General features: G+C 37.5%; 3 protein-coding genes and 2 pseudogenes across 7 annotated transcripts; 1 reads left to right on the top strand and 4 right to left on the bottom strand.

Annotated features, from left to right (window-relative positions):
* Nucleotides 1-8,965: 8,965 nt before the first annotated feature.
* Nucleotides 8,966-9,062, bottom strand: LOC132620627 (small nucleolar RNA R71; annotated as a pseudogene).
* Nucleotides 9,063-13,238: 4,176 nt separating this feature from the next.
* LOC132619897 (uncharacterized) lies at nt 13,239-13,763 on the top strand. Its single transcript, XM_060334655.1, has one exon. It carries the CDS (start codon nt 13,239-13,241, stop codon nt 13,761-13,763), a length of 525 nt encoding a protein of 174 aa, XP_060190638.1.
* Nucleotides 13,764-36,550: 22,787 nt separating this feature from the next.
* Nucleotides 36,551-42,049, bottom strand: LOC132617582 (uncharacterized). Its single transcript, XM_060332623.1, has 7 exons — nt 41,990-42,049; nt 41,739-41,817; nt 41,274-41,344; nt 39,759-39,785; nt 38,695-39,219; nt 38,392-38,616; nt 36,551-38,312 (listed from the first exon to the last, which is right to left on the bottom strand). The coding sequence occupies exons 2-7, from the start codon at nt 41,773-41,775 to the stop codon at nt 38,277-38,279; spliced, it is 921 nt and encodes a 306-aa protein (XP_060188606.1). The 5' UTR covers nt 41,776-41,817; nt 41,990-42,049; the 3' UTR covers nt 36,551-38,276.
* Nucleotides 41,055-51,615, bottom strand: LOC132617581 (uncharacterized; annotated as a pseudogene).
* An 855-nt stretch (nt 51,616-52,470) lies between these two features.
* Nucleotides 52,471-56,946, bottom strand: LOC132617583 (uncharacterized). 5 transcript variants are annotated; one of them, XR_009573781.1, is made up of 8 exons: nt 56,663-56,946; nt 56,446-56,569; nt 56,095-56,374; nt 55,090-55,186; nt 54,888-55,012; nt 54,722-54,806; nt 54,494-54,618; nt 54,270-54,400 (listed from the first exon to the last, which is right to left on the bottom strand). XR_009573781.1 is itself a non-coding variant. In XM_060332625.1 (6 exons), the coding sequence occupies exons 2-6, from the start codon at nt 54,323-54,325 to the stop codon at nt 52,657-52,659; spliced, it is 576 nt and encodes a 191-aa protein (XP_060188608.1). In that variant the 5' UTR covers nt 54,326-54,400; nt 54,494-54,713; the 3' UTR covers nt 52,471-52,656. The 5 variants fall into 5 exon arrangements, 2 of the variants coding, with proteins under 2 accessions (XP_060188608.1, XP_060188607.1); XR_009573780.1 differs by having other exon boundaries at nt 56,446-56,941; XM_060332625.1 differs by lacking the exons at nt 54,722-54,806; nt 54,888-55,012; nt 55,090-55,186; ... (1 more) ...; nt 56,446-56,569; nt 56,663-56,946 and adding exons at nt 52,471-52,809; nt 52,946-52,996; nt 53,157-53,351; nt 54,049-54,169 and having other exon boundaries at nt 54,494-54,713.
* Between the last annotated feature and the right edge of the window lie 15,143 nt (nt 56,947-72,089).

Here is a 72,089-nt window from a genome sequence, read left to right as displayed (position 1 = left end):
ATCACCCGGAATTCATAATGGCCATATCTCGTTCTGAAAGCTGTTTTGGGAATATTTGCTTCTCTAATTCTCACTTGATGATAGCCTAACTGCAAGTCTATTTTGGAGAACCACTTGGAACCCTGTAGTTGATCGAATAAATCATCAATCCTTGGGAGAGGATATTTGTTCTTTATCGCCACCTTGTTCAGCTGCCTATAATCGATACACATCCGTAAAGAACCATCTTTCTTTCTCACGAACAAGACTGGTGCTCCCCACGGTGATGAACTGGGTCTAATAAATCTCTTCTCAAGCAGATCTTTCAACTATGCCTTTAATTCTCTTAATTCTGCCGGAGCCATTCCGTATGGAGGAACAGAAATAGGCTTGGTGTCCGGCAACACATCAATAGAAAAATCAATATCTGTTTCCGGTGGAAGACTTGGAAGCTCATTTGGAAATACATCTGGGAATTCATTCACTACCGGAACGGATTGGAAAGTTGGCGACTTTGCTTCGATATCATGAACTCGGATCAAATGATAAATATAGCCCTTAGCTATCATCTACCTTGCCTTAAGGTAAGAAATAAACCTACCTTTTAGAGACGTTGTATTACCCTTCCATTCAAACACGGGCTCTCCCAGAAATTTAAATCGAACAATTTTCATCCGACAATCAACATTAGCATAACATGAGGCCAACCAATCCATACCCATAATCACATCGAAATCTAACATTTCCAGCTCAATTAAATCAGCTTTGGTCTGGCGATCGCATATCACAAGTACATAATTTTTATACACTTGTCTAGCTATCACGGGATCACCAACCGGAGTAGATACCTCAAAAGGTTTAATTGGCTCAGGTTTTACCCCAATACAACCAGCAACATACGGAGTAATATAAGACAAGGTAGAACCCGGATCTATCAATGCATACACATCATGGGAAAATACAGATAATGTACCTGTAACCACATCTGGGGAGGACTCGAGATCCTGTCGTCCGGCTAGAGCATACACACGGGGATGAGTGGCACCTGAAGTAGATGCTCCCCCTCTGCCTCTACCACGACCTACTGGAATCTGGGGATCTTGCCCTACCGGTCACACTGAAGAGGAACCAGCTGCTGATCCAGTGGGCTGAACCCCAACTCTACCATACCTTGAGGGACAATCTAGCATCAAGTGCCCAGTCTGTCCACAAACATAGCAAGCATCTGTGCCCTGGCGACAGAGTCCCGAATGTAATTTACTGCACTGAATACATCGCGGCACTGGTGGTCTCCTCTGACTATGATCACCCCCAAACTGAGAACTTGAAGCTCTCAAACTCTGACTCTGCCCTGAAGGAAAGGAGCGATCAAATCTCCTATCTGCAAATCGTGGAGGTGCACTAGTCACCGACTGGCCTGAGTGTCTAGAATGGGTCTGCCTTGATCCCCCTCTATAATCACTTCCTGCCCCCATAGATCTGGCCCTCTTGCTTTGCCTTCTATCGATATCACGATCACCCCTTTGCGGAGGTGGTTTTCCTTCTAAATTCTGGGCATGGGCTTGTATTCGAGAAATATCCATCCCATCTTGCAGCGAAACCGTCAAACAATCCTTGAATAAATGTGGCCCTAAGCCAGTCACAAACCTGTGCACCCTATCTCCCATGTCGGCCACCATAGTCGGGGCATATCTAGCCAATGAATTAAACTGAAGGCTATACTCCCGGGAACTCATATTCCCTTGCTTCAAATTCATAAATCTATCCGCTCTAGCTCGGCGGACCTCGGGCGGCAAATAGTGGCGGATAAAGGCATCTACAAATTCTTGCCAAACGGGAGGAGGCGCATCCTCTTTTCTTGATGGTATCCAATTATTGTACCATAATACCACCACATCTCGGAGTCTATAAGAGGCCAACTCCACAGATTCAATTTCGGAGGCATGAATAATCTTCAACTTCCTCAACATTTCGTCAATAAAACTTTGCGGGTCTTCATTCGGCTTTGACCCGAAAAAATTCGGAGGATTCAAACTCATAAAATCACGGGCTCTGGTACTAACTGCTCAATCACTTGGACCCACATTCTGCCACTGTGCCTGGGCGGCAACTAACAGCGTCAATAAATGAATGGCCTCGGTCACTTGTTGACCCGAAGTATCCGGTGGACGAACTGGAGCAGAAGCTCCTCCTTGTTCTTCTACATTGGGCGGGGTGGAGGAAGTATTAGATGGGGCCTCATTATGTGACTCGCCCTCTTCTACATTCATTGGCGGCTCTCTTTCTACCCGCCTTTTCGTCGTAGTCTTGCCTTTCTGGGAGGATATAGCTTTCCCCTTTGGCGGTATTTCTGAAATCATAACACACTATTAAGAAGGAGGAAATCTTATAACACCGCTCTATCGCACGATCTCTTAAGATGAAAGATGGTCATTTTTCCTAAATGCCCTGTAGCCTCCTGTTTATTAGTGTGGCGCGCAACACACTATAAACAAGACTCTACTAGACACGGCTCATAGACACTTCCTAGGACTGAACTGCTCTGATACCACTTTTTTCACGACCCAACTAAGGGCCATGACGGGTACTCGGGGCTAACCACCGAGCACCACTCATTCTATTACTCATCAAACTCATTAAGCGTTCATTTATTAAATTCATACCCAAATCATAGGAAAATCATTCTTCATTTGGAAACATGATTACTTTTATATACATAAGTCATTCGGCTATCAAAACAATAATATAAGTACAACAGTAACATCGTGAGACCATACTATCCACATATACGTATCTACGAGCCTCTACTAGAGTACTAGACATGTGGACGGGACAGGACCCCGTCGTACCCAAAATACATATACATACACAAAAGAATAAACCAAATAGCACCTCCGGAATAATAGAGCGCTCCTGTCAATATGCTGATAACCTCTACGGGTCTGGATCACCTCCCTACCTACCCGTGGGCATGAACACAACGTCCAAAGAAAAACGGACGTCAGTACGAACATTGTACTGAGTATGTAAGAGATGAATACAATGAACATAATAAAGGACTCATAAGTCATAAGATGAAGATGTAACCTACGTGACTTTTAAGGTGGATACATTTCACAAGTACATCGTATATATAATCATAGTACATGTGTCATCCTAGCGCATATATCGTATCGTATAACTCATCATCGTTAACCCGCATTCGGGTAACCATCATATGCCGCCCACTAGTGGTGATCATGCCCGGCCCTCTACACTCGGTGTAAACATAGCAGCCCGCTTTAGCGATGACATGCCCGGCCGTTTAGGCAAGGTGGAATCGTATGCAGCCCGCCTACGCGGTGACATGCCCGGCCAACTAGGCGCGGTGGAATCGTATCGTCACATAATTAACATAAACCCATCATTGTTACACATTTCATAGGCATATCATAGTCTTATCATAACTTAACGGCATCATACATTTATCATTAATATCATACATTCATCATTAATCTTATATTAAAACTTGGAGATAATCATGACTATGTTGGGGTGACATAAGGTCGTGAACCCCCGATTCCATTATGGAGTACTCATAAGCATTCTGCCTCACCTTGAAAGAATTAGCATATAAGGTGAGTGTATACAACGAACAACAGCAATAGATCATAATAAGAATCATTAGCTTTGTAGGGACATCATATTATGAACTCTAGAATCGTTAGACTTAAGCTCATTATCATCATTATCATGCTCATAATATATCTCTTATCTAATATGGCTATTCATGAACATAGACTCTCAGTTTTTTTTTTCCGGAAGGTAGGAAAGTCATGAAGAAGGAGGAAACATCATATCATAAGATTCATGCCTTAGAAATAAGGGACTAGCCTTACATACCTTTTTCGTTTAACTAATCTATCGCTTGCTTGTTCTCCTTCAATGCCCACGTTTCTACCTTCAAGAGAATTCGCATTAACATTAGCTAATTGATTACATAAACGTGCTTACTAAAGCTAAAGAAAATTGGGCAGCATTTCCGTTGTTTATACAACTTTTCCTCATTTTACATATCAACTCCCAAACATCCATCACAAAATTCACAATATCACAAGCAACAATCGTCATTCATCTACATTACCCACATTTCAAAATTTCACTCCAATTTCTCCATAATCATGGTCATAGTTCATTATGGAATTTTCTCACATATAATACTTATTCCATGTTCTAAATGTCGTTCATAACATACTTACAATCACAACATATCGATAATCATGACTCAATCCAAGCCTTTCCCCAACAATAACACTATTCCCACATTTATGACCCATTTTTTATATCCTACTACAATCCAAGTGGTTTAACTTTCAACACCTTAAACAACAAAGAATGATCATAAAACTCACCTTAGATAATGGAAGAATAAGCCTTGAGTAGATATTCTCTTCTTGCACCAAAACCCTAGTTCACCTCCCTTGGGATTTCTTGGCTTAGATGAACTTTGGTATGTCTCATACACTTGATTTTGTGGGTTTAATGTAGTTGATCATAGATATCTCTTGGTTTCTTGTGGGTGGAGAGTGGAGATGTTTCTAGAGGATTCTTGAAGTGCGGAGAGGAGATATGAATTGAAATAAATGAAAGAGAGAGTCCTTATATCAACTTAAAAAATTTGTCCCGACCTGAACATACGAACCAACATACGGTCCGTACATTTTATACTGACCGTATGTTTGGTCCAGTGAAGTGTGCCAATCTGGGCTGATTATACGGCCAGACATACTGCCAGTATAATTTAGACGGCCAGTATGTTGGGCCGTATAATGCCCAGTTCATCCTAACTTATTCTCGTTGACTCGTTTGATCTCCAATCCTTATGCAACCTTCTTGACACTTGATTAACACCACAATACTAATCTAAGGGAAATTATAACCCTCCTCCAAGACATCATTAGGCCATCCTTAACTTGACACTCGTAAATCTTTCCCGACACACAACATATCCCGGGCTTTCATTAACAACTTCCTTCCCTTATGTCAAATGTCTTTGAATCTCGATTAGGATCACCAAATGCTATTTCTTACTTATCAAAACATCGTATACGTCATGCCCTTCGTTAGTCTACTCACTGTACGTTAACGGAAAATTTTCCAAGGTGTAACAGTAATGCTCTTCGGCCTCAAAAATGCCAGCACTGCCTACATGAGAGCCATGACTACCATCTTCTACGATTTGATTCATAGAGAAATTGAGGTATACGTGGATGATGTCATCATCAAGTCGAGAGAAATTTCGGAGCATATTACACTTCTGAGGAAATTCTTTGATAGGCTCCAAAAATTCAACTTAAAGCTAAATCCGGCTAAATGTGCATTAAGAGTACCAGCCGAAGAACTACTGGGGTTCATAGTTAGCCGAAGGGCCATAGAGCTGGACCCAACCAAGATCAAATAAATCCAAGAATTACCTCCTCCTAAAACCAAGAAAGAAGTCATGAGTCTCCTGGGAATTCAAAATTATATTAGACGATTTATAGCTCAGTCCACCATCATTGTGGAGCCCATTCTTAAGAGGCATTTGACACTATCAAGAGATATTTGTCCGACCCTTCAGTTTTGGTACCTCCTAGACTTGGGAGTCCACTGTTGCTATACCTATCTGTTGTCGAAAATACCTTTGGATGCCTATTAGGACAACACAATGAGATAGGGAAAAAAGAACATGCCATCTACTACCTGAGCAACAAGTTCACCGCCTGTGAGGCAAGATATACGTTGGTAGAGAAAACCTGTTGTGCTCTAACATGGGTGGCTTAGAAATTGAGGAATTACTTGTCTTCGTGCACCACTCACCTTATAACCAAGATAGATCCATTGAGGTATATCTTTCGCCAGCCCATGCCTATCGGGAAGTTGGCCAAATGGCAAATGCTGTTGAACGAATTCGACATTGTATACATAGCACAAAATATCGTCAACTTGCTCGCTAAAAGTCTCGTAGATGAAGAGCTTGAAACTCTCCTCACTTATTTCCCAGACAAAGGGGTATTGACCATAGAAGAAGAAGCAGTGGAGCCATACACAGTTTGGAGATTATTCTTCGACGGAGCAGTCAACTAACTACAAGGGGTCCGGAATCGGAGCGGTTTTGATATCAAAAAATGGGCAACATTACCCAATGGCCTCAACACTCAAATTCTGTTGTACCAATAATATGGCTGAATATGAAGCCTGCATTCTAGGCCGCAGGATGGCACTGAACATGGAATTCGATGAATTACTGGTCATCGGATATTCCGACAAGTTAATTCATCAAATGCAATGCGAATGGGCCACCAAAAATGATAAGATCTTTCCATATGTGAACTTAGAACAAAGATTGTGCAAGAAATTATGGAAGATCGAGTTCCGGCACACTCCGAAAGTTTAGAACGAGTTTGCTGATGCGTTGGCCACAATAGCATCAATGATCCAACATCCCCAAAGCATTCACATTGACCCGTTGAGGATAAACCTAAAAGAAGAGCATGCCTACTATTGCCACATGGAAACAGAGCCAGATGGCAAACCATGGAATAGTGACATCAAAATGTACCTAGAAAAACGGGAATATCCCGAAGGCATCACAATTGGACAGAATAAAACCATCAGAAGAATGGCCAATGGTTTCTTCCTGAACAAAGAGGTGTTGTACAAAGGAACGCCAGATTTAGGATTACTCCGATGCGTAGAAACCGGCGAAGCCACCAAACTTCTGGAAGAAGTACATGCTGGGACCTGTGGACCCCATATGAATGGACTTGTGTAGCCAAGAAGATTCTCTGAGCCGGATACTACTGGATGACAATGGAAAGTGACTACTGCAAATTCGTGCTGAAATGCCATCAGTGTCAAATCCATGGCGATTTAATCAAAGTCTCGCCAAGCGAGCTGAATGCTATAAGCTCACTGTGGCCCTTCATTGCTTGGGGAATGGACGTCATTGGACCCATTGAACCCGCTGCCTTAAATGGGCATTGATATTTGGCACAAATATCAAGATTTAGTGTCATTTACACTTTACTTCTTAGCACTTTCATTACATTTTTGAATGCCAAGTGTTGTATATGAGCTTATGTTGGTATATTTATATGAATAGGTACAACAAGGACCAACGAAGGGTATTCCGGGCAGTTTGGAGTGATTCCGAGGCTGTGTACGTCGATTGAACGTTGCGAAGGAAGTTCCAGCACTTGAAGGCAAAATCTGACCACTGAAGGATCTCATGCGCTGGCTATGCGCCGCACAGCCAGCGCACAAAAACACCATTCCTGAATCTCAGACAGACCATGCGTTGGTCATGCGCCGCACAAGAAGAACATAAGGGAGGTTATGCGCTGGCCATGCGACGCACAAGCGGCGTCAGTTGTCCTATTTAGATCGGGATTGGGCCAACTTATCTCATATTTACCCTAGCATATAAATAGTCATTTTTAACATTAGAAAGGCGGCTTGGACGAATTTTGAGCCTTGGGAAACTCTTTCTAGGTTTTATTCCTCTTCTATTATTTTTATTTACATCAAAACCCTATGTTAATCATGAATTCTTGTTTCCATTATCGAATCATGTGTAACTACACACTTATATTCTTGAGTTGTGGCGTAGCCATGAATATTGACGTTTGACAAGTATTTCAACCTTAGTAGCGTGTTCGTATGCAATTGCTTCGTTACTTCTGTGTTTAATTTCTTGATTGTCTGCGCAATAGTTGAGTTCTATTTACTCATTGATATACGTGTTTGGGAAAGATGTTGTTAATTTGGAGAAGAAGTAATGAGATTGTGATCTGAATATCCCTAAAGTTGGGCTAGGATTTGTGACTAGGATGGGAATATACTTAGTTACCGCAATCAATTATATACCGTGCTCTTATTGCATTCTTGATAGGTCAATACCATAGGAATATAGGAGGAGAATTATCTTGAATCGGCGAGTAGTGGTTCGGAAGAATACTACGAGATTCACAATCCGGTTAATTAGCTATTGTGAACAAAGTTGCTAAGGTGTGATACTTGACTGAATCAATAGGATTGGTAAACCAACCACGACCCTGGAATACTTCTAAAATCTTGATAAAATCCATTCTCAATTACGTTCTAAGCACAATTTCTGGATACATTATTAGTCAATTACATTATAGCATTTAGTTGTACAAGAACCAACACTTTTATTCTTCACTCTCATAGATAGTAAGCAATAGTTTATTTTCGTGAAATAGTGGTCATAAGTCTCTGTGGGTTCGACATCCGATTTTATATAATCACTCTATTACTTGTACGACCACGTACACTTGCGTGTGCATTTGGACGCAACAAGTTTTTTGCGCCGTTGCCGGGGACTTAGAAATCAATTATTTTTGCCATAATAAATTTTATTGCTTCATTTTATCCAAGTGTTAACGTCTTGATCTTAGATGTTACTTGATTGCAGGTACTTTACTCGAATGCGAAGGACTGCGAGTCAAAACAATCTTGAGGAATTCGATCCTGAGCCTGAACGTACATTCAATCAGCGCAGGAGAGATTTAAATTTATTGCAGAATCTGCGGGCTGTCGCAGAATTACCTGTGGTCATGGCTAATAATCAACCGGCGAAAGTGAGAGAGGTTGCAGTGCCTCGTGTGGCGGATGTCACTTCAAGCATTGTCAAGCCCACCATCGAAGGGCACTTTGAGCTGAAGCATCCCATGATTCAACTACTTCACTCTAGTGGGCAATTCACGGGAATGTCACATAAGGATCCTCATCGTCACATCCACACTTTTCTGCAGATTGTCGATACTTTTGCTACTGGAAGGGTCACTAAAGAATATGTGCGACTGACACTGTTCCCCTTCTCTCTATTGGGGAATGCAAGTAACTGGTTATTAGCAGAGCCCGCCAATTCTATCACTACGTGGGATGACTTGGCGACGAAATTCTTGACAAGGTTCTTTCCACCGGCAAAGACCGCTCGCCTCTAAAGGGAGATCATGTCGTTCAAGCAGAAAAATGTAGAAAATTTGTATCAAGCCTGGGAGAGGTTTAAGGGTCTTCTCAGAGATTGTCCTCACCACCATCAAACGAATGAAGTTCTGGTACACATATTTATTGAGAGTCTGGATGCCCAACATAAGTCATCACTAGACACTGCTGCAGGAGGGCAGGCTCTTGATCTAAGCTATGAAGAACTATTCACATTATTGAACAGGTTTACTTAGAGCACTCCAGACTGGCAGGATGATGCAACTAGCAGTTTAGTTAGGAAAGCACCGGGCTTCTTTGAAGTAGATAATTTTACAACATTATCACCACAGATTGATGCCATGCGCACCGAAATCAGGAAGTTAGCTGCGTCGCAAGCACCACCACAGGCGCATGCAGTGCAGCAAGCTATAGCCTTTTGTGATGTCTGCAGAGAGGGTCACAACAGTGATGAATGCCCTTCAAATCCCGCATCCATATACTTTGTGGGTAATGCAGGCAAGGGGTAAGGAAACAACAATCAATACGGAAATTCCTACAACCCAAATTGGAGGAACCACCCGAATTTTAGGTGGAGTGACAACTTAGGTAATCAGAAGAAGAACTATCAGTCAGCACCTGCTCCTCAAGCTCCCACAAACAGTATGGAAGAGATAATGAAAAAGATGATGGGTGACATGCAGAAGATGATGATAGACTAGCAGAAGTTGATAGCAGATAATCAGAATCGCGATTTGGTTATGCGAAATTTAGAGAGGCAGATGGGACAGATAGCTGGTGCACAAAATACTAGACCACCTGGAGGACTTCCAAGTAACACAAATGTGAATCCCAAGCCTTGCAATGTTGTAACCCTGCGAAATGGGCGAGAACTAGAGGAAGTGACTTCAAAGAAAACTGGTCGAGTAGAAGCTGAAAAAGAGAAGATTGCCACATAAACAAGTGAAAAAAAGAAGGCAGTCGAGGCACCAGTGGCAAATCAGCCACAGGCCGTGGTTGCAAAGCCACCGCCTCCATTCCCTCAACGTCTGGCAAGACAGAAAGAAGAGGCTACTTATTTGAAGTTTCTTGATTTGCTTAAGCAGGTACATGTGAACGTCCCCTTGGTCGATATGCTGCAGGGTATTCCAAAGTATGCTAAGTACATCAAAGATATTGTTGCAAACAAGAGCCGTTTCACAAAGTATGCCACGGTTGCACTTACTGAGGAGTGCACTTCTCGTATTCAGAACAAGTTGCCCACAAAATTGAAGGATCCCGGAAGTTTCACTATTCAGATTTCTATTGGGACACAGGTTGTTTCTCGAGCACTTTGTGACCTAGGTGCAAGTATAAATCTGATGCCTTCGTCTATCTTCCGGAAGCTAGGTTTGGGAGTGCCCAGACCAACTACTATTGTTCTTCAGCTGGCAGACAGATCGTTCGCAAGACCCGAAGGCATTATTGAAGATGTATTGGTACAAGTAGGGTCGTTGATAATTCCTGCTGACTTTCTGATATTGGATTTCGAGCCAGACCCGGAAGTCCCATTTATTTTGGGGCGTCCGTTCTTGGCCACAGGGAGAGCACCTATTGATGTAGCTGCTGGGCAGCTTACCATGCGAGTACATGATAAAGTAGAGGTCTTCAATGTATACCAAGCTCTGAAGATGCCTGCAATCTATGAGGAGTTGTCAGCCATTACTGTTCTGAATGATGATACACGAAGGCCACTCATCACTTCTCATGATCCATTGGAGAGAGCCTTGGTGGGGGATGATATTTTTGGTGACACGGCGGTGTTTGAGATGGTGCAGATTCTGGATATGGTGAGTATTTATATTCGGGCAGGCGAGTTTGAGCACTAGACAGGACAATAGGAGTAACTCCGAAGTTATCAATTGAAGAGCCTCCGAAGTTGGAATTGAAGCCCCTGCCCGTCCATCTTAAATATGCATTCTTATGTGAGGGGGATACCTTGCCAGTGATATTGGCAGCAGAGTTGACCACCGAAGAGGTTAATATTTGTCTCAAAGTATTGAAGTCCCACAAAAGAGCATTGGGGTGGCAGATATCTGATATTCAGGGAATTAGCCTCGCGCTATGCATGCACAAGATACTCATGGAGGATGATCATAAGCCTAGCGCACAGCATCAACGGAGACTAAACCCTGTGATGAAGAGGGTTGTCAAGAAAGAGGTAATCAAGTGGTTAGATTCAGGCATTATTTTTCCCATTTCGGACAGTAAGTGAGTGAGCCCGATGCAATGCGTCCCGAAGAAAGGAGGGATGACAGTTGTCACAAATGACAAAAATGAGCCCATTTCTACTAGAACAATCACTGGATGGAGAATCTGCATGGATTATCGCAAGCTGAACGAGGCAACCAGAAAAGATCACTATCCTATTCCCTTCATAGATCAAATGCTAGATAGTTTAGCCGGGCAAGAGTTTTATTATTTTCTGGATGGTTACGCTGGATACAATCAGATAGCTATTGCTCCGGAGGATCAGGAGAAGACCACATTTACATGCCCATATGGCACATATGCTTTCAAACGCATGCCATTTGGGTTGTGTAATGCACCCGCGACTTTCCAAAGGAGCATGATGGCTATTTTTTCAGAGATGGTTGAGGACTTCGTAGAAGTGTTCATGGATGATTTTTCGGTATTCGGGAACTCTTTTGAGGTTTGCTTGCAGAATCTAGACCGAGTGCTGGCAAGATGTGAAGAAACTAACCTGGTCTTAAATTGGGAAAAATGTCACTTTATGGTCCGAGAAGGCATAGTCCTTGGGCACAAGGTTTCAAAGAGAGGGCTGGAGGTTGATCGTGCAAAAGTGGAGGTCATAGAGAAGCCGCCACCCTCCATATCAGTCAAGGGCGTGCGCAGTTTCCTCGGGTATGTAGGATTCTACAGGCGCTTCATAAAGGATTTTTCAAAGATCTCAAGTCCGATGTGCAGATTACTTGAAAAGGATGTGAAATTCCTATTTGATGATGCATGTACTAAAGCCTTTGAAGGTCTAAAGAAGAGATTGGTAACTGCACCAATAATCATTTCACCTGACTGGAACTTGTCATTCGAGTTAATGTGTGATGCAAGTGACAACGCTGTGGAGGCTGTGCTGGGACAGCGATGAGAGAGTTTTTCATTTTATCTACTATGCTAGCAATATGTTAGACGCTGCCCAATTGAATTACACTGTGACAGAGAAGGAGCTGCTAGCTGTGGTTTATGTGTTCGATAAGTTTCAGTCTTATCTTGTTGGAACACATGTTATTGTTTACACAGACCATGCAGCTATTCGCCACTTGTTCAGCAAGAAGGATGCTAAACCCAGGTTGATTCAGTGGATTCTTCTGTTGCAAGAATTTGATATTGAGATTAAAGATCGGAAGGGAGTAGAGAACCAAGTTGCAGACCACCTGTCTAGATTGGACAACCATAACCATTTTGTGGAGGATGTTCAAATTCGAGAGTCTTTCCCTGACGAGCAGCTATTTGCAATTCCTGCTGCTGAAATCCCATGGTATGCTGATATTGTGAACTTGATCGTAAGTGGGGTGTACCCACCTGAAGCCACTTCACAGCAGAGAAAGAAGTTATATCATAACTCACGATTTTACATATGGGATGAGCCGTATTTGTTTAAGTAAGGAACTGATCAGCTAGTGAGGAGATGCATTCCACAGACTGAGGTGGGTCAAGTGTTGGAGAGTTGTCATTCTTCCCTATACAAGGGACACTTTCAAGGTGATCGTACTGCGGCTAAGGTATTACAATCTGGCTTCTATTGTCCCACCCTCTTCAAAGATGCCCATGCAGTTGCTAGAAGTTGTGATCGATGTCAACGAACGGGAAACATCTCTAAGAGGCACGAGATGCCTCTGACGAACATATTAGAGGTGGAGAAATTTGATGTTTGGGGCATCGACTTTATGGGGCCCTTCCCACCATCCTTCGGTAACAGGTACATTCTGCTTGCTGTCAATTATGTTTCAAAATGGGTAAAGGCAGTCCCTCTTCCAACCAATAATGCGAAGGTGGTGGTGAATTTTGTGCGAAAGAATATATTCGCGAGGTTTGGAACTCCACGAGCTATGATCAGCGATGGGGGTGCCCACTTCTGCAACAGCCTGCTGAAGAACCTTCTGGCGAAATATGGGGTGAAGCATAAGGTGTCTACATCTTACCACCCACAGACCTACGGACAGGTAGAGGTCTCAAATAGAGAGGTAAAGCAAATCTTAGAGAAAACTGTGAACGCTCAGAGGAAGGATTAGGCAATGAAGATGGATGACGTTTTATGGGCGTATCGCACAGCATATAAAACCCTCATCGGAGCTTCTCCTTACAGGTTAGTCTGTGGAAAGGCATGTCATTTTCCGGTTGAGCTAGAGCACAAAGCATATTGGGCAATAAAAAAGCTCAATCTTGATATGAGCTTGGCCGGAGAGAAGAGGTTGTTGCAGCTGCACGAGCTTGATGAATTCAGATTGGGGGTGTATAAGAATGAAAAGTTGTACAAGGAGAAAACAAAGCGATGGCATGACAAGCATATACAACATCGTGAATTCTCCCCAGGGCAGCAGGTACTACTCTTCAACTCTAGGCTGCGGTTGTTTCCGGGAAAGCTTAAGTCACGATGGTCTGGCCCGTTTGTGGTGTCGAAAATTACACCCCATGGGGCCGTCGAAATACAAACTACGGATAGGGTGCGCAAGTTCTTGGTCAATGGACAGCGCCTCAAGCGATATTGGGGCGGAAATTTTGACAAGGAAAAGGAGCAAGTGCTCCTCGATGACGAGTAGAGAAGGATATGCATCGTGCCGCGACGTTAACTCAAGCGCTTCTCGGGAGGCAACCCGAGTTTGTAATGTAACAATTCAATTCAAAAAAAAAGTGTCGTGCCACGACCTTAACTAAGGCGCTGGTTGGGAGGCAACCCAACTTTTGTAGCATATATGTCATGTGTGTGGTCATGTTGCAGGACCAAATAATGAGTAGGAACAATAAACGCTTCAAGAAGTTAATGAAACAGCTCCAGGTTTGTGTGTGCTATTCCCATGCGTCGCATAGCAATAGCACAAGGGGTAAGCAGGCCAAAATTTTGGCTAAGTACAAAGTTCAGAAAGGGGTGTAGTGTGCGCTAACCATGCGTCGCATGGTCAACGCATGATCAGCACTCAGAGCCAAAATTTTGGCTAAGTACAAAGTTCAAAAAGGGGTGTATTGTGCGCTATCCATGCATCGCATGGTCAGCGCATGATCAACACTTAGAGCCAAAATTTTGGCTAAGTACAGAGTTCAGAAAGGGGTGTATTGTGCGCTGGTAATGCCACGCATTGCCAGCGCATGAAGGAAAATCAGAGCAAAATTTTTCTAAGTTTAAAGTTCAAAAAGGGGGATGTTGTGCGTTGACCATGCGACGCATGGCCAACACACGGGTCGGCCCAGTTCAAATTCTTTTAAAAGAATAAGACACGGCCGACCCCCACTTATTCCCCACTTCTCACAAACCCCCCCCCCCCCCCCCCCCCCTCTCTCTCTAAAACAACTTCCAACCGAACCCAAACACCAAAACCCTTCTCCCAATCCCTTCCAACTCCAAGGAAAGTAGTGTAAATCATCTCCTCCACAACACAAGGTAAGAATTCGTGTGTTTTCATCAATAAAACCCCATTCCTTCTTTCCCCTTTTTGTTGGGTTGAGAGATTAATAAACAAGGGTTTGTGGGTTGGGCGAATTTAGATGGCTGTTTCGGTATTGTATTTTTTGTAAAGAGTGTTGGATGCTAGAACAATGATTCCCAAACATAAGGGAGGGTTTTACAACCCTCCATTGTTGCAAAACTTCAAGGGATAGTTCTGTGCCCACAAGTTGCTTGATAAAATTCCTCAATTAAGTTTCGTGTGATTTTTGTGAAGTCTTGAGTAGCAAATAAACTTGAAACAACATTATAAACCATAGGGCATTGCCATGAACACCCATAGTTCATTCAACATGTTTTTCCTTGTTTTGTAGGATAGTCTTTATTTCATTAATTTTGTCGTTTTAGGCTAAAAATTAGATAACTTCTTTGTTTTGAGTTTTGTGTATCATAGTTGGAAGTAAGTGTGGGGTCGTTTCACGACCCCACTGGAGAGTCAGTAAAGCCATGAGAGTACCCGAACATCAAGAAAGATGAACATTCAATGCATAAACACACGGCTTGTAATAAGTGTGGGGTCGTTTCACGACCCCACTTGGTTTAAGATTTGCTAACGAAGTTGGATGTTTGTGTTTTGAATCTCCACAGGTACAATGGTGAACAAAGGAAAAGGTAAAGTAGACGAGTCAGGCCCGTCCCAAGGTTCCAAGAAGAGTAGAGGTGGCAAGCACACCGCTGCTAAGAAAGGGGCAACAACTCGTAGTGGAAAGCAACCAGTGGTCCCTATCCCTCGGGCCTCTTCCCAGAGGCCTCGAACTACCTTTTACGGGGCTGGTTTGGCAGAAGAATGGTACAAAGAGTTCCCCTTGGCTGATGGATATGTGCATGAACGGCCTGTCAACAAGGTGGCGTTGAAGAAAAATTTCAGGGGAATTTACAATCAAATAGTCGAAATAGGCTGGAGCTCGGTATTTGATAACTCAGGGCCGGTAAACATTGACATGGTTCTGGAGCTTTACTCCAACATGATTTTGGCAAGAACAGAGGGTGGCGAGCCTCATCATTCAGTGCAATTGAGGGGTGAATGGGTGCCGATGATAGCATCCACTTTGTGTGCACAATTGGGAGTTCCAGACCATCCTGTGGGCCCATTGCTTGAGTTCATAAAAAGTCCTGACTATAAGGCCATTCGGGAAACCTTATGTGGCCCTGAGTCCATGGCTAAGTGGGAAAGATACCGAGAGGACCCGAGGAAGCACAAGACTATGCTAATGGGTGATTTTATGAAGGAAGCACAAGTGTGGCTACGGCTACTAAATTACCGCATTATGCCTCTTGACCACTTCACCACCATGCTGAAAGAGAGAGTGGAAATAGTCTACTTCTTCTTGACTGGGCAGCCGGTCAACATTGGATACTGGATGCTTCAGGATATGATCCGCATCAGAAAGGGAAAATCCCTCAAGCTCAGCTTCGGAAACACACTTACAGCATATCTGAGGAAGTTGGTCCTGTATTTGGAGAGTAAGTATGACAGGGTGCTTAAGTGCCCAGATAACATGATAGATATCTCTAATGTCAAAGCCCCTAAGCAGAGCAAGTTCAACTTGACTCCTGCACAAGAAAGATCGGCTCAATCGACCGTGCTAACACAATTATACAAGATAGCGGTACTCGCTAGTGAGCAGTTTGAGCTGGATATCTCGAGTGTGTTTGCGGAGTGTCCTCACACCATTTACTCAAGAGTGCTCATTGGAGAGGAGGGCAGGCTTTCCGCTGATGAGGACTTGCGTTCTGCGGATCTCATAGCCGCTGAGATGGAAGAGGGTAGTGAAGAAGAATCCCAGGCACAGGATGCTGAGGATGATGAGGAAGAAGATGCCGAGCCGTCTGGTGGCGAGGCTGAGGATGATGACTAGGCCCTAGTGGGCCTCAGGGAGTATTTCTTGCCTTACTTTGTTTTTAAATTTTTCCATCTATATGCTTCGAGGGCAAAGCATGATTTAAGTGTGGGGTGGGAAATACGTCCCTTGTAACAACATTTTAAGGTTAAGGATGGTGATCAAGTTGCCATAGGTTTTCTTTTCGTTAGTGTTTGAGTCTTTGAGTCGGAAAAAAAAACGATTTCCAGTTTTCTTGCGTTAGGTTTTCTTGGTAGCTTCTTGAGTCCCTCGTTAGTGGCACACACCATCCACCCCCTTGGGTTGTCTCATGACCTCGGTTCTTTCCTAAGGGGGGGACCTTTGAACCGGGTTAGATATTTTTAGTTTTTGTAGAAGAGTCGTAGGAGTCAAGCCTGTCAGACCACTCGAATGATAGGTCCTCAGGTTAGGTGGAATGTGGAAACCATGAGTTTTTCTTGAAAATATTTAAAAAGAATGCTTAAAAATAGGCAACCTACCTCGAAACATTTCTGTAGTAGACTGCATTGACTCATGTATGACCCACTTGGCATGATTTGTGATAGTTTCTTGATTGGATGGTTGTATGAATCTGTTTTGTGTTGATTATGTGCTGTGTCTGATGTGAAGAAACTCTGGTATGATCCATGCCTGATAATGATGACTAGATCTTTCCCGGTGTGTTTGTGAAGTGAAATTGAGTGAGAAGTTTAGGAAGTGATCGAGGCATTTCTTTGTTAGCCAAAGTTTGAAACGTCGCTTGCCTACCCTTTGTGTATGTATATCCCCAGTCAACCCCGTTGAGCCTTTAGCTTTTCTTTTTACAACATCCAATTAGCCCACTCTCGTTGTTCTTATTGACCCAATTTGATCCCTGTTTTACTCCTTAGGCACTTTTAATGGTTACTTATTAAATTGGAGTTAAGATGTGAAATTAAGGGAGGGTTGTTGAATGAAGTTAAAAATGAAGTCTATGGGTGTGTCTGAAGGGTAGATGATGGTTAGTGGGAAGTTAAAAAAAAAAACAAAAAAAAAATAGGAACTGTCTAGTTTGTCATCTGCGTTCTTAAGGTCGTCTCCCACTAGTCTGTCGAAAACAAGAGGATGCTTAAACTTGAGAAAATAAATGGGTGTTGATAAGATAGAATGGGTAGCTTGTGGATGAATGCTATGGGTGATGAAGGATGGTGCAAAAATGAACTATGATTGTAAGGTATTAAAAGTTCTTAGGGGCAAAAACTTGTTGCTCCCAAACACACACGCAAGTATATGTGGTCGTACAAGTAATATAGACTGTTAAGTCCAGATATCGATCCCTCAGAAACTTAGATTCTACTGTTAACCTAATTCAAATCCAGTTGAAACTATTCAAGAAAGTGAAAATCAAGATTGTTTGTGGTACTAAACAAAAATTGAAAAGTAAACAATTTGCGATGGGTGTTTTTATGACTGGGACTACGTCGACAAGGACTGTAAGAATTATCAGATGAGAGAAAGATCTAGGGTTATGGCTTTCGACAATCCAGTTGATCTTCAGACAATTCCACCTATTTTATTTCCTGGGTTACTAGTTAACGGGTTAATTATGCTTGATGATATTCTCTCGAACTACTCACAAGCTTGTAGATGTTTCTATAACGCCTATATCTCTATGGTCATCAGAGGTAACAAGAACACGTTTATTTCTCCGTTTTCAACTAAGTAGGGCTAAACGGTATATCTCTATCCTCATTAGCGAAACGATTAAATCGAACAAACTCTATTTATTCTTATTACGTACGTGAATTCCCTTTCTCAAGTTCAATTCACGCACCACAGATAGTGTCTAACTATTGGCCAGATAATCAAACAATTAAAACCAAGAATAAATAAGCAACCCACAATATGGAAAATCAATAGATAATAATCGTCATCAAATCAACTTTCAAGTCTTTCGCCACAACCCTAGAACTAGGAGATTTAGCTACTCATGATTCGATCATAGACAATAGAAGCCATGAATAAACTAGGGTTGAAAAAGATGAAAAATAAAATAACCTAGAGAGAGAAAAAGGAGAACGGTGGCTTACAAATCCTTCAATAATCCCAGAATACCGTTCTCAGCTATCAAAACGTCTATATATAGGCTAGGGTAAAAATAATAAATAAGGAATCCAAATCCTAGTCTAATCGGGAAAACATCCGCAAAGTCCCGCTTTCCTTCCGCATCGCGGACGGATCGCGCAACCTGATGTCTGAGTTTGGTTGTTCTGCTTTCTTCACGCGATGCGGATCGATAGCCTGAAGTTCTGAAGCTTCTCGCGATCCTTCCGCGATGCGGAAGGAAAGCGAGGTTCCTTGAGTGGTTAACTCTTCTTTTCCTTCTTTGTTCGTCCTTTGCGGTCATCGACTCGTCACCTCAGCCAGTCGACATATGCTACGAATTCCAATCACTTCAAGCGCATTTTCCATCGTTTGTCGTCATCGTACCTATACACATGAAAATGTAACGACATAAGTTCAAATACGACGGTTACGTTATGAATTAAGCCATAAAAGTCATAAGAAGAAGTTGTAATACGACACAAAACATGATATTTGTGCCAAATATCACCACCCCCACTTAGACTTTGCTCGCCCTCGAGCAAACACAAACCAACATCAGACTACATTTCTAGCTCACTCATTCAAACAGGTCTGCAACGGGGTTCGGCTAGTATGGCTAACTCTTGAAGCGAGAATTTTCAAAAACAAACCAGCGACCCAGATTGCGAAAGCCATGCCAAAGGTTTTAAAAGCCTCAGTTTCAGCAACAAGTACTTCTTTTCAAAGAAGACATTTCAAATTTCAAAACAGTTGACTCAACGACACCACTTTAACGCATATAGGTCACCTTATGATCAAGAAATCAACACTTCACCACTCTATTGCTAATTATGTGCCCTCACAACAACAAAATAGTCCATATCTCATCAAGAATCATATGTTTAACTCAATGGACCTGAAATCAATAAATTCACTCACTCTCACAAAGAACGTCACATGTAATGTACGACATACCATATGCTTTCCCGTAGTGTAACCACTCTACTAATACAAGTCAGACGAGCCTAGAATCAATTAGGACTTCGAGGGTTGTAATGTACGCTACGGGACGGGTAGGAATTATTTGGATACTAGTGACTAACCTCCCTAAGCACTTTAATACTTATACATTCGTCATTCTTGCACTATTTCTTTATTAGCCCTTATTCAACACCAACTAACTTTTAAATTTCTCCCAATTCACCCCATTTTCTTTGTTTAAGCACCACTCTTTTTAAAATCACACAAGTTAGAAGGAAAACTTTTTCGCTACACATATTTTTTCCCAACTAACACGTGAATTAGTTCTGTTCGTTCGGTGCTCCCATTGTCTTCCTAAATTACAGTTAACAACCATTTCCCCTCTTTTCGCCTCCCAACTCCCATTATGCATGTAATTTGATTAAAGTGCTTCTGGAGTGTTTTGGATCAAATATTGAGTGCTATAGAACAAAGGGGTAAGGCTAATTAACTGCTATCAAAGAAAAGGCTAAAGGTTCAAAGGGGTTAACTAGGGTGTCATTTGCACGCTGGTAGGATAACTTTTAAGTCTTTTTAGTGACTAATCAAAGAAACGCCTCTATCACCTTTTAGGCTCAACCAAACTTCATTTCGCTTTGTGAACACACAGGGCAAGTTCTAGATGTCAATACCAAACATGGATTCAAAAATCGAAACCTTAATCACACATGGCACTTAATCAACGCAAGAAGGATCCGGTTGTCCCTCGAAACAATCAAACACAATGGAAATCAACAATGCCAAGTGGGTCATACGAGTCAACACAAAAACCATTTTCAAGTGTTTCCAAGAAAAGTAATACAAGTTCACGGCATGCTTTCATAAAACATTTCAAGATCGCTCATATGCCAAGACTTTACCTATCCCGTGCACCTAGCATTTGAATGTACCTAGCATACGGACTGATTTTCCCTCAAGCAGGTTGTCATCCACCCGTCATCAGGAACAGCCCTTCCTATGACTAAAAAAAAAAAATCTACCTACGCCCGGTTCAAAGGCCCCCCCTCGGGAAAGAACCGAGGCCATAAGAAAACCAAAGGGGGTGGATGATGAATGCCTACTAATGAGGGGCTTAAGAAGTTAACAAAGACAAATAAAGAAAATAAAATCTTTTTGAATTTTTTTTTTTCAACTTTTTTCGTTTTTTTTTTCGACACTAAGCTGCAAAACTAAAAAGAAATCCTATAAAAAAAATCCTACTGCATTCTAGTCATCATCCGGAACCTCAAAACATGGTGTTACAAACCAGGGACGTATTTCCCCACCCCACACTTAAAGGTATGCACTGCCCTCAATGCATGTAAATTTGAAAACAAATAAAGCACAAGCGAGGTAAGAAATACTCCCTAGGGCCCACTAAGGCCTAGCTAGCAACATGCTCTCATCATCAAGGGGCGAATGACCCCACACTTAAAACTCTGGCATGCTCCTCAGCTTTCAACTTTTGGGTACTCAGACTTCCCCTAATCGTCGTGGCACGACATGAATCAACTTTTTCCTCCACCTCGAACTTATGAATTTCACCCCTAATTTTGCATCCAATTTTCTATCACGCTTCTGGGGCGGTGGTGTGAAAATAAAGAAACCAATCAATAGATATCGTTTCTTGAACTTCTTGGCCCTTAAGTGAGGAATGTCGCTTTGTCTTTTCGGTGTGGCAAATTTCAGGATGTAAGGCTCTTGTTCCTCATCTATACACTGCTTCATCAATGTGGAAGGCTCGATTTCCATGTCGCCAACCACGCATAATGTAGAAAAATGTTCAGAACGAGGTCCAACATGCCCTAACTCTAAAACTGCATTTTTTCTAACATCTTCAGTTTTGTATACCTCCTCAACAATGGAATTATCAACAAAGATCTGATCGAATGGTTGGATTTCCTCTATATGCTCCATATGCGGGCCACTATCCAAGGTAATATGTAGTTGGGCAATAGATGCCTCAACCTTTTTTTTGCATTTGTGCCTGCAAGCCATGGATATCTGAGCCAAATTGGTCTATCTCTTGTCCGAGCTCGGTTCTTCCTTCTATCAGTTGTGTAGCCATGTTTGTAAGACCATCACGGAGAAACCCATGAAATTTCATTTGTTGAGCTTGTTCTGTTAGCCAAGATTGGCTCACTATCTCTGCTTCGTCAAAGCTATCTACTTGTGGGAACTCGCTCTCTTCTTCTGTTTGAGGTTTGTCTTGAGTATTGGCTAAGCCTATAACTTGTAGATCATTACAAGTTTCGGCCTCGGCCTGCATCTCTGTGAGGTTGGCACGAATCCTCTCTATGGCTTTCCACATTTCTGCGTTTTGCTCTCTCATTAATGCATCATGCTCCATCATTTGCTCCCCTATTTGCTTCATCATATCGCTAACCCGAGCAAGACTTTCCTCCTCCTCCACTTCGTTACTACTGTCAACATCACAAATAATAGGAGAATCATAATATGGGCTCGGGGATGGGGAGTGAGAGTTAGGACAACCATTCCAATGACCGTCTTGACCACCACATATATTACAAATATTCCACTCAAAAGATTGGGAAGGTGCACACAACCCATTCCCGGAAATATTTTGACAGTGTTGCCACAAGTGGGGTCCCCCACAAATCAAACAAGGATCACCAAAATAGGAACAACCAATATTCGACCAATTTTTACTCCAAGATGCCATATCACGCAAACTAACCAAAATATTAAATTAAAAATAAAATAAAATAATAATAAATAAATAAAAACTTGAATAGAAATTCTAAAATCCAAATTTGAAAAACAGTAATATTGCTAAGTCCCCGGCAACGGCGCCAAAAACTTGTTGCTCCCAAACGCACACGCAAGTATACGTGGTCGTACAAGTAATATAGACTGTTAAGTCCAGATATCGATCCCTCAGAGACTTAGATTCTACTGTTAACCTAATTCAAATCCAGTTGAAACTATTCAAGAAAGTGAAAATCAAGATTGTTTGTGGTACTAAACTAAAATTGAATGACAATGGAAAGTGACTACTGCAAATTCGTGCTGAAATGCCATCAGTGTCAAATCCATGGCGATTTAATCAAAGTCTCGCCAAGCGAGCTGAATGCTATGAGCTCACTGTGGCCCTTCATTGCTTGGGGAATGGACGTCATTGGACCCATTGAACCCGCTGCCTTAAATGGGCATTGATATTTGGCACAAATATCAAGATTTAGTGTCATTTACACTTTACTTCTTAGCACTTTCATCACATTTTTGAATGCCAAGTGTTGTATATGAGCTTATGTTGGTATATTTATATGAATAGGTACAACAAGGACCAACGAAGGGTATTCCGGGCAGTTTGGAGTGATTCCGAGGCTGTGTACGTCGATTGAACGTTGCGAAGGAAGTTCCAGCACTTGAAGGCAAAATCTGACCACTGAAGGGTCTCATGCGCTGGCCATGCGCCGCACAGCCAGCGCACAAAAACATCATTCCTGAATCTCAGACAGACCATGCGTTGGTCATGCTCCGCACAAGAAGAACATAAGGGAGGTTATGCGCTGGCCATGCGCCGCACAGCAAGCGCACAAGTGGCGTCAGTTGTCCTATTTAGATCGGGATTGGGCCAACTTATCTCATATTTACCCTAGCATATAAATAGCCATTTTTAACATTAGAAAGGAGGCTTGGACGAATTTTGAGACTTGGGAAACTCTTTCTAGGTTTTATTCCTCTTCTATTATTTTTATTTACATCAAAACCCTATGTTAATCATGAATTTTGTTTCCATTATCGAATCATGTGTAACTAAACACTTAAATTCTGGGGTTGTGGCGTAGCCATGAATATTGACGTTTGACAAGTATTTCAACCTTAGTAGCGTGTTCGTATGCAATTGCTTCGTTACTTCTGTGTTTAATTTCTTGATTGTCTGCGCAACAGTTGAGTTCTAATTACTCATTGATATACGTGCTTGGGAAAGACGTTGTTAATTTGGAGAAGAAGTAATAAGATTGTGATCTGAATATCCCTAAAATTGGGCTAGGATTTGTGACTAGGATAGGAATATACTTAGTTACCGCAATCAATTATATACCGTGCTCTTATTGCATTCTTGATAGGTCAATACCATAGGAATATAGGAGGAGAATTATCTTGAATCGGCGAGTAGTGGTTCGGAAGAAACTACGAGATTAACAATCCGGTTGATTAGCTATTGTGAACAAAGTTGCTAAGGTGTGATACTTGACTGACTCAATAGGATTGGTGAACCAACCACGACCCTGGAATACTTCTAAAATCTTGATAAAAGTCATTCTCAATTACGTTCTAAGCACAATTTCTGGATACATTATTAGTCAATTACATTATAGCATTTAGTTGTAAAAGAACCAACACTTTTATTCTTCACTTGCATAGATAGTAAGCAATAGTTTATTTCGTGAAATAGTAGTCATAAGTCTCTGTAGGTTCGACATCCGATTTTATATAATCAATCTATTACTTGTACGACCACGTACACTTGCGTGTGCATTTGGACGCAACAGGCATCGATTTATTTTAGTCACCATTGACTACTTTACCAAGTGGGTGGAAGCGACGTCACACAAGTCAGTGACAAAGAAAGTAGTGGTCGACTTTGTGCGAAACAATATCATATGCCGATTCGGTATACCTGAGTCCATCATAACTGACAATGGAGAAAATCTGAATAGCCATTTAATGAAGGATATCTGTGAGTAATTCAAGGTCACTCATCGGAACTCAACAGCTTATCGCCCACAGACAAATGGAGCCGTAGAAGCAGCCAACGAGAATATCAAAAGGATATTGAGGAAAATGACAGACAACTACAAAGGTTGGCACGAGCAGTTGCCTTATGCTTTATTAGGATACCGTACCACGGCAAGAACTTCAACAGGAGCAACTCCATATCTACTGGTGTATGCTACTGAAGCGGTCATACCCACCGAGGTTGAGGTACCTTCACTGAGAATTATCCAAGAAGCAGAATTGGACAATGCGGAATAGGTCCGAGCTCGATATGAGCAGCTCACTTTAATTGATGAAAAGAGAATGGTTGTCGTATGCCATGGTCAACTATACTGACAAAGGATGCCGAGAGCCTTTAAAAAATGAGTCAGGACTCAACTTTTCCAAATTGGGAAAATGGTGCTCAAAATAATTTTCCCACACCAAGATGAGTTCAAAGGGAAATTCGCTCCCAACTGGCAAAGTCCTTATGTGGTCCGCAAAGTACTCTCCGGAAGAGCAGTAGTATGAGCAGTAAGACGGACAAGAGTGGCTAAAGCCGATCAACTCAGATGCAATCAATCGCTACTATGCATAAAGACAAGTTTCTCAGTTTGTAATAGTACCTTTTTCTTGTAAACGTTACGTTATTTGCTTGTATTAGCTATTTCCTTTGCTTGTAATCGTTTTGTAATAGATAGGAAAAACAAAACAACTGTTGCAATATGAACTACGCAACGACCTGACTTCCCCACAGTGGGATACGTAAGCAGTCCATTTAGGACCCGATCGCATTCTTAGTAAAAACCAAAAACTCATTTACTTTTATTTCGAACTACGTTCGACCTGATTCCTGCTGCGACAGGATACATAGGCACTCTTTGAGCTCGGTCGCACCAAAAGAAAAACAAAGAAAGCCCTAGGAAGCCTCAGAGATAGGACTTCACAAAGGATGCAAGGATTTCCACATGGCCAACTGGGGCAGAACTTTTGAGAAGATCTCAAATATTCACGCCACCAATCCACTACAAAAGCAGACGACCCAGAGTTTCAAACTGGGGCAGAAATTTTGAGATCTTCTCAAAATTTCTCACTTGTTCAATACTGAAAACTAGGACAGAATCCCCTCAAAATTTCCCATGACTTAGAAGATTCGATGCGAGAGTTCGCCGATCAGATTCAATCGAGGGATCGAATTGATTATAGAAACATAATTTTAATTAGTCGATTTATTAGTGAACAAGGAAAAATATTATCAAGACGAGTGAATAGATTAACTAAGCTTGCAACTAGGACAGAATTTTAGAAAAAGGTCTCAAAAGTTCCGCACAAAAAGCGTAGAACCCCCAGTCACGGAAGAAGGAAACCCCCTCATTCAAAAGCACATGTCATGACAATTAACCTTACAGTTTTCAAAAACAACGCGTTTATTTCCCTATAAATAGACATCTATATGTTTAGATTTTACAAAAAATGATTCTCTACATAATGAAAATAAATTCATTTTTTCAAATACCGGAGCCAAAGGGGTTCCGAGTCCAGAAAGCCGAAGATGTGACAGCCCCGGCAACACGAATCAACTTTAAATAGGAAAAAACTAACCTATTCTGATGCAGGTCCCAGGATATCGAAAGGACGATCCTTTTTCTAACTTTGTTTCATAAGCAGGAAATAGTTTGCCAAAGGAAGGTCAAAACCGCTGCAGAAACCAAGTTTTCGGAAAAATAAAATACCCATAAGGGAAAAATATCCGGCCACGAGGGATAAAAAGGATTTGAATGCCACAAGGGAAAAATATCCGGCCACGAGGGCTAAAAAGTATTTGAATGCCACAAGGGCAAGCATCCGGCCACAAGGGCTAAAAGGGATTTAATTGCCACAAGGGTAAACATCCGGCCACAAGGGCTAAAAAGGATTTAATTGCCGCAAGGGTAAACATTCAGCCATGAGGGCTACAAAAGGACGGAAATGCCACAAGGGTGAATATCTAGCCACAAGGGCTACAAAAAACGTAAACGCCATAAGGGCATATATCCGACCGAGAGGGTCATCGCAAAGCAATACGGCATATTTGACCACGATGGTCACGGCCGACATAAAGGACGAAAGAAAGACAATTTAGCCAAAGGGGCCATATCTATCATACATCACTTTTTCTTATTTGTCATGAGGGCCATTTGCATATTTCTTCTCTGTTGTCGTGAGGGCCATTTATATTTTCTTATTTGCTATGAGGGCCATTTGCATATTTCTTCTCTGTTGCTGTGAGGGTCATTCACATTTTCTTATTTGTCATGAGGGCCATTTGCATATTTCTTCTCGGTTGCCGCGAAGGCCATTCACATTATCTTATTTGCTATGAGGGCCATTTGCATATTTCTTCTCTATTGCCATGAGGGCCATTCACATTTTCTTATTTGCCATGAGGGCCATTCACATTTTCTTATTTTCCATAAGGGCCATTTGCATATTTTTTCTCTGTTGCCGTGAGGGCCATTCGCATTTTCTTATTTGCCATGAGGGTCATTTACATATTTCTTCTCTGCTGCCGTGAGGGCCATTCATATTTCTTATTTTCCATGAGGGCCATTGTATATTTATTTTTTTGTTGCCGTGAGGGCCATCACTTTTTTTTATTTTCCGTGAGGGCCATTGTATATTTCCTTTTCTGCTACCGTGAGGGCCATCACTTTTTCTTATTTGCCGTGAGGGCCATTGCATATTTCCTTTTCTGTTGCCGTGAGGGTCATCACTTTTTCTTATTTGCCGTGAGGGCCATTGCATATCTCCTTTTCTGTTGTCGTGAGGGCCATCACTTTTTCTTATCTGTCGTAAAGGCCATTCATACAAACATCAGCCGTAAGGGCCATTCATACAAACGTTGCAGTGAGGACCATTCATACAAACACTGCCATAAGGGCCATTCATAACAAAGACGATCGTGAGGGCCATTCTTACAAACGCTGCCGTGAGGGCCATTCATACAAACACTGCCATAAAGGCTATTCATAACAAACACTGCCGAAAGAGTCATTCATACAAGCTACCAGGTATATTCAAGATGGTAAAGCGATATAAATCCGGTCAGGTGATTGTAGTATTCACTCCAAGAGATAAAGCGATGTAAATTCGATTAGGTGACTGTAGTATTCGCTACAAGAGACAAAGCGATGTAAAATCGGTCGGATGACCGCAGTATTCGCTCCAAAGATCAAGACGATATAAATTTGATGGCCGCAGTAGTCGTCATCACAACCAACCAGCATTACTCAGCAAGTGGAAGCAGATTTACATCCGCCAGACGAAGTAGGATGATCAAATCAAATGCAGAGCAAACATGGAACTTTTTCTTACGCAGCCGGTCGAGATAGGGTGCCCATGAGAGTCAGGCTCTCCATCCAGGACTTGGAAGATCACTCCCCCCCCCCCCCCCTCCACTCAGCCACGCAAGAATGCTTATTTGCTTATATGTTTTGTTTGTTTTTCTTTTATTATTCTGCAACTGGTCGGATGCACACCGGCACACACACAAAGGCGTTCCCGCATAAGGAATATCATTTTCCTTCGATCGAGTCGAACTACAAGTGACTTGATTCTCAAGAACAGAGATATATAGGCCGACTCAATACCAGAGAGTCAGTCACACTCTGACCAATCACACCGAACCTCCCGATTTTGAAACCATGGAATCCAAGATTTTCTTTAAAGTTGCATTTAGAAGTCATGATCGAGTCGAACTATAAGTGGCCTGAATTCTCATGAAACCTGAGATATGTAGGAAACCCAAAAACCAAGGTCTGGCCATATGTTTGAAAATTGCATAAAAATGAGAGGTAGAATGAGTTAGGTCAGTCAAAAATCAGGGTTAGTCAATTTCGTTGCTCAGGGATGGCAAGGCCATCCCCGAACACCAAAGGGGCAGTTGTTGACTGCTAATTTTTTACCTTCCATAATTTATTTTAGTTACCCAGAGTCCTTGGATGTCAAACAGAGTGAAATATGTATTTTTAGAAGTCAGAATGATTTTTATAAAATTATTTAGATAATGTTTTACCATTCTTACTTGGTAAAATAATTTCTTTAATATTATAAATTTTTTGGAAATTAATTTACATGTTTTCCAACAATTATGATATATTTGCTAAATTTAATCAACTATTTATTTAATTATTTAAATTATAAGAAATCAATTAGCAAGTATCTTATTTTGTTTAATCCAAGGAACCTGATTAATTAAATGAATTAATCAGGTTACCCCTCAATTCTTAATTTTTCATATTCAATTTATTAAACTTTATCATAATTAACTAAGTGTTCAAATGAGGTTAATTCCATAAAATTCTTTATTATACGGCTAAAGTGGATACAATTGAAATAATCAATTGCTAGTTCAATTATGACCATCAACTGAAAATTGATTTTAATGGATTAACCCAATTGAGGTCATTATTGCAAAAATATTCTTCAAATTGTTTGTTCAGTTTAATTGTGACCTTATGTGAAAGGCCAAATTCATTGGTTTAATTAATTAAGGTCATTTTTGCAACTGTTACTGTCACGCCCCAACCTTGGTAAGGCATGATTGGCACCCGGCACCTTACTGGGGCCGAGCGAACCAAGCTATAACTTGCATCTTCTATGTCTCGAATGGCAAAATAAGGCCAAGGAGGCTAACTATGAATATAATATCATGCATATGTATATGTTCAATGGGCTCACGATGCCGACATAACCACTGACAAGACATAACTAAGTTGTATACAAGAAGTTGTCTGTAAAGCCTCTATGAACATGACTGAAGTATACAAGTCGGGACAGGGCCCCCGACATACCCGTAACACACACAAAATACATATACGAACCCAGACTCGGCAATGATCCAAGAAGAAGTGGAGCCCACTAATCAAGACTAGTACCTAGAGGTAGCCTACTGTGAAAGGTCCTCGTCTCGTCTGTCTATACCTGCGGGCATGAACGCAGCATCCACAAGTAAAAGGACGTCAGTACGAATAGTGTACCGAGTATGTAAAGCGAAAATATAACATAAAAAACCTGTGCTGCAAAGAAGAAGGATAAGAATCAACTTGGCATGACTTACTAATAAGAATCTAGCCCGCATGTTTCTTTATACTCTCATATCTTTAACTACATCTATGTATAATACTGTGATCCAGACCTACATATCCTCCTGGTACTATCTGCCTAACTGATCAGTGGTAACTGCCCGACTGGCCATAACACGGTGTTAACTGCCCGTCCGATTATCGCCCAACGGTAAAGTGCAACTGCTCGACTGATCAGTGGTAACTGCCCAACTGGCCGTAGCTCAGCGGTAATAACTGCCCAACTAGCCGTAGCATGGTGGTAAATACATAGCTGCCCAATTGGTCATGGACCAGTGGTAAATATAATCAACATCATGACCCGGCCTTCATAAGTAATCTCTATGCACTTCTCATAGTCATCACTTTTTCGTTATTGTGTCACATAAGAATTATAAGCATTCCTGAGATACATCATAAACCTCTCTTCTAGCATTAAATACCTCATTAGGGATCTTCTACTAGCTCACTATTCATGTCCTACAAAGAATTCCTTAATAACACATTTTTAAATTCATCGGAGTGACGTAAGGTCGGTAAACCTCCTATTTATATTATGGAACAATAATCATCGCTATATCTCACCTTCAAGGAACAATTATCATAAGGTGATACCAACATCAATAACATCTTAAGAACATCAAGAATGTAAGTGTTACACCTTCGGAAATCCCCCATATATGTACGGTGAATAAGCTAACCAAGAGCGTAGCGTATGCGATGTTTTGATGAGTAATAAAGAGTATTAGATGACCCTCGAGAGATTCTAAAGGCAGACGATGCAATGAAAGAAAGTTGCCAAGGAAAGCAAATCATACGTCGTTTAGACCTTACTCGTCTAAGAATGGAATCATATGGAGTACTTATAGAATGAATAACAACAAGAATCATGCCAAAGGAAAAAAGGTTTGCCTTACATACCCTATTTACGTCTCAAGCTAATCCTCGAGTCCCCTCGCGAGCTTAGTCAACTAGAATACAATCAACAATATAGGGATTAAGACTAGGCCAACAAGATTACTCTAACCAATCATTTATTCTTTTGCCTAACGGGATTTGGACAGCATCTCCTCTATAATCCTACCAACCCAACAATTCCAAATTCAGCTAATAGCCAACAACAACAACAAATCTAACAATTTACAACAATAATATAACTAAACGCATCTTAAAATTCCATCCAAAACAGCCCCTAAACCACAACGCCTTAATATTTGGTATACGATAATTATAACTATATTTCTAACACTTTAATCCGTTAAATATCTACGTAATCATCTCAATAACAAAGATGAGAAGATAATGCATACCTTAGCAGCAGCTCAACCACGAAAATGTCATCCCCAAATCTCAATAATTAGCTTAAAACGACGATGACAACTCGTACTACACTTTATCCTTCACGAGCCTCGGGATTCGGGGCCTCGAACTTGATCGAACCCTTGCTTTATCTCTCTAACTCTCCTCACTCTCTCTCTAAAATGTTCTAGATCTTTTGGTATGAAAATGAGGAAGATAAGGGTGAAAACTCTCATTAAATAGCAAGGGAAGTGGGCCTGACCCGACTTGGAGTCGTGTTGGTCCGAGCCCACTGCCCAGTTTGACCTTTCCGCCTTAAAACGTCCATAACTTTTTATCCCTATGTCGCATGAAGGCCCACAACCTATGGTTGGAAATCTAATTCAAGTATCTACAACTTTCATATTTGGAGTTTTCCCAAATGCCCAAATAATGATGGTTTTATGGCCTCCCGAAGTCAGATCACCCGAAAACGTAACTTAAAAACATCTTTTTGGAGGGCTTACACTTGGATTTGGCTCAAGGGTCCTTCTTGAGTTGTGTTTAACTTCACATGTACCGTCCATATAACTTGTCATATGTCCTTTATAAAAATCTCATCATGTGGTCCCCACCTCAGCTTACGGTTACGAAGGCTATATATCTTTTACCGTATCATTCCAATCATATTGTACGAATTCTAAATATCATACTCATGCTATCCTCTTGCTAATATAGTAGAATTTCATCCTTTATACTTGTAATATTTGCTCCTCCTTGAGCTCACATTAAGCCGTCTGCAGCCTTAGTAACGCGAAATTTTCTAGGGTGTAACACTTTTAGTTTCCCCTCTATATGTCTGATTGAATATGACTACCCGAACCTTAATATAATCTGATTTTGGTATGTGATGGTGGAGTTTCTATATCCTGTTAGTATGTTTTCTTTGCTGGTTTTTCTTTTGATTGATTGATTCTCTCCATGGTATCTGATAGTATAAATAAATATATATATATATATATATATATATATATATATATATATAGAGAGAGAGAGAGAGAGAGTATATCTAGTACTGTATACATACAAGTGTATAGAGGCTGGTATATTTAGTATATATTGGGTATATCACTCGTACAAGTCTATTAATGTTGGTTGTTGTTGAGTCTGTTTGGTTTTGGGCCTATTTCTCTTCATCTTGCTGATGGGCCTCCATTTTTGTGCCAAGTTTGATTTGTATTTGGGCCAGTCTGTGCGATCTCAAATGACTTGTTGTGTGTTGGACTTTGTTTGTATCTTTCAATTTGGGCCTGAGACTTTTTTCTTTAATATTTCTGCCCTCCTCGTATATATATTTATTTGTTTGTGCACTTGAATGACTTAAGTATGAACTACCTATGCTTTAGTTTAAATACATAGATCTTAGACATATGCTAATCCTTATCCTTTTATGTGTTTCATGTAAATTCAATTCTGGGCGACTCGGGCCCCTCCTTGCATTCAAATTTGTTGGGCCACGTGTCCGAATAAATTTGATAAGGGAAGCTAATAGATTGAAGGCCCATCTGGGTGAAAATAGCCAACTGGTGGGCTTAGGTAGGCCCACCATCCTAACTTTCTCTTTATATGCATTTTTATATATATGTATGTATTTGTAAACACTTGAAAAAATATTGAAACCCATGTGGATGTAGAACTTAGGAAATAGTTAGTGATTAGAGAAGTTGCCAAACCGATTTTAAAATCGGAGAATAATTATTTTCTCGCATAAATTGGAACTCAATCACAAGATTTCAAGTTCAAAAGTGTTTTCAAAACTGCGGTTGAGTATAAAGAACAAAAGAACGGGATTTGGTTGAATTTAAATCGGTTCAAGTTTTAAACAAGGTAAAAATATTTCTTCAAATACTAAGTAATAGATTTTGGGCAGGATAAACTGATGGATAATTTTGCTTCAAAAAAATCAGTTAAGAAATAAATGAACTTCAGAAACTTATAAGTTCTGTGTACCTAAAGAACAAATTATGGATTTGGGCTAGGTTGGACAAATCAGCCGAATCGGATTTGGACTTAATGAATTTTTGAGGAAAACATAGCTACTTTGGGCCTGGAAGTCCACGACTTATTTTGCCGAAAAAGAAAACAAGAGAAGAAATCTGTTGGGCTTAATTTGAGGAAGATGGACTCTGGACTTGGGATACAATTTGACTCTATGGGCTTCAATGATAAAAATTGGACTCAAGTAATAAAAACTTGTGATTTGTTATATATATATGTGTGTAAAATCGGAGATATACTCGATATTTTCTATATACGTATAACAAAACCTGTAAGAACTAAACCCATTTTATTAGGATTAAAACAGTAGTGACTCTACTCGGGAGAAATCCCAGGTGTGTCTTAGTCCGGCAATAAAGTGAGTTGAGCACTTATGTGAATTTTTGAACCCCAAAACCCCTTTTCTAAGGGGACTTTTTGCCAAATTTTTCTTGAGTTTATGATTAAAAAAAAATGAATGACATTTTTGCAGAAAACCAAACACTTTTAAAGCAAATAATAAATTAATCACACATTGAAGCTCGTAGGTCAACCGTATTCTACTGATCTTTAATACTAGGGTGCGTAAACCTTCCCTTGGAAATCACCGGAACCCTTACCTCGAACTTTGGTTCAAAAAGAATTTTTCTCTTGTTTGACAAACCCTTTTAAACTCGGTTTTCCTAGTTTTTCTTTAATAAATTAGGTGGTGACTCTAAAATACTAAAATCCAATTAGAGCACCAATAACCTCTTAGTAGCTTTTATGCGCCCGCGTAAAAGTGAACCGTAACAGCATAAAGGTGTATTGTTCCAAATATAGAAAGGGGTCATTTTTTTTTGTACAAACTAATAAGAAACTAGGTTCACACAAATTGAAACGGAAAGAGTATTAATTTTTTAGTTTTACCTTAAGCATTAATTAATCATTTATTTAAATACTAGTAGTCAAATTTTGATTTTTCAAGACAAAGTTAATAAGGGTAACTAGTACAAGAAACACTTAATTAATGCATTCTACATATCGGACAAGTTAAAGAAACCGGAGAGAATAAATCAGAAACATAATAGATAATCAACTACTCCCTCCCTTCATTTTTAGTTGCCCTGTATACTAAAAATAGTTATCCATTTTCACTTGTCCAGTTTGAAAAACCGAGAGATAATTTATCATTTTATTTCTATTTTATCCTTATTATTAATTATAGGGTTAAAACTTTAAGGGATTGTTAGTGGCTGCACAACTTTTAAAATATATTTAATTGATTTCAGTCATTAGATGACTTAGTAATAATTAGGGCTGATATAGTAAAATTGTCATTCTATTTATGGCTTCTTAAGGGGTGTATCAAGTCAATACAGGACCAATAAAAATGAACGGATGGAGTAATAAGTTAGTACAAACTTCAAGCACTTACTTGCTCGATTATTCCATAGGACACACGTGTGGGGCATTCGATGTGCGTACGGCACATGGGATGCACATGCGGCGCACGGGATGCACGTGGGATGCATGCAGAAGCTAATTTTATTAAATAATTATGCTTTTGAAATAATTATTTATGATGTGAGAGTAATATATATGCATATGATAAGAAATTATTTTAGAAATTATGAAAAATAAAGTACTATATTAGTAATATATAAACGAGAATCATAGGCGTTGTCATCCTCACAAGGGTAAGTAATGAAGGGAGTAAAATAAAAAAAATCTTAATAAATTCAACTAGCATTTATGTATACCGACGATTGCTCCATATGATCCTATGCTAAACAAAACAAGCAGCTTCGCGGCGCAAATCTTACCCTCTCTGGTGGCATATATCAAGAAAATTATGATATATACAACAAGTGCCATTTTTGTTGATATTTCCCCTGAGATAAGCATAATACAAATTTAGCTTGGCATTGAATAGCGAAACCGAATAAGGTATAGACTAGAGTCCTTTTGTCGATTTTCGCTTATATATCCTATAAAAAGTCAGCCTATAATTAAGAAAAGTTAGCGCGTAAGAATATTCTTAGAGCCTCTTTAGTATAATCTTCGGAACGAAAAGAAACCTCTTGCAGTGGGGACAAGTACACCAAGAAGGATACTCCATTTCTTGAAATAAAACAAAGCAAAAATTATCAAAATAGTTAAAGAAGTGAATTATAATTGAAAATGAATAGGTAGAGGAATAAATGAAAAATTAATTAAGTACCAAGAATGTCAAACACAACGGTCAATTGAGAAGCAGTGAAGAGAGTCATTCTTTCCTGTACAAGAGCTGGAGAAAATGCTCAAAGCAATGAGGGAACACAAATTATTTTGCCAACGTTTATATTAGTATCAGTACTATTTTTATTTTCCCTCATAAGAATAGGGGAAATTTTTATTTTTATTTTTGTTGTATTACTTTATTAGGGTTGGAATGGAAAATGGGAAGTGGCAAGAGCCAAGAGATACAATGGAAAATTAAGTTAAAGGGAAGGCCAAGTTATAATGGTGCACTGCCAATAAACAAATTTATTGAAAGAAAAAAAAAATTGGATGGTCCAGTGTATTTTAATTAGCTATAGTTTGATAACACTGAGAACATATAATTTATGCATGATATTGGTAATACTAACCTAACTTTTCTATTGTAATTAGCAATAAATATAATTTTCTTTACAAGTTACGTACTATCTGTGAAAGACTAGCCTAACTTTTCTATTTCAAAATATAATTTTTGAACTAGGAATTCATATTCCGTACTACGTGAAGGAAATCGAAAGTGAAACAAAAAGAGAGAATGAGAGTGCATGAGACTTATTTGTGTGTTCACTTCCACATCCTCCCTCTTCATTTTTTGATGAACTTTTCTCCACGTTCTGAACATATTCCATACAAACTAATTATTTGGAAAAATGGAATTTAAATTGACATGTCGAGGCATGAATAAAATCTCTCATTGATCTTGAAGTTTTCTCCAGCATTCCCTCCATTTCAAATTATTTGTTGTGATTACTTAAATAGTTGTCTCAAATTATTTGTCGTTTTAGATGTTTAAGGCAAAAAAAAAAAAATCCCCCATTTTACCTTTAGTAGAATTTTATTATTAATGAAGATGACACATAAATCGAGTAAACATTTAATGAAGAGATATTAAAACTTAAGACATAAATAAGGATAAAGTTTTCCTTCTCTCAAATGGTTGGTTTTTTTCTTAGAACAAACTGATATTAAAAATTATTTTTCATTTTTTTAACTGAAAATCCATTTTTTATTACTATTTTGAGCCAATGTGACATATGTCATCGCTTTATTCGTTGGTTTTTCATAACATTAGTGTGTGAATAACACGCACCTTTGGTGTTTGGCTGCATTTTTATATTGTGTCTAAATGGCACAGTAAAAGTGTTCTTGGAGTGTTCAGGTGGTATGGATCTTAGTTGGGGTGTTTAAGTGAATATTTGGACATGTTCAAGGGTCTATCTATGTATTATACCTTTTCTTTTTCCAATAAAATTTCTTAGAATACGTATTATGTATTTTGATGGTTTAATTTTTTCCCTTCGTTGGTTTTGCTCTAATCATGCATTTAGTTTGAACGATTGCGATTTCAGACATTTTTCTATTTTCAAGAAAATTCACCAATTGTACTCCAAGGGAGCATTCCTCATGAAATCACAGAACAACGCATACGTAGAAGTTAAAAGAGTCTTAGAACCTGTTTGAATGAGCTTATGCCTATAAGCTGCAAACAGCTTATAAGCTAAAAAAAAATAAGTTGGAGTAGTCTAACTTATTTTTTTTTGGCTTATAAGCTGTTTTCAAGGTCTCGGGCTCCCCAAGGTCTACAAATATGCCAACAAATATCCAATATTAAACATAGGCACTTAAGCCATTTATTCCAACTAATCATTAAATTGTACAGAAAATTCGGCAGCATTTCCCCTGTAAATAGGCCATCCCGAGAATTTAACTCGCTCAAAATCAACAACAACAACAACAACAACCAACCTAGCAACATCGACAATCAATCCGAAAGGCAATATTGCATTAATACTCTCTTTTACATCATTCGACAACATTCATAATATTTGTTTCAACGGCTTACATTCAAGCCACAATATAGCTCATACATTCAATTATCAACCCGAATCTTTACCAACAATATTCAAGGACATTCTAAACGATTCACATAATATTTCCAATGATCCAACATTTTTTTTTTCCAAATCTGGCCGAAACAGCCCCTAAAACCGTGAACTGCCCCCTTTAAACATTCCTCATTTTCACGTCATGTTTTGTATCACAATCCACAATATAACGATATCATTTTCATTAAATATACAAATTACATCAACGCACAATAAGCCTCAAAACAGCCCGCGCAATCTCAACATCAATCTTAAGTCATTAGATGCTCATTTCCAACTAGAGTTCATATCGACGATAACTAAAATACTAAGCGATAGTGATGCGATCTTCGACACAGTATAGGACTCACATTCGTCCACACTACCCATATACATATGTTAATGGTCCTCATATATAAAGATTACATTAAATGCACAAAGTTCTCCAAGTCAATCCGCAACGCTTACTATATCAATTCGGGACATTAATTCTCATTTCCTACATAGAAGTCATCACAATAACCATTTCGACGCTAAGCGATATTAATTCATTCTTTGCCAAACATTTGGGACCATATATATACGGCCACACCCACATATATATACATATACACATTTAGATCGTTCTAATTTATTTCTTCACTCTACAACAATTTACATGATACAAGAATTAATTCATCAATTCCATTTTCCACACCCATATACACACCCACATATACCCCACACACGGCTCACACACCCATAACATAACCCACTTCCAATATATTATATCTCATGATTTTCATCCATATTAACATACTACATTGTGCACAAAACATTCACAACTCATAAAACAAGAGAAATGTTTTACCTTTCTTCTTTACTCCACCATTAGGCTAGGGTTTGAAATCCACAAATTTGATGGCTTGATCGCTCCAACGACACTTCCACGTTACTTAGGGACCTCTAATTAGTGGGTTTGAACCAAAGAATTATTTTTGGGAAGGCTAAAAATGAGGGTTGGTTTTCTTGGTTTCTAGCCGTGAGCCTCCATGGCTTCAACTTTGCTCTTCCTTTTTTTTTTTTTTAAGTGTTGGAATGACAAGAAGATGACTTGAAAGTCATCTTTTTAAGTTCCACAAAAATTGCTCCATGTGTCCTTGGGCCCACACATGTGTTGGACCAATTAAATTGGCCACAACAATGTGTGGGGACCACTTCAATCCACACATCTTTTTTTTTTGCAAGACTTTTAATTTCCAAATTATGAATTTTGGTCCCAAATTTTCCTAAGTGTTCAATGCCAACAATTTCATATTCAACTTATGCCTCAAAATAAAATCAAATGGTCAAAATTCCCGACTTCAAATCCCGAAAGAGTCTTGGCCCTTAATTGTCATAGTTAATCCGGGTTGTCCCAATGTATAAAAATACGGGACGTAACAATATCGCTCCCCCCGATAAGGTGCAATAAGCCCACTTCTTAACATGAGTCCAACATCAACAAGGTAGTATTTTCCTAAACATATATAGATAAAAGATTCAATTATTTGTTCATCACGTATATCTATGTCTAAACAAATTTATATAACGTTTACCTTTTGGACTTTTAATGGGTCTTGTCTATTTAGTGCTTCTTTCATAATTCTTGAATCAGATGCTGTACCTTCCCACCCAGCTAACACATATGTGAATTTTAAATCAAATGAGCATGCAGCTAATACATTCTGTGTTGGATAATCTTTCCTCCCACGGTATTTTGGGGCTTCACTTTGTGAAACTTTAACACGTACGTGTGTTCCATCAATTGCATCAATACAATCCTGATATTATAATAATCAATGAACATGCAAACAATCTTGACATTGCTAAAGTTTGAGTAAAATTATAACTCTGTTCACCTTAAAAAATGGGTAGAATCTTTGGTTGCTGGCAATTTCAGAAGGAACTTGGGATCCATCAGGTTGTTTAATAAATATTTCATATAGCCCCAATATAGCTCGTAGGACAACATGAAAATGACGACTGACCAACTCCCCCGATCGTCGAAAGATGAAAGATAGTTCGCGATTTGTCACATTATGTGCTAACAGGTAAAGTGTTTTCGCAACCTGTTCTTCAACTGTAGCTCGAAGTGTTGGTCTAAGACCTCCATCTCTAATTAACATCTCATAGAGACCGGTAAAAGCCGAAGGGGTCATTCTTAAAATATTACGACAAAGTTCTGAAGAAAATAGATGACTCAATAGCTCATCTCTAACTTGCTCTCTTTCAAGGCGTATGGCATGTGTGATCGTACGTCGATCATTTTCAATTTCACGTGCATAATTCCAAAACCAAATAAATGCTAAGAGAGCAGCATATGATGCTAAAGAGCTCACTTGTCCCAATATTTGCCCATTATCTTGATTATTCTGATCAGCCATCTATAACAAAATTAAGTGAGATGCACAACTAATTAAACTACGTAAGATGCTAAAATAAATATGAATATAAACATGTTTACAGAAAAATGCCTTTATTAGGAGGAGGCAACAACATGTTCACAGAAATCACGTACTCTAGCTTATTGTTTTGTTTTTTATCAGTTTTTTCGGTTATTTGGTTTTTTCGGTTTTTAAAAAGAAACACATTGTTCACATAGATGAACAATGAACAAGCAGCATCAACAAGTAAAATTTCAGATTGGCATTTAACTCAACATGAACAATACGAGAAATTTCCACAAAGTAAACCAGCATTCACATACAGGTGTATTATACAATTCTAGAGTCATGGTTTAACAAAAGCATGGGAAAGCACAGCAAATAAGCAAAATATTCTATGCAAAAAAATAAAACAAGAAAGCAAGCAAATTAATGATGATTGTGAATAAGGAGCGCAATACAAATAATAACTTACAATTTTGAAAAACGGCAGAATGATAAGAAGTTTTAAAAAGATGGTCATGGAGAACAAGAAGTACCTGTAACTTTGAAACTATGGCAAAAACCTAAACAAAAAGCAAACATATAAAATTAAAAGAAGGAAGAAAAAGCAGGGAGCAGGACAATAAAGAAAAAACGTAGAAGGAGATAGAAGAAGGAAGAAGACGTAGGGAGCAGATAAACCAAACCTAGAAGGAGATAGAGTTACGTAGAAGACGTAGGGTATAGGATTTTTGGGTGGAGTTAAATAATATAAGGTAAAGGGTAAAATAGGATTATGAAATATTAAGTAAGGACATAATTGGAAAAATAAATTAGGTAACAATGGGATAACACCAAATCGGTTGTTACATAAAATGGGCTTTTCATTGTTACGTAACGACGAAATTTAACAATATGATACAATACATTTTAAATAACAATCAAAACAAACATTGTTTTTGTGGTAACAATACAATACAATACAATGGGTAACAACGTTCCAAACAGAGTGTTAGTGTTCTCCGCTAGTACAGAGAAATTTGTTGATTCCTAATGCTCATTTGATGTAGCTGTCTTATGGTTATGTTGTTTTATTATTATCAATCTATCATTAGCTAGTCCTAAATCGAAAAATCGAATCAAACTGATAAGAACCAAATCGATAGTTTTTATTTTATTTAGTTTCGTTTGGTTTTAGAAATTTAAAAAACCGATTAAAATGATTTGGTTATGATTTTAGTCAAAACCTATCCAAACCGAACCATGTGCACCCCTACATCCCACATCTATTATTTCTCTAAATAAAAGAGTTACTCAAGATCCAATCACCGCTCGTTTAGCTTAATTCCAAAACCATCCTTGTACACCTAAATTAACTTCAATACCTTCTCCGGACTTTGAAATTAAAATTTTCATATGTTTAATTTCTAATAATATGTAGCTAGAATTTAAGGGATATTAAAATAATTAGGGGTTTTCTATTAATTGTCATGATTATTATAAATAATTGATCCAAAAAGGTTATCAATTTAGAGAAATCAAAGCGAAATTAAATACTTTTTCAATTTTTCTCTTGCTCAATAAAAGTGAAGAGATATTATTAATGTAGTGAAAGAAAGAGTAGTATTAAATTCAGATCAAAGAACAAATGAAGATAATTTAGTTAAGTTATTCTTTTAATTAATACTAGCATACGTACCCGTGCGATGCGCGGATTGTTCAAAAGAAAAGATAGAGAGGAGAGAGATAAGAAATAGATGTATATGAACCGTATGTGACATATTGCGGATATAATATTCTCAGATCTGTCTTATCACATACTAAAATGCGCCGATTGTTCAATAGAAAAAATAGAGAGCAGAGATAAGAAATAGATGTATATGATCCATATGTGACATATCACAGATATAATATTCTTGGATAGTCTTTTCACATACTAACATTTTCCCATGGTATATATAGTTGCTTCAATTTCATTATTAACCATTTGTTTTGAGTTAAAAGCTGTGCAGCAAGAGAAGATGAAAAATTAGCATAAAAACACCAATCTTTTCATCAGGTGAAAAGCGAACCAACTCATTTAGCTTTGCTAATATCTCGAGCGGCTTGCCACTTCCATGCGATAAAGAGTAGTCCAACATATCTGACAACAAAAAATTAAATAAAGAGACCAAAAAAATAGTTCTACAACTACATAAGGATCGAATGTATGATTTTTCATAAGTTGATCAAATAAATCGACCAACGTACTGTAACGACATAAGTCATTGGTAGCATTTGGAGCCTATCAAATATTAAAGAGTAGTAGCTACTGATTGTAATTGAAACGTTTGAATAAACTAATGTTGGATATATTAAGTGTTTAATAACTATTCATCTTTACTCAAATAACACTCAATAGTCCACCAGTTCATCTATCTAGCACTCAAACTTTTATGCGTATAACCAAGCAATGTTCTCCCTTAGTTATTATTATTTCCCTAGACGTGTTGAAGCCAGTCAAATAAAAAATGAATGAAGCAAATGGTTTTGTGTACCTTGTAATCGTCGTGTTTCTTGAAGAACATTTTCCATATGAATAAACTGAATGGAGTAATTCCAGTTCCAATGGCAAGCGGAGAGACAAATTGAAATTATAAAAAAAATGCATATCCAAATTGAAAGGCAGCAAAAGTGTGTTAGATGACAATAATATAGCTAAAATAAAACTTACCATTTTAATAGGTGAAATTTTTGTTCGAATAATTTGGATTTAAAAGCTTACGGTTTTGGAGTTAGCGAAGTTACCAAGGGCACTGTTAGCATGGTATGGAGTACAATTTGTGCTTGTTAGGCTTCCTCATTGGCATCTTCACCATCAGTAATCACAGCAATGGATTCACCTTCTCTATATGGGACCTGATCAACACAACAAAAACATTTTGGCTCAAACAAAACTTTAACAGTTTATAGTATAAACAGAAAAGGTCAATTATTTTTTAAGATTAAGTGATATGTTGTCAATGGTAAGACCATGTGCTGAGTTTCATAATTCCATTATTCTATTAGTTCTCGTCTAATCAATTTGCAGTAAGTCACAAAATAGGGGAGATGTCTATCTGACGTCAAGGTATGTGTGAACAGACCGTACCTTCCAAAATAGAACCGATTACAAAGACCTCTAGTCACTTTCAGAGAGCAAAAAATTAGATGGATAACTACATAATCACACTGTAATAAGAAGGTTGCCTTGGCTGTTTCTGTCTAGAATTTCTCGGATAATCCACCACATTCAACAATATAACCAAGACAATTACTATCTTGACAGAACGCGGACCAGGTCCGATAACTTCACGCGCGGGTATGTTTTTGTTGATACTTTATCGATGTTGATGAATTCTCTGAACATGTCAACTCTGTCAAGGACCAGAAATGATTTAGATCACTATTATAGCAGAAAAAAAAAACAGTTGGCACCCTTTAATTTAAAAAGCAAGAAACAGTTGCATGTGTAATTCCAAATTGATATTCTTGATGCAAGAACTACTTATTTGAATTCATGTAAGTCAACATGGCAATATCATTTTATCTAGAATTAAAAAAAAATACTCTCTTCATGGTAATCATGACATTGAAAGTAATACTTGCATCCAGTCCTGTAAATTTAATCACATAACGATCATATGCCCTGAACTAAATAGGAAAATTCAACACCATAACAGCTCGAATTCTTCATTTAAATAGAGACATTATATCTTTACTAATAAAACTTAATTCTAACTACTATGTCATACCTAGCAACAATCACAGAAAAGTGAAGTGATGTTTACTAATCCATCTTTCCACAACTATACAATTTAAATGAAGTGGTTGACTGCAAATATAGATAGATAATTAATCAAATAACAGTATCATCTAGTGACTGGAATATCATTTAAGCTGTAACATATTATATCAAAGTAGATTAAATGTAGAAAAATATTTACCTCAATCAACTTTATGTTTGTCTTCAGGATGCACAACTATATTTTGCATATGTACATTGAACTTCTTGTTGCTGCTCATTTGATACTTATTCAATGAAAATTTCTACCCTCTAAATTATGGAAAACTTCTTTATACACTACATTTGTAGCTTCATTTGTTATTTTTCCATCTTCATCATAACATAAGATCTTCAACCCATTTCTATTTGTTACCCGAGAAAATGCAACATACAGTTGTCCATGAGTAAACACCGGTTTCTTCAAAAATAATCCCACATTACACAATGATTGACCTTGGCTTTTATTGATGGTCATGGCAAAAGATACAATGACTGGAAATTGCCTTCTTTGGAACTTAAAAGGAATTCTTGCATCGGATGGAGTTAGTGTCATTCTTGGGATAAAATTTTTGTCTCCAGGCATTTTTCCTGATAATACTTTGGCTTCAATTACCCGATTTCCAAGTCTTGTGATTATCAATCTTGTGCCATTACACAATCCTGCCGATTGATCTATATTTCTTAACAACATGACATGAACACCTACCTTCAAAGTGATGGAATGATTTGGAATACCTGAACATTTAATACTATTTAGGAATTCAGGTGTATGTACATGCTCCAAAGATGTAAATGCATTATCAGACATGCAAATTGTATCCGAACTTAAATATGATTTATCCTGACTATGGTTGAGGGAAACCATGTAATCATTCACCGATTTCACCATCTGAAGAGTCGGGGCAAGAATTGCTCTTTCTTGAAGGTATTTTATATCAGTGGAATGTATCAAGTAATCAGAATATGTACTTTCTACAATTCCAGATATCGGATCATCACAATTATGTATGAGAAGATCATCGGGTATTTCTATTTTCTCAATGCCATCAATGGAACATCCAATCTTTCCATCACCTATTGCCAAAATCCAATCAGAATTATTTTTTGAATCATCCAAATCTGCACCTGATAGACTTCCTTGCAATCTCATATTCTTTGTTAGCTTTAAAACCTGAAATTGGGGCCATAAATCTAAAAAATTTAGAGTTGCATTTGCAATCTCTTGCCTAGTACCTTTTGTAATTACTGGCAAGATTTGTCTGAAGTCACCTCCAAGTTCTATTGTTTTACCTCCAAATGGTCGATCTAAATTTGATGGATCTTTAAATCTTAGAATATCTCTAAGAGTTCGATCAAGAGCTTCAAAACAGTATCTATGCATCATTGGTGCCTCATCCCAGATGACCAACTTCGCCTTAACAATCAACTTTGCCAAAGGACTACCTTGTTTTATATTGCATGTTGAATCTTCAGTTGGATTTAAAGGAATCGCAAATCTCGAATGAGCAGTTCGACCTCCTGGTAACAAAAGAGACGCAATACCACTTGAAGCAACATTTATCACTATATCACCTTTAGATCGTATGCCAGAAGACAATGTTTTCCACATAAATGTTTTTCCAGTTCCACCATGACCATATAAAAAGAACAACCCCCCTCTGTCTTGGTTCACTGCAGTCATGATTTCATCATACACGCACTTCTGTTCAGCTGTTAATTTCATCACTAATTGTTGATGTTCCTGTGTCAAAGAGCGTTTGTTATAGCACAATTCCTCATTAATTAGTCTGTTGGCACCATCAACGTCTTGCTCATTGTAATCTGGTCTTGGCATTGTTGGAAAATCATTAAAACCTTTTCCACAACCTTTTAAAGTCCTCTCCATCTTTTGCAAGCAACGATTTTTCAATTCATCATCTGTAAGCTCTGCTTCTGGATGACATAAAAATGTTTAATAAAATATATAATCATAAATAAAACTCAATCATGTAGTTTCGCGTATATGTAGTTGCTGCTTTTTAGCATAAAAAATGTTATCGAATACCATATCAAAGATTGAATCTAGAATACTCTTTTTTGTTATGTAAACTAAATGGATTACAATAAGTCAAAAGAGAAAGACCTGTCATGATGTGTGCTTCTTTCCATTAATCTAGAAGTAATTTTAATATTTCAGCAAACTTAGCACGTTATGGAAAGTATTTCAGTCATATATGTGTAATGTTAGAAAGTTTCAATACCAAGCTGGTAATGTCAATTTGGAGAAACTCCACATTGTAGCAAAGTTTCAGCTGAACACCCAATTAAAAGTGAGAATTGGCAGCAAGATCTGCAATTTTTATAGTGCAGTTTCAGTAGCCTTTCTGCACACTTTCACTATAAATGAGGTCCAGATTTCAGCACACTATACTTCACTTAAAAAAATGCAGATTTTAGCACATGTCTTGAACATTTGAGCACTATAAATGTCACGAAATACTTCACCAAAATAATCTGCAAACTTCATCATATTTTTTGCACATCAAGCACTCTAAACTAAACATTTTAGCACTCTAAGTTTAACTTATGAAGTTCTGGTGTACTCATTTAAGGTAGCAATTAGTGTGGCCAGATCCTTAAGTCCCTGGCAGTAGACTCAAGTCCAAAACAGGGCACAACTAATTTTTTAAGAAAGATATATTTTTAAATGCGCATAGAACATGTAAGACGAAATGGTAAACAAAACCTGAATTTTTGTTAAATATTGAATAAATAAAAATAGAGAGTTGTCTTTGTTTATTAGACTACCAAATGCAAGGAAGTAGAATATACAGTAGTTATCAGGTATCAACATTTACTTAATGTTTAATCTAGAGAGCACATAAAAAACATTGTAATTATACAATCATATTTTTTTTATACCTGATTTATCCAATAATGTTCTTACTTCATGAAGGATATCGTCTGACAATAACTGCCATGATGCTTGCCAAACAAATTCTGGTCGTGACATTGAATTTGATAACAACAACATGACAAATAATTGTCTAAGATAAGATGGCATTCCCCAGTTACTGGCCTCCTTTATAGCATCGACATACTCTTTGTCATCATCCAACAAACCAAGTGCATAACATGCATCTCTAAAAGTGGAATGGTCATTTCTTAGTTCATCATAAGAAATTGGACCTTTGATTATATTCAACAACAACCTCAGATAATATAACTCTCCGCTCCCTGGAGTAACAAAGAAAATCCTCCCAATAGAAAATGCAGATGTTTTTCTCCTGACCCATTTTTTTAAATTTTGATCCCACCTAAATTTAAGAGGGAATTCTGCATAAGTCAAATCTCTTGCTTCCGGATATTATTTGTTTGCCTCAAACCAACTCAAAAACATCGATTCCCTTACAGTTGGTCTATTTACTACATTCTCAATGTGATCATCATCAGAGAAAATGACGGGTTGTTCATTTGGAAGATGGAATGATAGTCTTTCCACTGGCGGCTCTCTATGGTGAATTGGGAATTTAAATATTCTCCATGCGGCTTCACATGGTGATATGTAGCGACAATCATAATACATGTTGATTTCATCAACAGTTGATGATCCATCCTCAGTAGTACTTTGTGTAAAAGCAGCAGTTGCACGATCATGCCCTTTATTGACATACTTAAATAAGTATTTTATTGATCGAGATTGGTTGCACCATTCCAAATTGATATGAGCACCATATTTTAATAATAAGAAGCGATTGTGTGGCACCACATACCTGTTATCCAATTCAATACCATTTTTCATAATTGTTCTACCATTATCCCTTCTTCTATAAACATGATATCCTTCTTTGTCAACTGTTGTTGCGTCAACAAATTTTTTAGGAAAGTGTTTCGTACATTTACCATTCTGCATGCAAGGAGAAGACTTCCTAGCAGAACCACATGGGCCTTCATCATCAAATTTTTCACGACATTATAATAATAAGGATCATCCCCTTCATGTGGTATTTCTGCTGAAATTATTTGATCAATATCTGAGGCGCATGGAAATTTATTATGCTCATGAAGAAAAAGCAAGATATGAGCATGAGGCAACCCTCATTTTTGGAACTCAATGGTATAAATCACTGCATTCGAAATCAACCGAGTTTAATAGAAAAAAAGGTTTGTCAAAATCATATATATTAAAAAAGATCTAATAAAATCAGCATATATATGTAAGTTCAAAGTGTAAATATTATATACCTGCTTTTACTTGTCCAAAAACTTGATTGTCTTTCAAATCCTTTATTAAGCCGTCCAATTTGATTTTGAACACCCTGCTTAAGATATCTGGACGATCTTCAGGAGTCAACCCTCTGCTCTCTACGAATCTAGTAATCTCTGGCCACTTAGGATTGCAAGTAAATGTGATAAAAAGATCAGGGTACCCAGCCCATTTGCATATAGCCATAGCATCTTGATAATTCTGCAACATATATCGTGCACCCCCTGTAAAGCTTGATGGTAGAATTACTCTTTTTCCTTGGGATGACGGATCAGTGTCTCCATGTAAAATAGCATCTGTTAGGACCTTATAAAAATCAACTCTTAATTGCTTTTGATGAGTCCTGATAAATTTCAACCGAGAAGACTCAATCATTGTATAGCCATCAACTAAAAACTGTTGAAATAGTCTTCTTGAAGACATAATAGTAGGAACTTCGTCTTTTCTTTCTTGAATTCTATAGACAAAATATTCTCGCATGCTAACATATTGCCTTCCTCCTGATGATTTATCACCTCCACTTAAAGGAATGTCCTCTCTATACCCGTCTTCACCATAAGGAAAAAGTAAAGGGTATTGTAGACCTAAATATGCAGCATTTAGTTCATTTATCCTTTGTAGTTTCCCAGATTGTGTTTCTATAATGATGTCACGATCACATCCAGAAACTTCAAAGTCACCTACCACTAAAGCAACTACTTCTCTTATTGTTGGTAAGTTGTATCTTCTACCATCGGTACCTCTTTTCCCTATTAGTCTGAGCTTCACATTTGAGTTGATATTTTCTTGGAATCTATCTCGGACCATTCTAAAAGTCTTGGCCAAAACATTATTGTCATCGAGCATTTGTTTTAGATCAGCGACAATTTCAGCATGAAGTTTATTAACATCTTGGCCCCGACTGAAAGAAAATATATGATATCAATAAGGTCATCTAAATTAATTTTTATTTGCATAGTATTATACAAATAAGGTGGATTACTGACCTGACAGCGTTAATTCTATTTGCAACTTCATTTTCTGTATCATAGATATATAACTGTGCAAACTTTGGAGTAGATCCTTCAGGAGGTAGTAAACTCCCAATTTGATGATAATTTTGTCCAAATAATCTGAATGTTCTTGGCCCTTGTGTCTGATTGATAGAGACATCAACCTTTCCCCCCATTGATGTAAATGAGAACATAGAGTTATAACTCCTTATTTTTTCTCGAAAATGATTACTTTTATGACCTGTAATAAAATAATTGCAGAATAATGAATGTGAGTATAATTTGATTTGAATATATTGATGTTAAAAATAATGATTCATCTAACTTGTTCCAAATAGTAGTTGTTCCAAAACTTGAGGAGGCTTCTTAAGATCTGGAAGTTTTATTTTTCCTTTTTGACAGCACATTGTGAAAATTGGGTTTTTTGAGTTGTAATGCTTGTGGATTCTTTCTTCATACCAAAATATAGCTCCACACTTTTCGCATTCATATGTAGCATCTCCTATATCCCAGTAATCTATACTTGCAATAGTACATATAAATTTAATGACACAAGATTATTGATTTGATTTATAGCACCGTTTTATGTGAATATGAGTTTCTCACAAGTACCTTCAGTGCAAATGTCGCCACATTCACCATCCACATCTAAATAAAGTCGTTAAATCAATTAATAGTGTTGTTTTCTAATATATACATCTATATTTGTCAATATAGATTCATCTCTAATAGTAACGGCAGTTTCAAAGGTATGCTTGTCATACCTGGATACTCCTCTTCATCGTCATCTTCTATGTTAGTTTGCAGCTGCCCTGTTATGTGTAAAATTATTGAGTGATATTGATGTAAACGTAATAATCTTTTTGTTAAATTTAAGACTGTATATTCAGAAAGGCACATCTCATATGATGTCTTTTTTTTTCCTCGTATGATGTCATTTTTTTGAAGTTAAACCAATATTTCCTAGAAACATACCTTGTATAACTGTGTCATTTATTGCAGCCTCAATCTCTAGTAAGAGAGTTAGACTAATTAATTTCCAGTAATCTTAACATTGTAATTTATTTGAACTGATAACAAATGAAAATTTGAAATACTTACCTTCCAGTAGTGGTGTGTCATTTAAATCAGGTAGAGAATTATGTGTTTACACATCTACAAAGTAATATAAAATTTTACTATCAATTACAAAATCCTGTTAAAGTACTGGTTTTTAAAACTTGTGATCCACTTTGGACTAAAAATTAATAAGACAAACAAAATTCTCATACCTTTTTCAGTTGGAGTGTCAGTTAAATCAGGCAATATGTTTTCATCGTGCATACCTATGATGGCATTGTTTAATGTTTATAAGTAAGACAGATGAACAAAATAAGTCAAAAGAAAGTGTATATGATAAAGGTCTTAAATAAAGAACACAATTGAGGCACTAACCTTGCAATATAGGAAATGTGTTTAAATCAGGAAGAAGATGACGTGTTCTCATGTCTACACAATGAGTTATATATTCATAATTAGTTGTTTAATTATTATCCAACTTAACAAAACATTCAAATAAGAATAAATTATGGTACAGTAAGTTCAAGGAAAGCTATTGTAAATATATTAAATCAAGGATGTTGTCACTCACCATTTGTTATATCAGACAAAGGAGGAAGTCTTTCTTCATTTTCGACAGCATGGTTTCTGTTTTTGGAGGGTTCAACATCATCTGTAGAATAAATTTGTATGTTATCTCAACTCAGCTTCTAGAATTAGCAGTACATATAAAGGAAAATATGCTAAATCAGAGCAATAGAAAAAATTACATAAGTTAGAATATGATAGGGAAAAAATAATTATCAACAGAAGAGGTTTAAGCAATAGATGATAGAATTCGTCAAATATGTGTATCTAGCATGCGAGAGCAAAGGAATTTATGATTTTGCATATTTTTCATATGAGTTCATCAATAAATCAATTATATTTTGCATATTTCTCTAGTGTGGTTTGCGGGCTATTGTACAGGTGCGGGATTTATACTGAACGCACCCAAAGGGTAAAGGCTGCAGGTTCCTTGTCATTTAAAAATAATAATAATTAGTCTCATTACTTGATTATCGACTGGAAACAACCTAACACTATAGTTCCACTCCCTTCAACACTTTAAAACGCTTCTACTAATGTCGATAACTGTAACTTCTCCAAATAACCTTAATTCCAAGTTAAATTTATTTGAATAATTTTTCTACTCTTAAACAGTAAATCTTTCACTATACCGACTGCATAACTTAGACCTGATTTTTCTATACCATCATTACTGTAATTGTTTTATTTGTTTTAAGCTTGAAACCGGAAGTTTTATAAAAATTATTTATTACAGATGGTAGTGGTAATAAAAGATCATAATACCTTTGGTAACTGAGTTTGTTTTGCGCCGTTTCTGATTCTGTATGTTGTATGTGGTTGGTCTGGGAAGTGAAATTTTTTGATTTTCCATGGAGATCGATCTGAGAAGATGGATTTAGTATGCCTTTTTTGAAAGAATTTGGAAGTAAGATGAAGTGGTTTGATGGTTTTGAAAAATGAAAATTGGAAGTTTTAGAAAAGATACATTTGTCATAAAGTGCAAAAATAGTTTCCGACTGTATAACTGTTAGCTTTAGCATCTACCAAATTGGGTACCTACGTATTAAATGCAGTTGAAGTTGAAGGACAATCCAGACAACTTTAATAATTAAAATTTAGTTAAAAATAATAAAGACATGTAAATTCATAGCAGGAATCATTCAAGTGGCATTTCCTCTTCTCCCTTATCTATCTATTTATTAAAAGAAAGAACTTCTTAATTAAAAAGTTAAATTATATTACTGCCCTTCTAAATAATTTGCTATTAAGAGTAGAAAATTAAAAATAACCCATGTCATTTATAAACAGTTACAATTTTTTTGATTTGTTTCAGAATTTTAATGGAATATTGGGAGAAATTACTCATAAGAAGTGCCTTACACTGATGGAATCGAATCGGTGGAGATAGTTTGAGCTCATTGATTCCATATCTAAATCACTCTTCAATGGCTTCAACATCATCATCTTATAGTTTGTTGCTCTGTGGTTATGATTTTTGCTACACCAGGTGAGAGCTTAGTAGGTGCAATTAAAGCAAAATCAGACCAAAGAAGATGAATTTTTACCTTTGAAGAAGGATTTAAGCTGAATAGGGAGCAGAGGAACTCCGACTTGGTCGTGGCTTGCTCAGTTGTTCTTGAATCTGATGCTCACAGTGGAAGTTTCAAGACTCAAGAGAACTTAGGAAAGTGAAGTTTGTCCTATTTAGGAAAGTGACTTTAAGTGACTTTAGGCGTGGTTGATGTCTGACTACAAAATTAGGAAAGTGACTAAGTGTGTACCATTTACTTTCATTGTTGCTTTTCTTTATTTATTTCATTTATAAACCACTCTACCTTGTGGTACTTATTAATGACTAATAACTTGTATGGATGAGCTTAAATTAAACAGCTTATAAACTAAAAATAAATAAGTTGGAGTAGGCTTACTTATTTTTTTAAGTTGCTTATAAGATATTTTCAACTTATAACTGCTTTAGATAAGCTAAACCAAATGGGCCCTTTTATTTTTTTGGGCTTATTTTATACACAAAATAGCTTTAAGCTAGTCAGCCAAACACTCAAAAAAATTGAAAACAACTTATAAGCAACTTATAAGCCAATCCAAACGGGCTCTAAGTCTATCCCATTTACTTTCATTGCTGCTTTTCTTTATAATTGGCAATTTTTTTCAATTAAACTTTTCCGAAATATGATTTTTCATCTATTATTTGATGATGAGGCAACTGATTCATCTACTATGAACAAGGTATGATTTTTTTTTATTTTTATTTTTTAATGGAATTTATACTTTCCCTTCAAACTGGAGTTTTTGCTGGTTCAAAATTCTGTTTTGCCTACTGCAGAATGGCACTGAAATGCTAGTGTGAGGCTGCTTTAGTGCTTAAAAATGTCTTCTTTTGCTACTGAAAAGCTGGTGATGAAAGAAGAATGAAATAAGACTTTAACTATCATGATAATGTTACAATTAAAAAAATGCATCGTCCGTGTACATCGTACCAAAGTTTAAGGTGAACACTAACTTGTCGGCAAAATTATCAGAACATCTGAACTTTCACCATAAATAACTTCATATTTCAGCACACTAAACTTCATAAAAAAACTGCATATTTCAAGACATTTTCAGACCATTTCAGACATCACGTTGATAACTAAGGAAAATATCAACCTATCTAAAAAGCAAAATTTCAATACCAGAAAAAACATGAAATAATTCAAACACGTTGTTCATAAGTACTAATGAAACTACCAAACTAAATAAGCAGGCTATTTTTAGTTTCTCCAAGGGTTACATATGCTAGCACATTATGCTATCTTCTTCTTCTTAAAAACTCTTTTGATCTTATTTCCAGACAACTGTGCAACTGGGTCTTCTTCAGCCACTGTCGGGGCACCAGTGATAGCTATCTTGACAGGTGTACTTGCAATGTCGATCAACTCAGCATCTTCAGTAGAATCCTACATATTTAAAATACAAAGGTGAAAATCAATATTGAATCTATGGTTTCTATTTGTTTTATTATTTAAAAACTGCAATTCATTTAATTAAAAGAATCAATAATCTAAAAAAGTTAATGATTTGTCGCAAATTCACCGTGATTTCGTTATCTTCATGACTGACTTGGTTTTGATTGAAATCTGGATCCTATAAAAAATGTGCATCATAATTAAAATTTACTTGAATCACAAATAGCAAACTTGAGAAATATTTGAGTAGATAAACATATAAAAAATGTGCATCATAATTAAAATTTACTTGAATCACAAATAGTAAACTTGAGAAATATTTGAGTAGATAAACATACTATGAATGTCTCTGCACGTGGAGAAGGAATGTATTTTTCTATAATACCCTCGTCATCAGTAAACGTAAGAACTTTAAAGATTTCATCTTGATTCTCACAATTGGAGCTCTGAACATCCACTTTAAACATGTATCTTTTTTCAATAAGATTTTCTATCTCTATTGGTATTGAAGAGTCATCTGCAACACCAGAAGTCTGAAAAAGAAATATCAGAATGGTTGAAGTTGTTTCAAAGATGGTGCTTCAATTGTCATAATAAGTGTGTTAGTAAGCATAATCCAAATACCAGGAAAAATACATTAAAGCAAGCTACTAATATAAAAAGAGGAAAGTAGAAGAGGGCAACTCCAAAATGAAAGCATAAGTTTCTACTGCAATTTAACTTCCACATTAAAGCATATCTTTGATTATGGCTTGCCTAGATAAAATAATGAAGCCTTCAGTAGCATGAAATTCACATTGGCCATCTAAGATTAGAAAAATAGATAGATACTTTAAACATGGAATTAAACAATTAATCATGAACTGCTAAGAAGGAAAAAAAAAAGACGCATATTACACATTAGACTGGTTTTATACCTTACTAAAGAGGGTGTCTGATAACAAATTTGTCACTTAAGTTAAAGCTGAATAACTTAAGAGCCAATTAAAGGCTTTACAATATTTTTCTTTTGGAATTTTACTACTTAAAAATATTTTTAATTGCCAGTCACCGGTTCATTTAACTTAAAATTGATATGTAAAAGCTTAAATCTCTTTAAACATTTGTAAGATCATGCAGTTGACTATTTTGTAAACATGCTTTCAGCCCTATTCTACTATACATAAGTGAGGTAATGATAATTTTTTAGACGTTGGTGGTCTTATTTTGTATAGAGAGTTTGTAGTATACCTCAGATACAGCATTTTTTAAATCATTTGCTGACTTTCCGATCATTTTTGCTGCATCCCTATCCCACATCATCAAAATAATTGTACCGGTGTCATCTATCACTCCTAATTTTTGCTTGAACCTGGAAAGAGTCATTATAGAAACAATTTTAAGTTTGTTTATGAAAAAAATTAACGAAGTATGTATTATGGTCATACCGATGACTGGCAGATGGAACTTGCCCGCATTTTTTACAAAAGAACTTATTCCCCTCTGGCTCAACCTTCTTTGCGCACATTTTGCATGCTAAATAAGACCATCCATGCTCTAGATCTATGTACACAATGGTTGCTGCAATCCAGAAGTTTCCCGGCTGCTCATAAAAATTGGATATACAACTATTATGTACAGAAAGTTAAGGTAAAATTTTTGTTGTTGTACTGATTATTAATAATTAGGTACTCACATGCTTAGAGTCAATCAAAGCCTCAATAGTTTTAACTCCAGCACTTCCAGATGCTAATTCATCTTCAATAGAATGAGTCTTTTGAGACGAAATTTGAGTAATTCTTTGTGAGCTTTCTCCACACACTGAGACGATTTTGTTTCATATTGTAACTTGAGATACATTAATAAAGAGTAACAACAAAATTTAATTTGAAATGACCAATAATTTAGCATAACTTATAGAAACCTGGAGCTAAAGTCAAGAATTTGAGGAAGATCTGAATTGATCCAAAGCTTGGAAACGTGCCAAGTGTTCCTCACTGAATATTGTTCTGCACACTTAATTATATTAATAAGAGTTTGCTAATTGTACAAAGACATAGAATTGCAAAATAAGTAGACAACTTAATAACCTCGAAATCGATGTGCTCTAACAAACTGCATGACGACGACAACAGGCTTATCATTTGATTCAATCAAATGTGGCTTGATCTGTTCCACAAAGTCACCCCAAAATGTTACAGATATGTTGTTGCTCCTACAATTATTATAAGGTTAAGGACATGATTCAAAATTACAAAGTAATTAAGCATTTAATAGTTGTGGAAAGCTTACTTATAATCTTGCAGCTCAACGTTCATGAACATCCTGATGTTACCATCTTGGTTGATAGATTGTACGTCCCCATAACTCACAATTTGGCCGATAACATCTACAAAAATATTGACCAAAGAAATCAGTGCAGAATTGGTCATATGTATGTATGTTGAAGAACTAAAAAGTGCATATTATTTCATGAAAGTGACATGGACATCTATATGAATTCTCTCCTAGCAGAGCATCAACACTGCCCAGGTAAAGACATTGGCGCCAGTTGCAGGTAGTAGTACTAATACAATTGTTAGTTTAGGTTTCCTCCCACCAACACAAGTAAAAAAAAAAAAGGATATTAATGAATCCATGGCCTTGATATAATGAGGCAAAGAATTAAAAAATACTGATATTCATACCACATCACATTATGCTTTCACAACATGTATGCGTGAATTACAGGAGGAATTTGCATTCACTTTTCAAAAGTTAAAAATGGAATAGGTAGAATATAATCAAAATAGACCATGACAATAGCTTATAGAAACATTCTGGACTCATCCAAATTAGTTGCAACAATTAGCCACAATAGTACTCACCACAAGAAAACAAATGATCCTCCAACAAACAGTAGAGAGAAACCTATAATACTTTTGTTGCATAGAATCTAAAGAAACTGGAAGTACTGCAATTGCTATCTTACTAATAAGAATTTTCATGAAAACTACCACCTATACATTCTCTGCGGTAAATAAATTTATGTAATGTTAGTAGATTCATTTCATGTTCTGCGAAATAATATTGAGTTTTAACGTGTAAAAGCATGAGATTCACCACATGGTCAAACAGTTTAGATTTATTGAAATTACTACTTTGGCTCATGGGCTGTTGTTTAAAGTTTAACAGTATAATGTAGATAATAGTTATAGATAGTAGCTTGTTTTGTAGGTATTAGCAATCAGTTCAACCCATGGACAACAGAAAGCAAATAACGGAAAGTAAAAGAAAAAAGGAAAAAGATTTAATTACCGAATAGTTCGGTGTCGTCAAAGTACTCTGGATTAGACAACTGCTCATAGGGTTTGAATTTGAAGATACACATGTCAAAATATGGATCCTGTATTTCCCCAACAATGGTCTTCTGCGTGAAAATCAACTTACACTTGTGGTCTTTGGTCCTCAGTTTCTCCTTATTTGGACAAACCATGAAATTCTTCATGATGTACAAACCCAATTCCTTGATTTCTTGTTTCATCATTTTCAAACTTTGAATAATATTCCTGCCAACACTTGCGTGAATGCGGCCGCCCTACAAAAACACTAAATCAGTAAATAAGACTAAGTTTTTCCACAAATAGAAGTAAAGTGAAAATATTTAACCTTTTCATCCATCAGAATAAGCTCAGTTGAAAAAGGACTATCAGGTTTGTTGTGAAGTGGTTTTTCCCAAAGCCTGACAATGCGAACCTTTAACCTCCAATTCATCGGCTTGGTGTTAATTTCGCTAATAAAATTACTTTGAGCCGCCATTAATTCCTCTGTTAATGAAAGATATAACCATGAATGTGAAAAAAACATAAACTATGAAAAGAAATACCACTGCATCGTGATCTATTGCCGGCTCTTAACTGCTCCATTATGAAAAAAGTACATATCGTGGTATCCCTAATTTTAGGGTTCATGGAAAATGGGATGAGGGGGAGAAGTGGGTTTAGGAGTAGGTTTTTTTTTTCTTTCTAATTCCCCCCTTTTTGTTTTCCTTTTCGTAGTACAACTTAATAGCAAATTAATTGCCAAATTATAAAACTGAAACGTGGGAGTTGTATCCACGGTTCAGTGGAATGTTTTTTTCCCTTTTTTTCGTTTTTTTTTTTCTTTCTGATTCCCCCTTTTTGTTTTCCTTTTCGTAGTACAACTTAATAGTAAATTAATTGCCAAATTATAAAACTGAAACGTGGGAGTTGTATCCACGGTTCAGTGGAATGTTTTTTTCCTTTTTTTTTCGTTTTTTTTTTCTTTCTGATTCCCCCTTTTTGTTTTCCTTTTCGTAGTACAACTTAATAGCAAATTAATTGCCAAATTATAAAACTGAAACGTGGGAGTTGTATCCACGGTTTAGTGGAATGTTTTTTTCCTTTTTTTTATATATATATATAATACTACATCTATATATATTATTAAATAACACTAACTAATAACTACTTAATAACTAATTAACTATTTTCTAAACTAATTGTAACACTTGGCATTCTGTCATGCTGCCACTTGTCACAATGCTATTGCAAACTATCCTCTTTTTAATTATATCTGGATTTTTAAAGGGATGTGTAAAAGACAAACATGACAAAAAGATCGGAGTGAGTAACTTTAATTTCTCATTCACCTTTAATTACAAGATTTTATGTTCATACAAATATTATTACATATTTAAGATCATAAAATTCAAAAAATTTATAACTACACAATTCTTATTACATGTTTAAGATGTTATTTTTTTTTTTGGTACCTAATCAAATATCTCTACACAAATTGAGACAAATAAAATACTAATAAAATATTTTTACAATTTAATTGAGACAAACAGAATACTAATGTAACAATTAACAAGTGGAGCTGTCAATACGGGCGGCCAAGCCCAGATGGACTTGCACATGTGGACTTGGGAACTTGACTAGCCAAACCGTGCTGACCCATCTTTTTGATGGACCTTAAAATAGTCAGCCCAATCCATCCCCACGTGAGTTGCGGCTCGGTCCGGGCCAGTCTACTTTTTTTTGTTTAATTTAAATTCTAATCTAAAAATATTAACATAACTATTTACAAGGCAATATTACGTGATGTTGCTCCTCACTAACAAAGTTGCAAATTCACAAACAAAATAATCCAAGTCATCCTTAGGGTCCCCAATACTTATTAAGTACTAATTATCCAATACTTTCGACTGCTAAAAAAAAAAATACAATTTAAACGGCATATGGCATCTTCTTATTGGTTTGCTGATCTGAATACAAGTTTGGTGGTTTTTAATTCTAGTTTGACTTCAAGTAAATATTTGGTTGTATGGCTTCAATTTGAGATCTTGGGTTCTTACAAGAAAACGATCTTGTTGGACATAAAGTTTCCGCGAATCTAAATAAATTTTGACACTGTTAACACATTAATAACTGATATCACTCGAATCAATAGATATATTAATAGGAAAACTAAACTGTTAATTAGTTACAAAACAACTAGCTAAATAAGAAATAATGATTCCTTAGAAAAATTAGGATTTTGTATTTTTGTTATTTACATGTTTTTTAAATATAATTTTGTACTTCAATTTTAAAACTTGAGTTTTTAGACTCTGTAATATAATTATATGATTGTTTAGGTAGACTTGAGTTTCAAATCCTCTTACTATTTTTAATACTCTATTTTTTATTTTTTATTTTATGTTTTTTTTTTTGTCTGAGCCACAAGCTTACTCGAGCGGGGCTAAAATGTTTCGTTTTTAAACGGGCTTTAAATTTTTTAATGCAACCCTATTAAATCACGAATTAGGCTGGGCTGGACCAACGAGCCTAGCCCATATTGACAGTTCTACTAACAAGTACCCATAAAATTGCATGTGTTTGTCCTTAAAATGGGTTTGTGCTTAATTTTTGCTCTTTAGCAATCGAATTCTAGGCATAAATTCTTTAAAAACCTAAGTCGTGTTAGGACATAACTTGTGCATATTATGATACGAAAATATAAACTTATGTAATATGCGACTTTTTTTTATTTATTATGAGCGCCATAAATTAAAGACCAACACAGAATAAAGGAAATAGTGCAAATGACCTACTTGCTTCGGATCGGGGCCAAATAAAGATGATGACTCAACCCGATTTTATCTAATTTGTTTTCAACCCCCAGTTCCGACCCAAACCGTCCATTTGTCACCTTTCTTTTTTGGTTAAAAAAGAGCGTCCATTTACAAAATCAAGAAATAATTAACTTTACTTTTTCAGATTTATCCTCGTTAAGTGATCCAATCCCAACACTTATCTAATTAGGGGTATTGTGGTCAAATTATCTATTTTTGTATTAGAAGTTAATATCTATATCTATATATTATTAAAAAGAGGATAGTTTGTCCTAGGATTTTGACAAATGTCAGCAGCGTAGGATGATGACACTTGGTAGTTTTAGGACAACAAATAGTTAATTAGTTAATAATTAGTTATTAGTTATTGTTTTTGAATTTAAAAGTAATTAAGACAATGTTAAAAGAATTTTAAAAGGGAAAACAGTTATTGAATATTGGCTTAATGCATATACAGCCCCTTAAACTTGTCCCTTTTTTTCCGTTTTGGCACCTCAACTAAGTGTTGTTCCTATTGAATCTCTGAACTTAGCCTCAAATGTTGGAAAATAAAAACTGAAAACTAAAATTTGAAAAATAAAAAACTGAAAAATAAGAAACAGAAACCAAAATTGAAAACTAAAAAATCAAAACCAAAACTTAGTATCTAATGTGTATAATTAACATGGATATGGTGTTTTAATTGGTTGAATTTTCCACGTAGGATGCGATTGACATTCACGGGCAAGGCAAAAAAATAATGAAACTCACCATATATGTTATGTAAGTCGGATTGTGTTTGATAGACACACTTGAGGCCAAGTTCAGGGGTCTAATAGGAACAACAGTTAGTTGAGGTGCCAAAATGAAAAAATGAACAAATTTAGGGGGTCGCATATGCATTAAGCCTGGAATATTTAGGTAACAATAAAATTTGAATTAAAAATCAGTTGTTTCGTTGTTAAGAGTTCCGTAAAATTTGCACGATTTTGTCCCCTATTCGTATAGTTGTCCGATCTTCTAAGATTTTAAATTTTTTAAAATTCTATAAAACATGCTTTTTTGGTTCCTTCTTTTTAGCAAAGGTACTTCCAGAAAAATATAGGCAACAGATAACACGTTATGTGGCTCCTTCTTTGTAGCAACTAAAACCCAATACGTTATGTGGCTCCTTCTTTGTAGCAACTAAAACCCAAGTTTTTTTTTTTTATTACTTTATCTTTTAAATAATAGTATGTACTAATCCAAATCAACTCAAAGCAGTTTAGTTTTTTGAATTTGAAATTAATTACACCTATTCTAAAAATTTATCATTATAAAGATATGACCTCAAATTTAGGGACGGGGTCTTCCTCCCATTTATATATATATTCAACCTATTCTATTTTAATTTTAATTTTAACTTCTTAATGGAAAAAAATAATGGGACAGTTTTAAAACCAGCAAATAGAAAGATAAATGCAGAGAAACCTACTGATAATGGGTCATGCACGTTCTATCTGATAGAGTAGTTACAGTTTCATTTTAATTTTAAATTTGAGTTTATCCAGTTTTTTTAATCTATTTAAATTTGAATGGAGATACAAAAAATTTAAAAAAAAACACTTAGAAACCATGTTCAATATCCTACACGTCTGGAGCAACAGTTGTAGTTGCATTATTATTGCACCACGTCCCCATTTCGTTGCACGATCACACACAGACACACACACAAATGCATTTTTTTTCTTTTTCATTTGTTGCTTTTTTTCCTTCTGATCTTCTTACTTAACCTATGTTTAAAAGCCAAGCTTTTATAGAGTTGTTTACTATTCAAAAATCTCCAACTTATTGTTGGTTTATGTTGTAGAAACTAAAGAAGACTTCTTCAAAAGGCGGGTTTGCCAACGTAGCTATAGAAATGGAGAAATAAGATCATTATGGATGAAGGAGATGTAGAAGATTAGAGCAGGAAATTGATCGAATGGGGTAAGCCAACAACACCTACACATGAAAGCAACAAGTTTTTAAGTTGTTTACTCTGATTTCTACATCAAAACTGACCTATTCTTTCATTTTTACTGGAAAGTTTATAGATTTCTTGCCACCTTTGAAGGTGCTTTAGGTTTTGGAGGAAGAATGAAATGTGCAAGCCTGATCAGTGCATGAGTGAATTTTTTATTTCTCTATGTGAAGAAGCCAAATAGATCAGGTTAACTTCTAACTTTTTGCACATACGGTCTTTTTGCAATATTATTGGTTTTTCAAAATCTTTGGATATATGAAATATTTGCAACATCAAATTTTCCCATCTTAGATCACGACAATTTTTTCATTGCAATGCATTTTTACGCATTACTTCAAGCCTTTAATTCAATATATATATATATATATATATATATATCTTGATACGATATTAACATGACAAGTTGGATTACCTATATCTTAACCTATTAAATTAATAATCATAAGGCTAAGATTTTTAAAAAAAAAATTAATGAAATCTTACAAGATAAGAGTATATTTTGTAAATACTAAAGAATTACACGATATGATATTTAAAAATAAATAACTCAAAACAACTTAAGATGTGTGTTAATATATGGTTTAAAAACATAACTATAGAAATGGAGAAATAAGATTATTATGGAAGAATGAGATGTGGAAGATTAGAGCAAGAACTTGAACAGGGTGAGCCTACAACACCTACACATGAAAGCAACAAGCTTTTAAATTATTTACTCTGATTTTTGCTATCAAAACTGACCTAGGTGCTTTAGGTTTTCGAGCAAGAATGAAATATGCAAGCCTTATCAGTGCGTGAATGATTTTTTTTTATTTCTCTATGTTAAGAAGCCAAGTAAATCAGGTTAACTTCTAACTTTTTGTACATACAGTCTTTTTGCAATATTACTGGTTTTCCAAAGTCTTTGGATATATGAAATATTTGCAGCATCAAAATTTCCCGTCTTAGATCATGACATTTTTTTTCATTGCAATGAGTTTTTACGCATTACTTCAAGTCTTTAATTCAGTATCTTGATACGATATTAACATGAGAAGTTGAATCACCTATATCTTAGCCTATTAAATGGATAATCATAAGGCTAAGATTTTGTTTTTTAAAAATAAATGAAACCTTACAAGATAAGAGTATATTTTTTAAATACTAAAGAATTACATGATATGATATTTAAAAATAAATAACTTAAAATGTGTGTTAATATATGGTTTAAAAACAAATAAAATCAATTGTGATCTGTACAAAAGAACTTAAGTTAGGTCTGTGTTACATACTTAATATTTTAAAACATAAATAATTTTAAGCATAGAAAAGATTTCTCGAAAAGCAAGTAAACGATGTGGTTACACTTAAAAAGTTGTTAACCGTTGATTAACTAAATAGGATTTAAATGTTGATTTTTGTTGTTTACTCTGTAAATGCAGGATGAATACATGGAACACTTATTTGTTCAATGTGAATTTACAACACTGTTGGTTTGGCTTCACAAACAGAATGTGCGAGTTGCAAATTGGGAGCAGTATTTGCAATGTTCCATCAGCTGTGTTTGGATTGAGAAAAACTTTAGAATTTTGAAAAGAAGAGTAGACATTGGGAATGTATAGCAAAAGAGATAGTTTATGTTTGTTATGTTTGAGCCTCACTAGGTATAAGAACCCAAATGCAAAGACTTAGGTTCTAGGTAAGAAGTTACGATCTGAGGTTTTCTGATCTTTTGTTGGTGCTCTATTTTGGATAGTTGGCTTTGATGGCCTTGCTATGGATTTATAACTATTCCAACGGCGATTATACTACATGTTATATATATACTAGGTAACGATGGCCCTGTAAAATTGAGAGAATAGAAAGAAATTGGAGGAATTTGTGATTGTATTTCACTGCACTTCTTTTTGTTTATAGCTGAGATATTTATGTTAGGATTTGAATCCCAAATCTGACCTTTGTAAGCAGGTTCCCAGGAAAGATTGGAGGGTCACAGCTGGACCACTTAAATACCAACCTCCTTAGACAGAACCTACTTACGCCGTGATGTAAGCGAAGAATAAATAACACACACAGATTTATAGTGGTTCACCCTCAATGTGAGAGCTACGTCCACGTTGCTGCTGTAGATCTTATTAAAGAAGAAATATTACAAGTGTTTACAACACTCAACCTCACAACCCCAATCCCAATTACACTCAAGAATTTTTACCACAGAAAATTCTCTCAAAGATCTTCTCTTACTTAGGCCTTTCACTAAGAGTATTTCTCTTAGATTTTTCTCTCTTTGGGATGTGTTTAGCAAATGATCTTGATGATATCTTACAAATGAACCATAAGCTACCTATTTATAGGAATGAATTTCCTATGATGAGGTAAGCGCTTACATCACGACTATCATGAGGTAAGCGCTTACATCACGACTATGTGAACAAAATAATTGACTTGTTTGGCCAATTCCACACCTAACAAATCTCCCACTTGAAGACTAATTTTAATTTGTCTTCACACTTTGATCGATGCAGCAGCTCTTTCCTACTTTCATACTTCGTGCAGGCCAACTGAAGTTGAGCATAGCTTCAGTTTGTCTATCGTCACTGCCTTTGTCAGCATGTCTGCTGGATTCTGACTCCCTGCGATCTTCTCAAGCACCAGCGCTCCATCTTCCAAAGCTGATCTAATGAAATGGTACCGGAGTTGTATGTGCTTCGTTCGAGCATGGTAAACCGGGTTCTTTGCCAAATGAATGGCGCTTTGGCTATCACAATATATCACACTTCCCTCGTGGTCCTGATCCAATTCCCACAGAAAAGATTGTAGCCACATCATTTCCTTTGTGGCCTCCGTCACAGCAACGTACTCAGCCTCACAACTAGAGAGAGCTACTATCTTTTGCAACTTGGAAACCCAAGAGATTGCAGTACCTCCGAAGGTGTAAACATACCCGGATGTGCTCTTTCTGCTATCAATATCACCACCGTTGTCAGCATCAACATACCCTTGCAATCCTGTTTTTGATTTTCGGAAATACAGAGCTGAACTCGAGCTGCCTTTCAGATATCTGAATATCCACTTCACAGCCTCCCAGTGTTGCTTTCCCGGATTGCTCATAAATCGGCTGACAACTCCCACTGCATGTGCAATGTCTGGCCTTGTACATATCATTGCATACATAAGACTACCGATTGCAGATGCATAAGGTATCTTGTCTATCTGCTTCTTCTCATCCTCGGTTGTCGGCGACTGATCCTTTGACAACCGAAAGTGTCCAGCCAAGGGAGTGCTGACTGGCTTGGTTCCATTGGGTTCTTCCTTTATCCGATAAACCCATTTGTTTTGCAATGCCTTCTTATCCTTTGGCAACTCGGCTAATTCCCATGTATGATTTGCCGATAGTGAATCCATCTCATCCTTCATTGCCAGCTCCCACTTAGTCGATTCATCGACTTGCATTGCTTCTTCATAACATTCCGGCTCCCCTCTATCAGTGAGTAGAATGTAGTTGAGGGATGGAGAGTACCTGTGAAGCGGCTTCCTGATCCTGGATGATCTACGCAGCTCTGTGATTGGCGTCTGTTCATTTGTTTCAGAATCAGCACTTTCATCAGCACCTTCTCGGATTGTTTGTTCCTCTGCCTCGGTTGTACCTGGCTGCGGCTCAGGTGCCGGAAAGTCCCTCAAATCGACTATTTCCGATTCCTTGTCCTGACATTCTGAATTCTTTTGCAGCTTGTCTTTGTACAGTACCTCTTCGTTAAAGACAACATTCCTGCTTCGGATGATCTTCCGATTTTGTTCATCCCAAAATCGGTACCCAAGCTCGGTGTCACCATAGCCAATAAAGTAACACTTCTTTGATTTTGGATCAAGCTTGCTTCTAGCCGTATCATCATTATGAACATATGATAAGCAACCGAACACTTTCAGAAATGAAAGATTTACCTTCTTGCCACTCCAGACTTCTTCTGGAATTCTGAAATCCAAGGGAACTGACGGTCCTCGGTTAATTAAGAAGGCCGCGGTATTGACTGCATCTGCCCAGAATGTCTTGGGCAGTCCAGAGTGTATTCTCATACTCCGAGCACGCTCGTTCAACGTTCGGTTCATTCTTTCGGCTACTCCATTCTGTTGCGGCGTTCCAGGAATAGTCTTCATCATCTTGATCCCATTATCGGCACAGTACCGTTTGAAATCACCATCAGTGTATTCTCCGCCGTTGTCGAACCTCAAACACTTCAACTTGAGGTTTGTTTCATTCTCGACCATGGCTTTCCATCTTTTGAATACACTAAACACATCGGATTTATTTTTCATAAAATAAACCCATACCTTCCTGGTTGAATCATCAATGAAGGTCACGTAGTAGTGTGATCCTCCAAGGGAGGGTACAGTGGTAGGTCCCCACACGTCTGTGTGCACCAATTCCAACTTTTCGACCTTCAACTCTCTGCCTGCACTTGAGAAGCTTACTCGCTTTTGTTTTCCGAGAATGCAGCTCTCACACGTATGAAGGTCCACCGTCTTCAGCTCCGGAATTAAACCATTTGTCACCAACAGCTTCATCCCCTTCTGGCTGATATGCCCCAGCCGACAATGCCACAAATCTGTCTTCTTTGTGTTGTCAATCACAGCAACAGTATCACGACAGCTAGCCGTCATGTAGAGAGTGTCAATCTTCTTTCCTCGGCCAACTACCATAGCACCTTTCGCCACCTTCCAAGACCCATTACCAAAGTTGAGATCATATCCCTCATCATCAAGCTGACCTACTGAAATCAGGTTTCGCATCAGCTTTGGAACATGTCTAACTTTTGTAATCTTCCACGAGGATCCATTTGACATCTTCAAATTAATGTCTCCCGTGCCAACAACGTCTAGCGGCTCTCCATCAGCTAAATAAACTTTGCCGAGATTCCCAGCCACGTAGTTTGTCATTATATCATGATGTGGGGTGGTATGAAAGGACGCTCCTGAATCAAGCACCCAAGAGTCTATCGGGCTGTCAACCGATAGCAACAACGCATCGCCAATGTCTTCCGTAGCAGCGTTGATTCCAGCCCCCTTGTTGTCCTCCTTCTTTGGCGCCCTGCAGTTCTTCTTGAAGTGACCTGGTTTTCCACAGTTCCAACACTCATGTGTTCGTCCTGGTCTGGATTGACCCCTGCCATTCCTTGACTTCGATCTGCCCCTATTTCGGTTGTAGTTTCTGTCATAATTTCTGCTTCTGTTTTCAACATTAAAAGCAGAACTCGTCGATGCCTCTCCCGAATCTGTCCTGCGCACCTCCTCAGCAAGGATACGATCCCTAACATCGTTGAACTTTAGTTTGTCACTGCCGACAGAATTACTAACCGCTGCTCTCATTGGCTCCCAGCTATTTGGTAGGGATGCCAACAAAATTAGAGCTTGCACTTCATCATCGAAGTCAATTTTTACCGATGACAATTGATTTACAATGGTATTGAATTCATTTATGTGTGCAGCAACATGAGCATTTTCCATCATCTTTAGATGAAATAGTTTCTTCATGAGAAATACCTTATTATTTGCCGAAGGTTTCTCATACATGTCAGACAATACCTTCATCATATCTGCAGTGGTCTTCTCCTTTGCCACATTGTGAGCAACGTTCTTTGACAGCGTCAGCCGAATGACTCCCAGAACTTGTCTGTCGAGGAGATTCCAATCTGCTTGCTTCATCTCCTCTGGTTTCGGACTCAGAGGTTCATGAAGCTTTCTGCCATATAAATAATCTTCAATTTGCATTCTCCAGAACGCAAAGTCTGTACCATCGAATTTACCGATGCCGTGCGTCGTACCATCTTCGCCTCCCATCGTTTCTAAATCACAACACAACCTGTTGCTCTGATACCAGTTGTTAGGATTTGAATCCCAAATCCGACCTTTGTAAGCAGGTTCCCAGGAAAGATTGGAGGGTCACAGCTGGACCACTTAAATACCAACCTCCTTAGACAGAACCTACTTACGCCGTGTTGTAAGCGAAGAATAAATAGCACACACAGATTTATAGTGGTTCACCCTCAATGTGAGAGCTACGTCCACGTTGCTGCTGCAGATCTTATTAAAGAAGAAATATTACAAGTGTTTACAACACTCAACCTCACAACCCCAATCCCAATTACACTCAAGAATTTTTACCACAAAAAATTCTCTCAAAGACCTTCTCTTACTTAGGCCTTTCACTAAAAGTATTTCTCTTAGATTTTTCTCTCTTTGGGATGTGTTTAGCAAATGATCTTGATGATATCTTACAAATGAACCATAAGCTACCTATTTATAGGAATGAATTTCCTATGATGAGGTAAGCGCTTACATCACGACTATCATGAGGTAAGCGCTTACATCACGACTATGTGAACAAAAGAATTGACTTGTTTGGCCAATTCCACACCTAACAATTTATACATGTTTTGCTTTATCAGATAATTATGAAAATGAGATAACTATGATACTAAAGGATAACCACTATAATAATTTACAACATAGAATTCTACTTGTGATAAGCTAGAGCAACAGAGAACAAGAGACAGAGAAATATAGGGAACTAACACCCCCCTCAAGCTGATGGCGGAAGGTAGTGAAGACGCAGCTTGTCACGAAAATAGAGATATGCTTTTGAACCTAGCGGCTTTGTCAGAATATTAGCAAGTTGGTCAGCGCTTGAGATGAATTTTACGACTAAATTGCTAAGATTTACTTGCCCACGATCAAAATGATAATCCAGCTCCACATGTTTGGTTCGACCATGAAAAATGGAATTCTAAGAAAGGTAAATGGCACCAATGTTGTCGCACCAGAGAGTTGCTGGAAGTGTATTCGAAAATCCAAGCTCCTTAATTAAATAACTGAGCCACAAAACTTCGGATGCGACGTTAGCCAATGCTTTATATTCACTTTCAGTAGATGAACGAGCCACGGTGGGTTGCTTTTTCGATGACCATGAAATTAAATTGGACCCCATACACACTAGATATCCGCCGGTGGATCGTCTATCATCTAGGCAGCCAGCCCAGTCACTATCCGAGAAACTTTGGAGCTGCAAGGTCGAATTTTTTGTGAAGAGCAGACCATGAGAACTGGTGTTGCGCAAGTAACGAAGGACTCCTTTGATTGCTTGCCAATGAACATCCGTTGGACAGTGCATAAATTGGGCAAGATTATTTACTGAGAATGCAATGTCGGGACGGGTAAGAGTGAGGTATTGGAGTGCCCTAACGACCTTTCTGTACTGCTCTGGATTTGCAAGAGGAATGCCCATGAATTTGCTTAGGTTCGGTGAGATAGCCATCGGTGTGGAGCATGGTTTTGATGTCTGCATTTTTGTTTCAGTTAGCAAATCTTCTACATATTTCTGTTGAGTGAGCAAGAAGCCTTCAGTGTGGGGCTTTACTTCAATGCCCAAGAAATAATGTAGAGCTCCCAAGTCTTTAACAGGAAAGACCTTTTTGATAGAACCAATGAAGCAGTCCAACTTGCTAGGATCTGAACATGTTAACAAGATATCATCAACATAAACAAGAATGTAAAATTTCAGATCACTTTGGCAGAGAATGAAGAGGGAGCTGTCAGCTTTTGATGGAGTGAAGCCCGATTGGATTAAGAAAGCTGAAAAGCGATGGAACCAAGCTCGCGGAGCTTGTTTGAGGCCATAGAGTGACCGATGTAAGTTGCAGACATAATCCGGATAAGAAGAGTGTGTAAAACCTGTAGGTTGCTCCATGTAAATCTCATCTTCCAGATGTCCATGCAAGAAAGCATTTGATATATCAATTTGTCTTATGGGCCAGTGATGAACCGTCGCTAGCGAAACCACAGTGCGAACAGTGGTAAATTTAATCACAGGGAAGAAAGTCTCTTGGTAGTCGACACCACATTGTTGGGAGTAGCCTTTGGCCACTAAGAGAGCCTTGTACCTATCAATATCACCATTGGATTTCCTCTTGATTCGGAATATCCATTTGTTCCCGATAATATTCTTACCAGGTGGTCGCGGAACTAAAGTCCATGTTTGGTTTTGAAGGAGTGCATTTAGCTCATCTTGCATTGCTTGTCTCCATTCTAGGAATGGTTTTGCTTGCGTTAATGTTTTTGGCTCTGTGTACAGGTAATTTGGACGGGCTATAGCTGTGAAGGCACGTCGTTTGGACATTGTGGTAGGACGCAAGATCATTTCATGAGTTCGAGAAGTAGTGGACTGTGAAGGTGGTTGGGGTGGATATTGGTTAGGATCAACGGTGAGGTTTAAGGCTCTATTTGTTGTTGGGGTTGAAGATGAGGTAGAAATAGGTGTTTGAATTGATGTAGAGGATGGGGAATGTGATAAATTTTGTTGAGGAGATAAGGGAGCAGAAGGAGAATGATCAATAATAGGATGAGAAGAAGAGGGAATATGAGAGTCGGAGAGATTAGGATAATTACCTGAAGATGGTGTTGAGGCAGAGTCCAATGAGGAGTGTGCTACGCTGGAAACTTGCAGCCAAGGAGTTGTGACAGTTTCGATTTCTGAAGACTTGGCATTTGCAGCAGTATATGGAAAAATCTTTTCTTGAAAACGAACATGCCTAGCTAAGTAAATCTGACCTGTTTGTTTATCAAAGCATCGATGTGCTGCATGTGTGGGACTAAGACCTAAGAATATGCATGGTGTTGTGCGAAATGAGAATTTGTGTGAATTGTAAGGTCATAAAAGTGGAAATACCGCACAACCAAACGGTTTTAAAAGCAAGGAAATTTGGCTCCTTTTGAAATAATAAATTGTATGGTGATTTATGCTTAAGAACATTGCTAGGTAAAACATTAATCAACATAGCACTTTGTTCTAAAGCAAAATTCCAAAACTTTAAAGGTAATTTGGCATGTGCAAGTAAAGTGAGAGTGGTATCGACAAGATGTCGAATTTTCCATTCGGCCGTTCCATTTTGTTCATGAGTAGAGGGGCATGCTATGCGATGTTGAATACCAACTGATTGAAAATATTTGTTAAGTTTCTGATATTCACCTCCCCAATCTGAATGGAAAGCTCGAATTTTTGCACCAAACTGCCTTTCAATTAACCTTTCGAAATTTATAAAAATGTTATAAACTTCACTCTTCTGTTTTAAAAAATAAACCCATGTAAAACGAGTAAAGTCGTCAACAAATAAATCAAAGTATCGATGACCAAAATGAGATTGAATAGGCGCAGGACCCCATACATCAGAAAATATTATTTCAAAAGGAGCACGACTTTTATGTTCAACAGAAACAAGAGGAATGCGAGATAGTTTGCCTAATAAACAACTGGAACATGGAGTTAACTGACTAGAGACACTAGAAATGCTATTATTCTTAACTAAAGAATTTAATTTCTGAGAATTGGGATGTCCAAGCCGCAAATGCCAATCATCAAGTGTCGGAACAGTTGCTACCGTGGCTTGCTTGTTGGGGCGTAGAGTATACAAACCCGATTCACTGGGGCCTTGCATCAACACCTTCCTGGTTTGTTGATCCTTAATCAAGAAAAATTTAGGCCAAAATTCAAAAAAACATGAGTTGTCAGAGGCAAAACGTTGAACAGATAAAAGATTTTTAACGATGGTGGGTACACAGAGAACATTTTTAAGTTGTAGCGGACCATTAGAAGAATGGAGAGAAGCATTACTAGTGTGAGTTATCTGCAATCCTTGGCCATTACCTACATGAAGAAGATCCGAACCATTGTATTCATTGGTGGCGCTGAGTGATTGGACATCCGGGGTGATGTGATAGTTCGCGGCTGTGTCAGGAAACCACGGCAGTTGCTGTCCTACTGTGGAATAATGCGCTTGAGGCATAAATAGACGTTGTGCTGCCGAAGAAAAATTTTGTGCATTGAAATTGGGACGTTGGAAATTCTGAAAAGACTGATTATTAGAGCGGTAACGCCGATGACAGTTTTTGGCCGTGTGATTTCGATAGCCACATATTTGGCAAGAACCACGTGATTTCTGATTGTTTCCATTGTTGGATTGATATTGGCCTGTGTTATTGGAATTTCCATAGGGGCGGAAGGAAGAAGTTGGTGGTGTGGGTAGAAGTGGATCACTACTTTTGAGAACCATGTTGGCTGTTGGTTAAAGTGAGCTCTTGAGAAGAGTTTCATGAGCAATAAGTTGCCCATGGAGGTCATAGAAAGAAACAGGTTCTGCTCTAAGGTTGAGAGCAGTGATGATACTGTGAAAATCTGAACCAATATTGCGAAATATTATCGCATTGAATTCAACAGGTGAAAGGGGCTTACCCGCAGCACGAAGTTCATCAGAGAGATCTTTCGCCTTTTGAAGGTATTGGGAGACAGAGAGGTCGTTTTTCTTGAGTTCTTGAAGCTCTATATGAAGCTGAAGCTGTCGATTTTGTGAAATAGATCCAAACGAATTTTCAAGAGCTTTCCAAATTTCACGAGAGGATGACAATCCAATGACATAAGGGAAGATTTCTTCCGTTAAAGAGGAGAAAAGCCATGAAAGGAGCATTTGATCCTTTTTGAACCAGGAATCATAATCAGGATTGAGTTCATGTTCTTGTGGATTAGTGGAAGACTGCTTGGTTTTTGATGGAGCTGGAGAAGTGCCATCTATTAATCCATGAAGATTTTGGTAGTTTAAGATGGGAATAAATTGAGTTTTCCATGCTAGGTAGTTTTTGGTTGAAAGTTTTACAGAAAAGGAATGGGTTGAGGAAACAACAGTAGACATGGGAATGGTAGTAGTAGTAGTAGAAGTGGCAGGAACAATTGGATTTGTCATTGCTTATAGACGGAAGAAAAAAAAAACAGAGGCTCCGATACCATGTAAAATTGAGAGAATAGAAAGAAATTGGAGGAACTTGTGATTGTATTTCACTGCACTTCTTTTTGTTTACAGCTGAGATGTTTATACATGTTTTGCTTTATCAGATAATTATGAAAATGAGATAACTATGATACTAAAGGATAACCACTATAATAATTTACAACATCGAATTCTACTTGTGGTAAGCTAGAGCAACAGAGAACAAGAGGCAGAGAAATATAGAGAACTAACAGGCCCGTGACAGCACGGACCCAATACTGTGAAAGTTGAAATTTCATTTTGATCAACTTCGTTTTGATTCGATCTTGCAAGATAAATAAAAATTGATGCACATAAGTTGGTGCCAAATTAGATACATCTAACATCGTGAGATAACAATGTA

This window comes from Lycium barbarum, chromosome 11, assembly GCF_019175385.1.
Source record: "Lycium barbarum isolate Lr01 chromosome 11, ASM1917538v2, whole genome shotgun sequence".
NCBI classification, from domain to species: domain Eukaryota; kingdom Viridiplantae; phylum Streptophyta; class Magnoliopsida; order Solanales; family Solanaceae; genus Lycium; species Lycium barbarum.
This window is presented reverse-complemented; position numbering and strand designations above follow the sequence as displayed.

Coding starts and splice junctions, on each gene's coding strand:
- LOC132617582 (XM_060332623.1), bottom strand. CDS start 41,775: ATGGAAAATGTTCTTCAAGAAACACGACGATTACAAG. Junction 41,345..41,738: donor AGAAACACGACGATTACAAG/GTACACAAAACC, acceptor TTTTGTTGTCAG/ATATGTTGGACTACTCTTTA. Junction 38,313..38,391: donor ACCCATTAAAAGTCCAAAAG/GTAAACGTTATA, acceptor ATATATGTTTAG/GAAAATACTACCTTGTTGAT.
- LOC132619897 (XM_060334655.1), top strand. CDS start 13,239: ATGAAGATGGATGACGTTTTATGGGCGTATCGCACAGCATATAAAACC.
- LOC132617583 (XM_060332624.1), bottom strand. CDS start 54,325: ATGTGCGCAAAGAAGGTTGAGCCAGAGGGGAATAAGTTCTTTTGTAAA. Junction 52,997..53,156: donor CACGTGCAGAGACATTCATA/GTATGTTTATCT, acceptor CATTTTTTATAG/GATCCAGATTTCAATCAAAA. Junction 52,810..52,945: donor ATGAAGATAACGAAATCACG/GTGAATTTGCGA, acceptor TTAAATATGTAG/GATTCTACTGAAGATGCTGA.